General features: G+C 42.3%; 2 protein-coding genes across 3 annotated transcripts; both read right to left on the bottom strand.

Annotated features, from left to right (window-relative positions):
- Window positions 1-20,938: 20,938 nt before the first annotated feature.
- On the bottom strand, window positions 20,939-43,873 carry LOC129861240 (voltage-dependent anion-selective channel protein 2-like). 2 transcript variants are annotated; one of them, XM_055932481.1, is made up of 9 exons: window positions 43,734-43,873; window positions 40,766-40,837; window positions 25,069-25,118; window positions 24,804-24,956; window positions 24,671-24,723; window positions 24,223-24,450; window positions 23,808-23,958; window positions 22,037-22,094; window positions 20,939-21,939 (listed from the first exon to the last, which is right to left on the bottom strand). In XM_055932481.1, the coding sequence occupies exons 2-9, from the start codon at window positions 40,830-40,832 to the stop codon at window positions 21,848-21,850; spliced, it is 852 nt and encodes a 283-aa protein (XP_055788456.1). In that variant the 5' UTR covers window positions 40,833-40,837; window positions 43,734-43,873; the 3' UTR covers window positions 20,939-21,847. The 2 variants fall into 2 exon arrangements, with proteins under 2 accessions (XP_055788456.1, XP_055788463.1); XM_055932488.1 differs by lacking the exon at window positions 43,734-43,873 and adding an exon at window positions 43,497-43,716.
- A 3,435-nt stretch (window positions 43,874-47,308) lies between these two features.
- Window positions 47,309-57,424, bottom strand: LOC129861234 (sphingomyelin synthase-related protein 1-like). The gene is made up of 6 exons (XM_055932467.1): window positions 57,228-57,424; window positions 53,953-54,540; window positions 52,232-52,327; window positions 51,740-51,857; window positions 51,381-51,531; window positions 47,309-50,302 (listed from the first exon to the last, which is right to left on the bottom strand). The coding sequence occupies exons 2-6, from the start codon at window positions 54,519-54,521 to the stop codon at window positions 49,995-49,997; spliced, it is 1,242 nt and encodes a 413-aa protein (XP_055788442.1). The 5' UTR covers window positions 54,522-54,540; window positions 57,228-57,424; the 3' UTR covers window positions 47,309-49,994.
- Between the last annotated feature and the right edge of the window lie 14,665 nt (window positions 57,425-72,089).

The raw sequence follows: 72,089 nt of genomic DNA, 5'->3' as shown, positions 1-72,089 counted from the left end.
TGTATTCAATGGATTTCAGTCCTGTGTCCTTCACCAAGTGAATGTCTAATTGAATATGTTATCTTTACAATTAGGATCTTTATACATTACATACATCATAAGGCCTTTCCTTGAGGGCTTAGTTACTCCCTAACACAGTCGTCGGAAACTCCTGATTTACAGGCCACATGAAGCCTGCAAGTCACATTATGCTGGCTTGCAAAGTGATGTGTAATTCCTATTGGAATACAGCCAGAGTGAGGATATCCAACAATTATACATTTTTATCACCCACAACATGCATTGAGAATGACTGCCGGAGTACGGAAGATTGTTTATTGAGACTACCTAAATCATCTAAACTGAAACAACCCTCTCACCAACAGATTGGATTAGTTTAAAAAAGGTATGTTATTTATATTTGTGTAGCATAAGATTAATCAACCAATCAATGCACATGCAAAAACACAAGTATTGAAACAAGCAATTCAGAAAATCAACCTGCAATAGAGCATTCTGGGAAATATGATAATGATGAACGTGGTTTTGAGCAAACATGAATTAGTAATTTTACTTAACAAGCTTGTTCAAATTCAGCTCACTTTTTGCAGAGTTTGTTGAGTAAATAGAATAACACATTAGCTCAAATTCTTGTCCTGTTGAAGTCCACTCAACTCGCAGAATAATGCTGATTAAGCCATTGGCGAAGCTGGCTTTTTCTACAGGTAATGACTTAGGCATGTCGCAGCATACAACATAGCTACAGTACATAGCCAGTCAGTATGGTCTTCCTGGATTTACTTGTAACTATCATAACATATCACAGTAAGTTCGCTGGAGATGCACCATTGAGGCCCTTTGCTCCGCTAGGAGCTGAAATGACTAAGTCCAAGTCAAGTAAGTCATAACAGCAAGCAGAAGCTTAAGAGCTCACAGAAATAGAATGACATTCATGAAGATATCCTTCACATCACAGCAAGTCCCCAGACATGTGGAGGAGTAATGCATCCCCTCTGGATGTTGTGTTATTGTGGGATATTGTCTTTAGCCACTTAAGAGTGTTCCCCCATGGCAGACTCCCTCAGATTCCTCCTCACCTCAGTGGGCTAGCTCTGGCTGTGAGCTCCCCTGTCTGCCCCCCTGGAGAAACTCTCTCTCTATCCTTCCCTGCTGTTCGGAGTCTGTCTGTGTTCCAAATAGCACCCTATTCCCTAGTAATGCACTACAGCACCATATGGGCCCTGGTCAAAATGGACCAGCTTTGGGCCAAGGTTTGTCTCTCCCTGTGGGGACTGCTCAACTGTTCAACTCAACAGGATGGAACCTACAGACACTCACATTGCGTGACTTGTATTTTATATTGGTCTTTGGGAAAATACCCTGCTATTCACAATGCACGCCACTGAGGTCCCAAAGTCGTATATTCTGTATACACTCTCTCTCTCTCTAAATTAACTGGTGCTCTTTGGCCACCTTTAGTGGTAACACCTGGCGGCTGCTTGCCCTATCCTTTCTCCTGAGGACGAGAAATAATAATAACATTGGTTAGTCACGGTGTTATCCTGAGCTTATTCTGCCCTGTGCTTGTCAAAACTGAGGCATATCATTAACTAATGCTCCTAAAACAGACATATCATCAGCTATAGCAGTGAATAATGATTTTACACTTTATGACTTCCTGATGGTCTGACCCCAAGTGATGATGATGGGCAACAACACCTCCGCCACGCTGATTCTCAACACTGGGGCCCCACATGGGTGCGTGCTCAGCCCCCTCCTGTACTCCCTGTTTACCTATGACTGCGTGGCCACGCGTCTCCAACTCAATCATCAAGTTCTCTGACAACACAACAGTGGTAAGCCTGATTATTAACAACAATGAGACAGCCTACAGGGAGGAGGTAAGAGTCCTGGCGGAGTGGTGCCAGGAAAATAACCTCTCCCTCAACACTAACAAAATGAAGGAGTTGATCGTGGACTACAGGAGACAGCAGAGAGAGCACATCCCCATCGATGGGGCGCAGTGGAGTGTGTCAAAATCTTCAAATTCCTTAGCATGCTGTGACGTCTCTCCCACTCTCTATGTCTGCTGATCTCCCCTGTTTGGTAGTCTGCTTGTTGCAGGAGGTGAATTGGCAGCTGATGTGGCGCACCTGGGCAGGCTTGGCCTGCAGGCTATAAAGGGTGGCCACATCAGCCAACACTTGCTTGCTTCCCTGACTGGCAGGCTGGCTTCCACCACTTAGTTTTGTTGGTCTGTTTTCACCAGACAACACCCTCTTCACTCAGCCACGCACTGCATACACTACTGATTCTACAGACGTCCACAGCTTATGTTACATTTTTGTATTTATTATTATTTAGTTTAAGACATTTATTCCTTTTTAAATTGAAGTAATGCGAGGTCTACCTTTGTTGTTACGAACTATGAGCCATGTCATAACACAGTGGGGGCTCATCCAATTGGATTGTTTTGGTTATATGTTATTTGTACATTTGGCTAATTTGTTTTGTTTGGTTGGATTTTGGTTTGGACTCCGTGGTTTGTGCATGGTCAGGCTGGAGCACCATGTAGGGGTAGTAATTGGGTTCCGCTGTGTTGCCATTTTGTTTTGGTTGTCCTTCACATTATCAGTGTACACTAGGTACCAACACTATTTGTGTAAGCATTATTTTTTGTTTGTCTAAATTGGTAATTTAGTTGAGTTTATCATGGCTAGTAATGTAGAGAAGTTGAAATGGCCGAATGAAGAACTTCTGGAGTAGTGCACTAAAGAACAGATACCACAGATTGGTGAGCACTAAAATATTGATTTTGATCCTAAGCAATTTAATGATCTTATGAAGGTGAGTGTAAAAGCGGAACTAGTTGAGGAAGGATTCATAACTGTTTGAGAGCCACAGTTTGTTACTACAGTTCAGTCACCAGGTGTCGCTGGTTTTAGTTTTGAGCAAGAAAAAAAAATGCACATCACTGACAAACTGAAATGGTCCCTTCACACAGACAGTGTGGTGAAGAAGGCGCAAAACAGCACCTTTTCAACCTCAGGAGGCTGAACAAATTTGTCTTGGCCCCTAAGACCCACACAAATTTCTACAGATGTACCATTGAGAGCACCCTGTCGGGCTGCATCACCACCTGGTAAGGCAACTGAACCGACTGCAACCACAGAGATCTCAGAGCCGTTCTCCCCTCAGAAGCCTCCACTGATGGACGTGACCCAGTCATTCATTCTAAATGTTCCATTGACATACTGGCTGGCAATGTTCTTATCCCTTGCTTGCTAGCTAGCCATCTATGGCTAACTTACAGTCACGTCAAAAAGTGCAGCCAGAATTACAGCAAAGTAACTGCATTTATTTAAGCTGTTTTATGGTGACATTTATTTGGATACATCCTGAACAATGATTTAATGAGGCGTGATTTCACCTGGTATGAAAATGTGCTCAATCGTCAGGACACTTGTTCAGAGGAGCTAGCCAACAACACAGCTAACACAATCACTTCAAACTGAAGCTGGAAAGACCGCAAACTACAGTAGCTGCACTTCGTTTCGTTTGACCTTTTTTCAATTGACATTTCTTTGTATATATATCCATAAAAATGAAGCCAGCTGATTCATGATTTCAACTGGCTGAGAGACGCTGCCTGTCTGTCTCCTCCCGACTCGTTCATTGCTATGGGACAGCTGGAGATCGAATTTGAATATTGAAACAATGTTGGAAATGTCGGAGAGACAGACAGCAATGATAATACAAATCTCCTCTGTTGAAAACTAAAGGTTAATCTAAAAGAAATGTGAGAATGTCTAGATGCTTTTTATAGTGGAGATCAAGTTTATAAATTACCTGGCTGGACTGATGAGACAGTGGACTGCTCAGTCAAATGGAACAGAGTAAATAGGAGTTTTAACGTCATAGATTAAGCCGGTGGTAACTTGTGGAATAGACACCGGCTGGAATGTGATTTTAGCCAATCAGCATTCAGGATTAGACCAACCCGTTGTATAATAACGTTTACTGTTTCACCGACTTTATATGTCGTATGCTAGTCATGGCTCCTCCTATGTCATTTATTATTGCATTTTTCTGGATTGTGTGTGTATTGCTAGGTATTGCTGCACTGTTGGAGCTAGAAAGATAAGCATTTCACTGCACCTGCGATAACATCTGCAAATCTGTGTACGCGACCAATAAACTTTGATTTGACATAGTCATAGACATTTTGGACCTTTTCAGAGTGATAGGCATACTACTCATTTAGAAAAGACATATTTGACAATGATCATCTGGTTGCCTGGCTGGCTATATACCTCCCTATCTGCTCTCTTCCCTCCTCTCTTATTCCCTCTCTCATCCCCTCTCTCCCTTGAAGTCAATTACACCACTTGTCTCTGACATTACGGCTAATAACGCGAGCTGCTCTTGACCTTATGCTCATGAGTCTCAGAGCAGCAGATGAAAGGGAGACGTCCCCTCGTGAATGGATTAACCTCTGATATGGGACGAGTCCCACATAGTACCCTATTCTCTACATACTGATATACTTTTGGGCCCTGGTCAAAAGTAGTACATTAAATAGGGAATAGGATGTCATTTAGGACCCAGAAATGGTGTGTGTCTGGGAGTATTAGGCTCCTGCACCGAGCCCTGTGATGGAGCCCCCATTCCCCACCCATCTCCCCAGGCAGCACCTTCTTGCTTTCACACGGCATGGTTGTGGTACTAAAAGGCCTTTGGAGAAGACTGCTTTTTCACTTTCGTTACAAATCAGAGATCAGCTCCCATGGGCCTTCTGACCACGACACTAACACATATAGAACTGGGTAAAAATGCCACGGGGCAGAGCGTTGGTCTAAGTTACATTGTTGTCAGAGCTTGAATTGTTTAGGCTAGTGCAAATCATACTGCTTTTTAATACGATAAAATGAAATCAGTCGACCTTCAAGAATATATTGTTGATACCATTGTGAGGTGAAAGTTGGGGACCAATAGTAGGTCTATCCATCGCCAATTTCACAGTACCCTGAGCATTGCCATGACAATACTGCCCCTCTCTGCACAAAAGTATACATCACATGTTGGTCATCCAGCTACGAATGATAATATTACATGCATTTTGAATGTTCCTAAAAGGTATTTCAGACATTCAAAAACAGCCCAGATCCATGACAGTAGTATCAACTGGATGATTAGCCTACTATAACATTACCATCACAAAGTATCTAAAATTACATCAAAATGTAAATAACATCAGTCCATGATTTCTGACACGGTACATACTTAATATCAAAGCATGATTTCTCCATCAAATACACTGTAGCCTTCTTACAGAAATGGCAATATCAAAGTCGTCTAGAATTTCATGATTTTTAGGTATATCATTGCAAATATGCTATAGGCTAATGTTCTGGCTCTGGCCTAGTAAAATATTCCCACAAACTATTTTCAGACAAATTTTCACATTAAGTTCAAAATAACACTGTTCAAACAGACTGTCCTGTTGGCCTCTGTGTGTGATGACTGAATCCAATGATCCACATTCTGTAACTGTTCACCTGGGATCTTGTGCGAAAACTAACCACCAGTCCTGGGATTCATAATTACACACACCCGGCATCAATCATTACACACACCTGTAAGTCAACATAATACTCACCTGGCCTCCATCACCTTCCTGATTACCTCCCCTATATCTGCCACTCCCTTTGGTTCTTTCCTCAGTTAGTATTGTTCCTGTGTAGACGCTACTGTTATGTTGTCTCAGTTCATGGTTGTTGTTTTATTAAACGTTTCACCTGCTTCTCTACTCTCATCATCTCCGTTACAGACTACTGACTCCAACAATGGACGTAGCAGGAAAACAGAATATCTCCCAGAAGGTTGACGAGCAGGGATACCTTCTAAGTCAACACCATGACCAGCTGGCACAACTGGGGACGGCTGTGGAAGAGGTTTTTGCCGTGTGCAAAGTCACGAACACACCTGGGAGGCGTTGTCTTCAACTAGCAGAGGATACTCTACAACCAGTCAACCCAGCCCATTCCCCAACCTGCTCAGGTCAGCGTTTGTCCCTCACGGATAAATATGATGGCACTCCATCTAAATGCCCTGGCTTACCTACTTCAGTGCTCCTTCTACTTTACACACCAGATGGGAGCTCCCACGGTCCAAGGTTGCCACAGTTATTTCTCTTCTGACTGGGAGGGTGTTGGAATGGGCCACGGCCATCTGGGAGAGGAGCTAGAATCTTATGAGGGGTTCATGGCTCTGTTTAAATGTGTCTTCGATCATCCCCCGGAGGGCAGAGGGAGGGGTGGGCGCCTACTCCAATTATGGCAGGGGGACCAGACAGCTGCCGAGTACGCGCTCACCTTCCGGACAGTACCAACATCCAGCAGATGGAACTAGCTGGCGCTTCGTTTGCTATTTAGGTCTGCGCGAAGAGGTCCAGACGGAACTGGCCTGTCGAGATAAGCTTTCCTTGGACACACTCATTGCGATGGCCATCCGTCTGGATAACCTACTTCAGGAGTGTCGGTACACTCATTGCTTCTCTCCCTCCCTCAGTGAACACATGGTTAGAGCCTGAACCCATGGAGGTAAGGGTCACACGCCTCCCTGCGGCGGAGTGATGGAGACAGCTGGGGCTCTGTCTGTATTGTGGTCAAGGAGTGCTCCAGCTGTGTCCGGCACTTCCTAATCTGGGATACACAAGAGTAGATGGACAGTCACGTGATCTTCCACCTCCTGGGGCAGGAGTGAGTATTCCATCTTTATCGCTCTCTGCTAAACTCTTTGGTGTCCATCACACTAATTGACTGCTCCTCATGTACTGTGTCCTTGCCTCTCTTAACATATCGTACCCACTTTCCTTTCCCGGTTCAAGCCCTTGATAGTCGGCCACTAGGATCTAGAACCATTACACACCACCCAGCCACTCACCCTCACCGTGGAGTCCATTCATCAGGAAAACATCCCCTTCATTACCAGTACACAAGATCATCCTCGGCCTCCCTTGGCTTCAACACCATAACCCCACCATCTCATGGTCGAGGATAAGCATCAGACTGGTCACCCGAATGCCGGAGAACCTGCTTCCCCATCCCCTGTGGTTCCACGTCAGTTGAGTCCTGTGGTTGCCCTTCAGCCCAACATCCCGGAAGTATACCAAAACCTGCAGGAGGTATTCTCCAAGACCTGCACCACCGGTCTTTCTCCTCATCGCCCCTGGGACTGTGCCATCGACCTGCTTGCAGGTTCCGCACAGACGCATCTACCCTGTCGGTGGCTGAGACCCAGGCCATGGAGGATTACATCAGAGGCGTTCCATCAAGGTTTCATCCGCACGTCCACTTCTCCTGCATCGGCTGGTTTGTTCTTTGTGGCCAAGAAGGATGGCGGGTTACGTCCATGTATTGATTAGAGGACTCGATGCAATCCCCACAAAATACCGGTACCATCTCCCGCTGGTGCCGGCAGCCATATAACAGCTCCACGGGGCCCGGTTCTTTAACAAACTGGACCTGTGGAGTGCTTACAATTGCATCCAGGAGGGAGACGAGTGGAAGACTGCGTTTAGCACGATGTCTGGCAACTACGAGTACTTGGTGATGCCATTTGGCTTAGCCAATGCTCTGTCAGTGTTCCAGGTATTCGTGAACGAGGGGTTCACGGACATGTTCGGACGCCAAGTGATCGTGTATATCGACGAAATCCTGGTCTACTCGACTACCCTGGAGGATCACATCACTCACGTTCGTTCAGTCCTGGAATGCCTCCTGGCTAACCACCTGTTCGTCAAGGCTGAGAAGTGCCAATTTCATCAGAGGGCGCCATGGAACCATTCGTCATCCTCACCGACCATTGGAAACCGGAGTACATACGGACAGCGAGGAGGCTGAATCCGTGCCAAGAAAGATGGGCCTTTCAAGGTTTGACTTCACGCTGCCCTCTCGCCAAGGTTCAAATAACACCAAGGCCTATGCCCTGTCCTGTCTCTACGATTTGGTAGAGGGTCCTGTCCAGAACGTACCTATAATCCCATCCTTCCGAGTCATAGCCCCTGTGCTCTGGGGACGTAGATGTGGACACCCGCCAGGCTCTGGAGAGGGAGCATGCACCCACTAACTGTCCTCATGAGTGCATCTACGTTCCTATGGGGGTAAGGGACCGGCTGCTGACCTGGGCACACATGGCTGTCTTTGCTGGACATCCAGATATTTCTCGCACTACCTAATCTCTGAGAAATACTGGTAGCCCACCTTGGTGCAGGATGACACTCGTTACATCAACTCCTGTTCCGTATATGCCCAAACCAAGACTCATGCCGTTGTGGGTGTCGGCTCCAGTATCTGGTGGACTGGGAGGGGTATGGCCCAGAGGAGCGGTGTTGGGTTCAATCAATCAAGTTTATTTTATATAGCCCTTCGTACATCAGCTAATATCTCGAAGTGCTGTACAGAAACCCAGCCTAAAACCCCAAACAGCTAGTAATGCAGGTGTAGAAGCACGGTGGCTAGGAAAAACTCCCTAGAAAGGCCAAAACCTAGGAAGAAACCTAGAGAGGAACCAGGCTATGAGGGGTGGCCAGTCCTCTTCTGGCTGTGCCGGGTGGAGATTATAACAGAACTATGCCAAGATGTTCAAAAATGTTCATAAGTGACAAGCGTGGTCAAATAATAATCATGAATAATTTTCAGTTGGCTTTTCATAGCCAATCATTAAGAGTTGAAAAACAACAGGTCTGGGACAGGTGGCGGTTCCATAACTGCAGGCAGAGCAGTTGAAACTGGAATAGCAGCAAGGCCAGGCGGACTGGGGACAGCAAGGAGTCACCACGCCCGGTAGTCCCGACGTATGGTCCTAGGGCTCAGGTACTCCGAGAGAAAGAAAGAGAGAAGGAGAAAATTAGAGAGAGCCAAGATTTTCAAAATGTTCATAAATGACAAGCATGGTCAAATAATAATCAGGAATAAATCTCAGTTGGCTTTTCATAGCCGATCATTAAGAGTTGAAAACAGCAGGTCTGGGACAGGTAGGGGTTCCGTAAACGCAGGCAGAACAGTTGAAACTGGAATAGCAGCAAGGCCAGGCGGACTGGGGACAGCAAGGAGTCATCATGCCCGGTAGTCCTGACGTATGGTCCTAGGGCTCAGGTTCTCAGAGAGAGAGAAAGAAAGAGAGAATTAGAGAGAGCATACTTAAATTCACACAGGACACTGGATAAGACAGGAGAAGTACTCCAGGTATAACCAACTGACCCTAGCCCCCCGACACATAAACTACTGCAGCATAAATACTGGAGGCTGAGACAGGAGCGGTCAGGAGACACTGTGGCCCCATCCGAAGATACCCCCGGACAGGGCCAAATAGGAAGGATATAACCCCACCCACTTTGCCAAAGCACAGCCCCCGCACCACTGGAGGGATATCTTCAACCACCAACTTACAATCCTGAGACAAGGCAGAGTATAGCCAACAAAGATCTCCACCACAGCACAAACCAAGGGGGGGCGCCAACCCAGACAGGAAGATCACGTCAGTAACTCAACCCACTCAAGTGACGCACCCCTCCCAGGGACGGCATGAAAGAGCACCAGTAAGCCAGTGACTCAGCCCCTGTAATAGGGTTAGAGGCAGAGAATTCCAGTGGAGAGAGGGGAACCGGCCAGGCAGAGACAGCAAGGGCGGTTCGTTGCTCCAGAGCCTTTCCGTTCACCTTCACACTCCTGGGCCAGACTACACTCAATCATATGACCTACTGAAGAGATAAGTCTTCAGTAAAGACTTAAAGGTTGAGACCGAGTCTGCGTCTCTCACATGGGTAGGCAGACTGTTCCATAAAAATGGAGATCTATAGGAGAAAGCCCTGCCTCCCGCTTTTTGCTTAGAAATTCTAGGGACAATTAGGAGGCCTGCGTCTTGTGACCGTAGCGTACGTATTGGTATGTACGGCAGGACCAACTCGGAAAGATAGGTAGGAGCAAGCCCATGTAACGCTTTATAGGTTAACAGTAAAACCTTGAAATCAGCCCTTGCCTTAACAGGAAGCCAGTGTAGGGAAGCTAGCACTGGAGTAATATGATCAAATTTCTTGGTTCTAGTCAGGATTCTAGCAGCCGTATTTAGCACTAACTGAAGTTTATTTAGTGCTTTATCCGGGTAGCCGGAAAGTAGAGCATTGCAGTAGTCTAACCTAGAAGTAACAAATGCATGGATTAATTTCTCTGCATCATTTTTGTACAGAAAATTTCTGATTTTTGCAATGTTACGTAGATGGAAAAAAGCTGTCCTTGAAACAGTCTTGATATGTTCGTCAAAAGAGAGATCAGGGTCAAGAGTAACGCCGAGGTCCTTCACAGTTTTATTTGAGACGACTTTACAACCATCAAGATGAATTGTCAGATTTAACAGAAGATCCCTTTGTTTCTTGGGACCTAGAACAAGCATCTCTGTTTTGTCCGAGTTTAAAAGTAGAACGTTTTCAGCCATCCACTTCCTTATGTCTGAAACACAGGCTTCTAGCGAGGGCAATTTTGGGGCTTCACCATGTTTCATTGAAATGTACAGCTGTGTGTCATCCGCATAGCAGTGAAAGTTAACATTATGTTTTCGAATAACATCCCCAAGAGGTAAAATATATAGTGAAAACAATAGTGGTCCTAAAACGGAACATTGAGGAACACCGAAATGCACAGTTGATTTGTCAGAGGACAAACCATTCACAGAGACAAACTGATATCTTTCCGACAGGTAAGATCTAAACCAGGCCATAACTGGTCCGTGTAAACCAATTTGGGTTTCCAGTCTCTCCAATATAATGTGGTGATCGATGGTGTCAAAGGCAGCACTAAGGTCTAGTAGCACGAGGACAGATGCAGAGCCTCGGTCTGACGCCATTAAAAGGTCATTTACCACCTTCACAAGTGCAGTCTCAGTGCTATGATGGGGTCTAAAACCAGACTGAAGCATTTCGTATACATCATGTCTTCAGAAAGGCAGTGAGTTGCTGCGCAACAGCTTTTTCAAATTTTTTTGAGAGGAATGGAAGATTCGATATAGGCCGATAGTTTTTTATATTTTCCGGGTCAAGGTTTGGCTTTTTCAAGAGAGGCTTTATCACTGCCACTTTTAGTGAGTTTGGTACACATCCGGTGGATAGAGAGCTGTTTATTATATTCAACATAGGAGGGCCAAGCACAGGAAGCAGCTCTTTCAGCAGTTTAGTAGGAATAGGATCCAGTATGCAGCTTGAAGGTTTAGAGGCCATGATCATTTTCATCATTGTGTCAAGAGATATAGTACTAAAACACTTAAGTGTCTCTCCCGATCCCAGGCCCTGGCAGAGCTGTGCAGATCCAGGACAGCTAAGCCCTGGAGGAATACGCAGATTCAAAAAGGAGTCCGTAATTTGCTTTCTAATGGTCATGATCTTTTCCTCAAAGAAGTTCATGAATTTATTACTGCTGAAGTGAAAGCCATCCTCTCTTGGGGAATACTGCTTTTTAGTTAGCTTTGCAACAGTATCAAAAATACATTTTGGATTGTTCTTATTTTCCTCGATTAAGTTGGAAAAGTAGGATGATCGAGCAGCAGTGAGGGCTCTTCGGTACTGCACGGTACTGTCTTTCCAAGCTAGGCGGAAGACTTCCAGTTTGGTGTGGCGCCATTTCCGTTCCAATTTCCTGTAAGCTTGCTTCAAAGCTCGGGTATTTTCTGTATACCAGGGAGCTAGTTTCTTATGACAAATGTTTTTCGTTTTTAGGGGTGCAACTGCATCTAGGGTATTGCGCAAGGTTAAATTGAGTTCCTCAGTTAAGTGGTTAACTGATTTTTGTCCTCTGACGTCCTTGGGTAGGCAGAAGGAGTCGAAGGGCATCAAGGAATTTTTGTGTTGTCTGAGAATTTATAGCACGACTTTTGATGCTCCTTGGTTGGGGTCTTATTATTATTAGATTATTTGTTGTGATTGCAAACGTAATAAAATGGTGGTCCGATAGTCCAGGATTATGTGGAAAAACATTAAGATCTACAACATTTATTCCATGGGACAAAACTAGGTCCAGAGTATGACTGTGGCAGTGAGTAGGTCCAGAGACATGTTGGACAAAACCCACTGAGTCGATGATGGCTCCGAAAGACTTTTGGAGTGGGTCTGTGGACTTCTCCATATGAATATTAAAATCACCAAAAATTAGAATATGATCTGCTATGACTACAAGGTCTGATAGGAATTCAGGGAACTCAGAGAGGAACGCTGTATATGGCCCAGGAGGCCTGTAAACAGTAGCTATAAAAAGTGATTGAGTAGGCTGCATAGATTTCATGACTAGAAGCTCAAAAGACAAAAACGTATTTTTTTTTTTTGTAAATTGAAATTTGCTATCGTAAATGTTAGCAACACCTCCGCCTTTGCGGGATGCACGGGGGATATGGTCACTAGTGTAACCAGGAGGTGAGGCCTCATTTAACACAGTAAATTCATCAGGCTTAAGCCATGTTTCAGTCAGGCCAATCACATCAAGATTATGATCAGTGATTAGTTCATTGACTATGACTGCCTTTGAAGTGAGGGATCTAACATTAAGTAACCCTATTTTGAGATGTGAGGTATCATGATCTCTTTCAATAATGGCAGGAATGGAGGAGGTCTTTATCCTAATAAGATTGCTAAGGCGAACACCGCCATGTTTAGTTTTGCCCAACCTTCCGGTGAACATTCTGGAGGGGGGGTGGTACTGTCACGTATTCTCCCGCTCCTTCCCCCCGGCATTCGACATCAAACAGCCGGTCCTGGGATTCATCATTACGCACCTGCACATCAACATGATACTCACCTGGACTCCATCACCTTCCTGATTACCTCACCTATAATCGGTCACTCCCTTTGGTTCTTTCCTCAGTCAGTATTGTTCCTGTGATTATGCATAGACGCTACTGTTATGTTGTCTCGCTTCATGTTTGTTTTAAACGTTTCACCTGCTTCTCGACTCTCAGCGTCTCTGTTACATTTGGATTTGTGTTGCTTCTTTAAGTGCCGGGGGCCATGTACAGTATGCTGTACAAACCAGAGTAGTAGAGGATGGGGTAAATGTATACATAGACTCAAAGTTTCAGAGACAAAGAAATGCAGAGAGAAACTACTACGGTCTGATTTCACAAAATTAAACGAAGTGTAGGAATTGGCTGGGGCTGTGAATGAGCACAAGCCACACTGTATTGCAGGTCTTCGTGTAAAACTACAATGGATCATAATTACATGATAGGCAATGCCATTATCTAGGTTTGGTGAACCAAGTGTTAAATTGATTAGTCACAAATCAGACCTCTATCCCTCCTGTCCTCAGAGGTAATTTCATGCAGTGTACCACAGACATACCACTGTGCAGATTCATCTTATACGGTAAGTAGGTTATTCTGCATGACCTTTAGTGCAGTAAGTGCCAAATATATTTTTGCAAATCTTCATTCCACTTATTTAATGCAGGGTTCCCCAATTATTATTATTATTATTTTTAACAGCTTGTCAGGGGACCCGGAACATAACTATAAATAGTACACTGCAATTTGACCACAAGAATCCCAAACAGTATGACCAAACCTTAATCACATACAGTAGGCCTATGCCTCTTAACCAATTACAGGTCTGGAGTGGATGAATGCAACAACCATGTCTTACAAATAGTTATTGGTGTTACCTCTACAATTCACTTGAAAGGCACTCTGGTAAATATGCAAATAAGGCTTTACAATAAGCAGTGTTAATTTAACACTGAAAAGTGTGGACCTCCACACACAGGACCCACAGTCAGTGTTGATTTAACATATTTACTATGCATTGTAACAAAACATTTGAGAAGCCTTTGACACGTCCTCAAATAATGAGTTAGCATCCAGCCCTAAAGAAGGTCCTGATTTACAGATGTCTTCAAAACATTTGCTCAGATTTGCATTCCTGCACTACAAATTGTCATAGCTGTCATATACAGTAGTAGTGCCACAAGAGGGCACCATTTACAATGTTTCACAAGTATGACTAGATATTTACACATACTCATAGCCCACATATCATATCAACTCTTCTCGTCTGGGGCAAAAATAAGAAATTAACATTTTGGCTTTGAGGACCATGGTCATGGCTGATTCCTGGAACTCAAGGTTGCCGCTGAGTAGTCACATCTCATTGCTAACCTGGCCATGAAAGCTATAGAAATTTGTTTCCACCACCAATAACAGTGTAATGCTATTCCATATACTGTAGGTATGCACAAATACTGTCAAATCAAATCAAAGTTCGTCACATGCACAAGAAATGTAAATTATCAATATACAACGTAGATGAATTAGCCCACAAATCAAGTACAGTAATCCCTCGTTTATCGCGGGGGTTACGTTCCGAAAATGACCCGCGATAAGTGAAATCCGCAAAATAGAAAACTTTTTTTTTTTTTTACAATTAGCAACTATTACATGTATACAAATACAGTGACTCACGTGTAGGCCGTTTCACTGCTCTTCAGACTGGGCCGCTGCATCCTGACTGCGCTCTGCAGTGTTCTCTTCTTCTGAAGCCCGCGGTGCAGGTGTGTTTGTTCGGGAGAAGAACATAGTGATAGGCAGCTGTTGTCGCTCTTTTTTCTTCTTTGCAAAAAGATCCTTGTACACCGACATGCCACCATCGATTACGTTGGAGAACTGTAATGAACGGCTCATCAAAGGGTCCCATTCCTCAGCTACTCGCTTAAGTTCAGTGGCCATTCGCACCATGGTTGCTAAGCGACCAAGCGTTAGTCCTTCCTCCTCATCTCTCGTGTCCAATTCGTAGCATGTTTTGATACAAGAAGCGGGAGTGAGTTTTTAGCGAATCAGAATGCAGAGCACAATGCACCAAAAAAAAAAAAAAATGCATTATGAAAATCCGCGAAATAGCGAATCCGCGATAAGTGAACCACGAAGTGGCGAGGGATCACTGTACACTAAAAAATATTTTTATTTTATTTATTTCACCTTTAATTAACCAGGTAGGCTAGTTGAGAACAAGTTCTCATTTGCAACTGCGACCTGGCCAAGATAAAGCATAGCAATTTAACACATACAACAACACAGAGTTACACATGGAATAAACAAAAACACAGTCAATAATACAGTAGGAAAAAAAGACAACATTTCTATATACAGTTAGTGCAAATGAGGTAAGAAAAGGGAGTTAAGGCAATAAATAGGCCATGGTGGCAAAGTAATTACAATATAGCAATTAAACACTGGAATGGTGGATGTGCAGAAGAAGAATGTGCAAGTATAGATAGTGGAGTGCAAAGGAGCAACATAAATAAATACAGTATGGGAATGAGGTAGATATATGGGCTGTTTACTGATGGGCTATGTACAGGTGCAGTGATCTGTGAGCTGCTCTGACAGCTGGTGCTTAAAGCTAGTGAGGGAGATATGAGTCTCAAGCTTCAGTGATTTTTGCAGTTCGTTCCAGTCATTGGCAGCAGAGAACTGGAAGGAAAGGCGGCCAAAGGAGGAATTGGCTTTGGCGGTGACCAGTGAGATATACCTGCTGGAGCACGTGCTACGAGTGGGTGCTGCTATGGTGACCAGTGAGCTGAGATAAGGTGGGGCTTTACCGAGCAGAGACTTGTAGATAACCTGTAGCCAGCGGGTTTGGCAACGAGTATGAAGCGAGGACCAACCAACGAGAGCGTACAGGTCGCAGTGGTGGGTAGTGTATGGGGCTTTGGTGACAAAACAGATGGCACTGTGATAGACTGCATCCAATTTGTTGAGTAGAGTGTTGGAGGCTATTTTATAGATGACATCGCCAAAGTCGAGGATCGGTAGGACGGTCAGTTTTACGAGGGTATGTTTGGCAGCATAAGTGAAGGATGCTTTGTTGCGATATCGGAAGCCGATTTTAGATTTAATTTTGGATTGGAGATGCCTAATGTGAGTCTGGCTGGAGAGTTTACAGTCTAACCAGACACCTAGGTATTTGTAGTTGTTCACGTATTCTAAGTCAGAGCCATCCAGAGTAGTGATGCTGGACGGGCGGGCAGGTGTGGGCAGTGATCGATTGAATAGCATGCATTTAGTTTTACTTGCATTTAAGAGCAGTTGGAGGCCACGGAAGGAGAGTTGTACGGCATTGAAGCTCGTCTGGAGGTTAGTTAACAGTGTCCAAAGAGGGGCCAGAAGTATACAGAATGGTGTCATCTGCGTAGAGGTGGATCAGAGAATCACCAGCAGCAAGAGCGACATCATTGATGTATACAGAATAGAGAGTCAGCCCGAGAATTTAATCCTGTGGCACACCCATAGAGACTGCCAGAGGTCCGGACAACAGGCCCTCCGATTTGACACACTGAACTCTGTCTGAGAAGTAGTTGGTAAACCAGGCGAGGCAATCATTTGAGAAACCAAGGCTGTCGAGGCAGCCAATAAGAATGTGGTGATTGACAGAGTCGAAAGCCTTGGCCAGGTCGATGAATACGGCTGCACAGTAATGTCTCTTATCGATGGCGGTTATGATGTCGTTTAGGACCTTTAGCGTGGCTGAGGTGCACCCATGACCAGCTCTGAAACCAGATTGCATAGCAGGGAAAGTACGATGGGATTCGAAATGGACTGTAATCTGTTTGTTAACTTGGCTTTCGAAGACCTTAGAAAGACAGGGTAGGATAGATATAGGTCTGAAGCAGTTTGGGTCTAGAGTGTCACCCCCTTTGAAGAGGGGGATGACCGCAGCAGCTTTCCAATCTTTGGGAATCTCAGACAGTACGAAAGAGAGGTTGAACAGGCTAGTAAATACAATTTCGGCAGATCATTTTAGAAAGAGAGGGTCCAGATTGTCTAGCCCGGCTGATTTGTAGGGGTCCAGATTTTGCAGCTCTTTCAGAACATCAGCTATCTGTATTTGGGTGAAGGAGAAATGGTGGGGGCTTGGGCGGGTTGCTGTGGAGGGTGCCGAGCAGTTGACCGGGGTAGGGGTAGCCAGGTGGAAAGCATGGCCAGCCGTAGAGAAATGCTTATTGAAATTCTCAATTATAGTGGATTTATCGGTGGTGACAGTGTTTCCTAGCCTCAGAGCAGTGGGCAGCTGGGAGGAGGTGCTCTAATTCTCCATGTACTTTACAGTGTCCCAGAACTTTTGAGTTAATACTACAGGATGCAAATTTCTGTTTGAAAAAGCTAGCCTTAGCGTTCCTGACAGCCTGTGTATATTCGTTCCTAACTTCCCTGAAAAGTTGCATATCACGGGGGCTATTCGATGCTAATGCAGAACGCCACAGGATGTTTTTGTGCTGGTCAAGGGCAGACAGATCTGGAGGAACCAAGGACTATATCTATTCCTAGTTCTACATTTTTTGAATGGGGCATGCTTATTTAAGATGGTGAGGAAGGCACTTTTAATGAATAACCAGGCATCCTCTACTGACGGGATGAGGTCAATGTCATTCCAGGATACCCCGGCCAGGTCGATTAGAAAGGCCTGCACGCAGAAGTGTTTTAGGGAGCGTTTGACAGTGATGAGGGGTGGTTGTTTGATCGCAGACCCATTATGGATGCAGGCAATGATCGCTGAGATCTTGATTGAAAACAGCAGAGGTGTATTTGGAGGACGAGTTAGTTAGGATGACATCTATGAGGGTGCCCGTGTTTACGGATTTGGAGTTGTACCTGGTAGGTTCATTGATAATTTGTGTGAGATTGAGGGCATCAAGCTTAGATTGTAGGATGGCCAGGGTGTTAAGCATGTCCCAGTTTAGGTCACCTAGTAGCACGAGCTCAGAAGATAGATGGGGGGCAATCAATTCACATATGGTATCGAGGGCACAGCTGGGGGCAGAGGGAGGTCTTTAGCAAGCGGCAACAGTGAGAGACTTGTTTCTGGAAAGGTGAATTTTTAGAAGTAGAAGCTCGAATTGTTTGGGTACAGACTTGGATAGTAATACAGAACTCTGCAGGCTATCTTTGCAGTAGATTGCAGCACCGCCCCCTTTGGCAGTTCTATCTTGGTGGAAAATGTTATAGTTAGCAATGGAGATCTCAGGGTTTTTGGTGGTTTTCCAAAGCCAGGATTCAGACACGGCTAAGCCATCCGGGTTGGCAGAGTGTGCTAAAGCAGTGAGCAAAACAAACTAAGGGAGTAGGCTTCTAATGTTAACATGCATGAAACCAGGGCTTTTACGGTTACAGAAGTCAACAAATGAGAGCACCTGGGGAGTGGGAGTGGGGCTAGGCACTGCCTTGGCATACCAAATGATTGGTATGCAGATGCAGTTTGGACTTTTCACTGGTAAAATGTGAAGAATTATCTTTTACAATTGACAGTGATGGCCTATTATGAAATTAGGTATGCCTAAGGCTGTGTTTACACAGTCAAACCGATTATTCTTTTTACAAATTGGTGTTTTGACCATCAGATCAGCTCAAAAATATCAGAGATCAATTAGTGTAAGAAAATAAATCAGAAACGCAGCCTGTGTGGGCCAAGGCAGATGAAGGATTTGGAGGATGCATTTTATGCATATTCTAAAATTATATTCAATAGGCTACATTTGTCAGCAAAACTTTGAATGTTCTAAAAATAAAATTAAAAACTCCAGCAACCACCAAACCACTGCTACAATCAGACTGTACGTTGATTCAATGTGCAGTCTTATCATGGGTACAGTATTGACGATAAAGATACCAAACACAGAGCATCATCTATGAAATGAAAACATATCACATTCCATTGGTCACTTGCGCCGAATACAACAGGTGTAGACTTCACAGTGAAATGCTTTTGTATGAGCCAAAATCTAACAGTGCAGACTAAAAAAAAATATATAAATAACACTAATATTTGCTAAAGGAAATTGTTACTATATATATAAGGAGTACCAAGTGTGTCTGTGTGTGAGTATGTGTGTGGCGTCATGTTGCATGTGTTTTGTGAGCATATGTAGTGGACATGTTTAACTATTCTTGTGGGGACCAGAAGTCCCACAAGGGCAAATGCTATTTCTAGGGGGTTTAGGATTAAGGTTAGAATTAGGTTTTTGGGTTAAGGTAAGGGTTAGGGAAAATAGGATTTGAATGGGACAGAAATGTGTGTCCCCACAAGGTTAGCTGTACAAGACTCTGTGTGTGTGTGTGTGTGTGTGTATGTATGTATAGAGCCAGTGTAAAACCATTAAGATAAATAAATACATTAAGGGGGTCAATGTAAATTATCCAGGTAGCCATTTGATGAAGCTGGTTATCATTTTGTGAACCTTTAGATTTACAAGACGCTGCCTATGTACTGCACTTTATAAAGTGATGAACTCAGACTTCTGATTGCTTTTCACAGTCCCTCAAAATCAATATAAGCTTTGAGAGACTGGCTGTGTGATAGATTGATGATGTGATGTAAAAGTCATCTGATCTATCAGAGAGCCTGGGCGTATTCCACATTGCAGCCGACATTAAAAAGGCGAGTCGAGACTGATCTGCAAATCACCTTGCATCGTGAACAACTACTCAATATTACTTGTAGATCAGTCAGTCACAATTTACCCATGATACATCACGGTTTTGATGCTCTCGAGCACAGCCCTTGTCAGAGCATCCATTACCAACAGTCTCCCCTGATAACGTAAGTTCTTCCCAAAACTATTTTAACACCTTCAATAAAAACCCTTGTCAGCTGTTTACAGAATTGGTATCAGAAAAAGCAATGTGTAACCATGGACTTTATTATACAACTCCCTGACCAAGCCATGGTCCTATTTAATTATATATTTTTAGTAGACCATAAAATAGATCTATGCCTTCAGCTGGCATTGAAATCTCAACGTACACTAATAATACAGTTATAACGGATATCCATTAATCAGCATGGATACAGAAAAGACAATGAACAAATGCATTCAGACTCACATTTCCCTCTCCTCCTCAGAAGAAGACCTCACTACTACGAAATATCCTTCCATCTATTGAGGAAAAGAGGCATTTTTGCCATTGATAACGTGAGTATTTCAATATAGCTCAGTCATGTAGGATGTTGGCCATAATTCAACAAAATATCTATTCAATGATCTACTCAATTTTGGCATTCAAAACCAAATTAACATTCGTCAAAGACTACCACAACAGTTCATCTCAAATCACATGAAGGACAGGCGTAAGCAACTAAGAAAAAAACAATTACAATGCTCATTGCTTTAGTTCTGTGGAGTGGGAAGGTAGTGAACCCTGCAGCTGATGTGGACACCCAGGCCATGTGTCAGATGGGCTAACACTGGCCTTCAAACTGTGAGACACTGGCCTATACTGTAATAAACTGCAGTACCTTGGCTTGGATTCAATCCGTAGTGCTTAAGACCCGCGCTATTGGGTGATTGAAATTTAAAGGCAAAGTTCCCGCGTTCAAGGAGACTGCATTCAAGGTAAATGCTGCATATGACGGCTCAACCTTTACATTTGAAATCGCACTATAACGCATCGTCTCGCGTCAGATGGCGTCACTTCTCCGTGATGCTGTCCCTTTGTGCAGGCAGAATCTACGCGCTAATCTAAAACAATGGCTATAACACATATCTTCCTCGCTTTGGATTGAATCTAGCCTTTAGTGAACTTTTCGTTATGATAATCAGCTGGTACTTGCCATCTTTTTAGTACAAGTACTGACTTTTCAATTGTCATTTATCATGTCATTAATTCAATTAGTGTTATGCTGCCTTGAATAACTCATGAAATGGTTTAAATGAAAGGACCAATGTAATAAGGGTAATAATGTAATAATGTTTACAGTTCTACACATTTTGTACACAGGTGAGTCATACTTTCACTGTATACTTGTTTGTTTCGAATGTTCATTATGGTTGAGCTGTACATTCAGTTGTAAAACAAGTGACTTGTTGGCTTGGATATTTTCATTTTGTCCAACTGTGAGAAGAGGTGCCATGATATATGAAGGAAGAAAGGATTGACTTGTTTAAAGACTTTATTGTAAAGGTTGACACACGAGTGGACTTGGTTTCTGATCAATGTCCCAGTCATATCATTTATACACAGCTATGGGAAGGAGAGGTGGAGGATACACTCTATTAATGGTTTCGCTTTCAAATCCCATTTGGCATTGTCGTGCAAATTTACATTACCATGTTCAACTGGGAAGCAGGTTAGTTAATCAAGATAGTACAAGTCTGCTAATGGCCGCAGAGTGGGTAAGCAATAAGCATAGTTAACAAATCCTCAAGAATATTAGCTAAATAGATCAACGTTTAAGGTCTCTGAAGTTGATGATAAGCATTGTGAGTCGAAGCCGTCCCAACAACAGGCAAAGCGTTGCTAACCGAATGCTACTATATGTGCAAATAAAACAGGGAAAGACGGGACATAAATATAGGTTAAAAAAAAGAAGAAAAAAAGGTATAATATAAATTTGCCTGCGCGCAAAACAGTTCAGGATTATTGTCACGATATAATAATAACATATTATTATACATATTTAAAGCATATATCTTCATACAACCCCCCTCGGACTGTACAATCCAATGAGCCAAACCAATAAAGCAAAACGCTTTAGGATGTATTTCACTAGTGGTACAGCACAGTATAGAAACAAACACATGACTTGATAAATAGCAGACCTAGTAGTACTAGCCTACAAACCATATGAAAGGAAATAAGTGGCTGATGTGTTTGGGGATGTATCTAACTGACAGTACTGAGGGCTATGTTGGGCAGGGCGTGTTGTTGCTTTAGATTAGATTCATCCCTTTGAGACATACCTTAATGGTGGTTGGGCTGGAAATACATAAGGCCAAATTATTCTGCGATTCCCTAAATTAAATTAAATACAACGACTTCACTACACAGGATAGCTAGATACTTATGCTTCCAGCTCCAGTCCCAGTCCCAGTTTGTGGCCACCGGAGTTTATACTTTTTCCATCGACCAGTGCAGACAGGACGAGTTTCATACCTGCAGAACAGGAAAAATAAATAACAACTTTGCTACAACAGCCCACTTTGGAGATGGTTGCCAACGCTTTTGCAAAGTAGTGAGAGCCAGTTCTTACCTGGCCGTAGTGTCTGGGTATAGCCAACTCCCACCAAGCTGGCATTGTTAACTTTAGCCTGGAAAATATAGCAACAAAACACACAATTAAATATATCTTCTGAAACTTTGGCGTCTACTATCTCCCGCTTTGGGCTAGATGTGTCAATGTGTAGTTCATACATGCATAATCTATGAGCAGAATACTGTTTTACCTCAATTAGCTACGAAATCCCTAGCTTAAAAGCAAAATTCTGGAAACTGTGCTACAATATTTTCCCAGACCTGCCAACCCTGTCCAACTTTTTAGAGTAACAGACGCACGCGGAAAATAGGAGATTCAACCAAGTTTAGTCTCTATAGTAGAGGAACGCTTGTCACCTCTCAAACAGGGCCAATCACTAGTGCCAGCTCACAAGTATTGGCTTTTTAGACACGGTTCCTAAAAGCAAAATCATTTTTAAAAACAAAAACAAATGATCGCATCAACACAGACTGCAAACTGGCTACACGAAGCTTAAGTAGGCTACCGCAAAGAATCTGAACGCTGTTCGCTAGAAAAGTCCGCTGTTTCAGCCTATGTAAAGGTGCCTATTATATTTCTATGCGGCGCATACACCATTTCAGATTTTCAAAATTGATAAAATCTCAAATCAAGTGCAAAGGCATTTTAGAAGCATTGCCTCTATAGCTAATGCCGGACACCCATTCATTCTTCATCACGCAGTCTTCTAATCTCCCGACTCGATTTAATGGCAAGATGTTCATATTTATTTTTTATTATACTTTTGTAATGCTTTTTGTGACATGGATCATACAGTCTATCAGGTTGCGTGATCCTCGTAATGTTACGTGGAAAGTACAACTAATGGGATGCAGAATTAAATGTATATCACACTCGCACAAATGTGACCAGTTATTTTTCGTATTTGCATTTAATTTCTTTCACTAGCAAATGTGAGTGAACTGCTGGCACTTTAGAGCCCACTGAATGTCCATCTTATGCTCGCTAACGTTAGCTTGAAACAATTAGAGTTTACCTTTCCACAACACACGGAGTGGAAAAGGGATTTGTCCATGTGTTTACGTACAGCTGGCAGTCGGAAAACTCAGCATCACAACAAAAAGGGGGTAGCTACGTCGAATAATGATGTGTTAAGTCGCCATGTCCGTTGACACAAACGCCGTACATGTCTGTGTGTTGCAGCTCGAGAATCAGGATGGTAGATTTTTTCCCCCCATCAGGCCCTATTAATTTCTGCATACTTTTAACGCGGATCTCGTACATGGACAGAGAATTGCATAGTTGGTATGCAAAATGTGTGCATGTTGGCAGGTCTGTTTTCCTTACATTTTTCCTTGTGGGCCAGCCCTCTGGCAATTCTAGTTCAATCAGTAAGCTTCAGCCCCTCGCCATATGAGTGACAGCTAGCAAGATGCACATGATGCACCCACAGCAGAGAGAGAGCAAAGACGTGGTGCACATATGTGATGTAGTACACCATATTCTGGGACCACTTTTGGCTTGTGAGCACTACTTTCAGAACTACTGATTAAAAACTATACAAAAGTACTGGATAATCCCTTTAAACACTGGAATACAAAGGGTTATATGATAATTATTGTCACGGAATAAAACATAAAAAAAATAAATAATAATTTTAACTCCAGTTACTTCCTAAAATACCTATTCAACAAAATCTCACAGAACCAGAGTCTCTGAATATTGAACACAGCTGTAAAGTCCGGCATACAAAACGTATAAACGAGACAAGCAAAATAGCAGCACTCACAGATATGGAGGTACTGGAGTCCAGCTGGTACTTGGCAGCGATGCCAAAGCGGGTGCTGTTGCTGCCTGCTGTCCAGGCCAGGTTCACAGCAGTCTCCAGCTGGTCATTCACCTTCTGGTAGATGGACCCTCCAAACTCTGTGCCATCATTACTGGGATATATGAAATAAGCAGACATACATTATGTTATCCTTGTCTGATGAACTGCTCTTTATGTTTGATAACTCAATTAAAAGATGAACTGAAACGCTCAAATCCACCTACAACTTATCAAAATCAATTGCTAAAACATTTCAGTTCACCTTTAAGCACAAAGGAGACTCCTCTTTCTAACCATGGTAGAAAAATTTACCCTTGTCACTTTAGTGCCGAGACATACAGTAAGTTCTCGAAAGTACAATCGATATGAAGCTTACACATTGGTGTGCAGCTGAAAATCTCCTGTCTTATAGCCAACAGCGAAGTTGCTCTGGGTCATTTTGGACTTGGCCGTGTCGAAGGTCATCTGATAGCCAGCCAGCCATCCCTCGTATCCGGCTACCGCTGCCCCGTGGATGGCCGGGCCGGCAAAGTCAAAGTCAAAGTCCACACCCAGGTTGACGTATTCACGCTTATAGGCAGTCTTCACCTTCCCACTCTTCTTGCTGTTAGAGGGGAAAAGGTATAGAGGGGAAAAAAAGAGGATTAATAAAGATCTGATATCTCGGTTGTTCTTGTTCAGTCTTCCCTTTATTTTCAATAAAGAAAGTTTGGTGGATTGTGCAGCGCCGAACATGCACAATAAATGTTATCGATTCCAGGGTCTCAAAAGACTGGTGACAAACATTCAGTTATGATTTTAACTAAAAAAAGCACAAAGCTTACCCAGAATTTGGTGAGAATTGGGTGTCGAAAGTAAGTTTCAGTCCTTTGGTGATCTATGGAAGAAGAAAAAACTAAGCACAACCAAATAGAAAGCTCACAAATCACTTCAGTTAGACTGGTTTCTCCTCTCTACCTGGTCTTCAACAGTGATCTCAGTTCCCAGAGTATTGTCTGTGGTCCACTTCTCTGTAAAAGTCAGGCCGTATTCACCCCATTTGTACTTGGTCTCCAAGTTCCCGTTGACTTTGCTGGTGTCAGTATTGGAGGAGCCTGAGGTTTTGAATTCCTAAAGGACAATTACGACAGGGTTAGTTAGGAGTTGTAGGCTATCCTATCCTTTTTTATACAAGAGCATAATGCAGAGTAATTCCCTGGCAGGATTGAATAGCCAAACTCACCACTCCACTTGAAGACTTGGTCTTGACATCAAGTTTCACCAATCCAAAACCTTATGAAGAACAAATGATAACATTCAGACCACCACATGTTCCTTTGTACAGTAAGGTTCCTTTGCATTTCAATATTTGACAAATGGACCACTACATGGAGAATACTGATCCTTACGGTCCAACTGTGACATGGCTTGAACAAATTGAATGTCTGGTTGTCATCATGTTTCCTCCCTATGAAATGCCCTGTCAGTGTGAAATATGTTCTGTGGATTGATGTAAACATTCCCGTTTAGACTACTGGCAAGTCCTTCAAATTGTTTTCAGATATACCTTGTGTAGGGGTAACAAAACACAACCATGTTTTTCCACATCTCTAAAGTACTCCCATATATGAAAGCAAAAGTGGTTTAATTGATAGATATTGTGACACACCCACTTAACTCAAACAGTGCCTTGCTGGAGGGGGAAGGGAGGGGGGCACATAAGCTCATGTAACCCAGTATTGCAAGCGCTGATATTGCGAAAATGTGGAATACGTGTAGTCAAGTGTCTGCCTTTTATACAATTTGGGATATCTTAAAGCATTTTGGAAATATATACCTGTAAACACAGATATAATTGGCGGAAATATCAACTGTGAATATTTATAGTGAATGTTAACTTCACTTGTTGGTAGCTGTTCAAAATAACTTTCAAAGTCAGATTTGTTCTCATTCAGTGCTGTTTGGTCCAGCCTGACCCCCAAATTAAAAATAAAATACAAGTTGTGATCAAATACCCATACTACATCTAAAAAAACATTATTTAACCTTTATTTATCTAGGCAAGTCAGTTAAGAACAAATTCTTATTTACAATGATGGCCTAGGAACAGTGGGTTAACTGCCTTATTCAGGGGCAGAACAAAATTTTTACCTTGTCAACTCGGGGATTTGATCTTGCAACCTTTCAGTTACTGCCCCCACACTCTAACCACTAGGCTACCTGCCGCCCCATACATAATTAAAATGAGTATACACACACATTACATACTGTACTATTAGTTTATTTTAGTATGAGAACTCGAGACTATAGCACTTAGCAAAGCGAAGAATGACGGGAATAATCAAGTCAATAAACGCTGGGTTTTTAGATAGCATATCGTTAATATACTGGCAAGTTTGATGTATTATTAGCCAACTAACGTTGGGTAGCTAGCTAACATTATGGTAATGTTACTGCTGTAATGATATGCTATGTGGTTCATAAGGACAGCGTAGCTATCAAATTGTCCGCCAACATAACATAAGGTAACTTATTTGAAAAGTCATTACATTGCTCAACATTAGTTAAAGCAATGAATTTGTATCCGCTCTCGTTGGACTTCGGCTGCATATTTTCTGCCACTTTCTTCAAATCTGAAAACGATGCGAAGCCACGCTAATTTTCTGAAGAATTCCATTACAGGCCCTAAAAGCACTGAAATAGTGTTCACTGCTTGTATACTTCGTATTTTGGCGGAAGTAGTACGACATCCGGGAAATTTTGGCATACTAACTATATCCATACTATGACCTAAATTAACGTCACAAATAGTACCATTAGTATGAGTATTCAAATACAGCAACACATTTCTTTAGGTTGTGGCTATTGTAATCTGCTCAAAGGAAAACACACGCTACACTCAGAAAGTCTTTTCCATTAGTGCCGGCTGTCAGCTAATAACCCGATTACAGACTAGTGATGGGTCGTTCGCGAACTAGCCAGGTCTTGTAGGTGAACGTTGGGAGCCGGCTCGCATATCGAGACGATTTATTTATAAATCTATTTATAAAAATAAAAAATTGATATGAATAATCAAAAGATTTAAATGAATAGAAGTAACTAATTCAAAAAACAAAGAAATAAAATACAGGCCTAAATGCTCAACACACACACATTCGTTCTGACTGTCTGCTCAGACTAACAGCCTCACTTGTTGTTCCTGTAAGACACGCAGTGTCAACCAATGAGCCAAAGTTGCGTGAGGGAAGCCCAAGCCAACTCAGTCACACACTTAGCAGCCGTGGGGAGAGAGGAAGGACAGCTGTGAAAACAACAGCTGGAAAATGAGTCGGAAGCACAGTAGCATTTGGATGCATGTTAATAATGTAGACAATGTTAGAGCACAGTGTAGAATTTACCAAATCAAAAATCTCATAAAGCCGGTTTGATGCACAACCTACACGGCATAAGCGAACTGTGCACCCAACTGTAAAGCTAGCTGCAGCGGAGCTTTGAGAAATTAGCGGGAATGCTAGTGATAGTGGTGGAGTCAGCATCTCCACCACTCAGTCAAGTAGGCCTACTCCGTAACCCACAGCAAAGCAGTCTTCTATGGACCAGTTTATGCCAAAGTCTATAGCAAAACAAGGTAAAATTGATATTGCATTCGCTAAAATGATTACCACCGATTTCCAGCCATTTTCAATCGTGGAGGACAGAGGTTTTAGAAATCATAGCAATAGTCTAAATCCAATGTGGACAATTCCAAGCAGGAAAACCCTTTCAAATCACTTATTCCACAACTGTACGAGAGCACACAGGCTTCAGTGCGGGAAAGAGTCCAAAAAGCTACTGCACTGACTGCTGGACATCAAGGGTAACCACTTCTTACATGTCGGGTACATGTCACTTTATTGAAGATTTTTCAATGTCTAGCAGTCTTCTGGACTGCTTTGAGTTCAGCGACAGACACACCTCAGAGAACTTGGCAGAGGAACTGTTGAGTGTCCAGAGAATGGCAAATTGATGGAAAAGTGGTCTGTTGTGTTCGTGATAATGCAGCTAACATAACCAAAGCCATGAAAATGTTAAAATGGAACCATCATCCATGTCTTGCCCACACAATCAACCTCATTGTAAGAGATGCTCTGAAGGTGATGAAGCCCCATGTGGACAATGTGAAAGCAGCTGTGGAATACTTCCACAGGAGCACAGTAGGTGCTGAAAAACTAAAGTCTACATAAAGCCAGATGGGGATGCCTGAGCTGAGGCCTAAACAAGACTGCACTACAAGTTGGAATTCAACATTTACATGTTGAAGCGGTTTCTTGAGTCAAAGGATGCCATCCTCTCTACCCTGGCCATTGTCAATGCACCTGTTGAGGCTCTGACCCAAGAGGAATGGGAGGTGGTGTGCAGAGTCCTGGAACCCTTTGAGCAGGTCACTGTGGAGATCAGTGGAGAGGGGTACAGTAATCAGTTAATACTACATCATTATTTAATCCAGTATTATATATGTATATGAGCATGTAGTATCAGTAGACAAAACATTAACTAATAAGTTACAGTTCTCTCTTTTCAGCTATGTGACAGCCTCAAAAATGATACTCCTGTGTAAGGTTCTGCAGCGAATCACAGCCAGTCGCCAGAGAGAAGCAAATGTAACCACAGGACATGTGACAGAGTTGATGGACAACACAGAATGGAATATAATCACGTGCTATCAGAATCCGCTGCAGTTGACCCCAGGTTTAAGAGGTTAGCCTTCAGTGATGCCAGAGTGATTGATGAGGAGCTTCAAAAAATAATATCAGCAGCAGGGAGGGGCAGCCCCAGCAGTGAGCTGGCTCAGGCACCAGGGCAACAGGAAGAAGAGGGATCCGATGGGGTAGGAGCACCAGCAGTAGTGCCACAAACATCTGCTGTTTGGATAATGTTTGACGAGAGAGCAACTGGGGATGCAGCATGAAGGAATCCATCAGCAGATGCCATAATGGAGGTCCGATCCTATTAGCAGATCCTCTGAGCTGGTGGAAGAACAAGGCCTCTCTCTACCCACGGCTTACTAAAGTCATGACAGGGAGACTCTGCATAGTGGCCACATCCGTTCCCTCAGAGGATCTTCTCGAAAACGGGACAAATAATTACTGAGAGAAGAAACCGCATCAGCCCCTCGAAAGTGAGGCAGCTTGCATTTCTGAATGCTAATCCCTCAAATGCAAAATATGGTCAACATTGCTGTGTGCTGCTGGTTATAACATGGCAATAAAGGAGAGAAAAGAGGAACCAGTTTAATGATTTAAGTGGGATGCTGCAGTTTTGCACATAGTTATTCATTTTCTTTAATATGGTGCAATATTATATTATGCTGTTCAGATTGTATTTGTTTTGAATGGTTAGATTCATATGCACTTTGTTAATATACATTAAAAAGTTCTACTTTAAATGCAAATGTTTAATAGCATTCTTTTTCATAACAAACCAATGCATTTTTAAATACATTGCAGTTATGGTAGAGTATGAATTCATTGAATAATTTAATTTGAATTGTTTTAACACCAATCATAGTCAAACTACAGCAAACTTTTTGACTTGAAAAAATACAAAACATATTTTTTTAAAGAGCCGTTTGGGAGACAAAAGAGCCGTCTCTTTTCGTTCGGCCCATCACTACTAACTTGTTATGCTAACTAGCTAGCAAGAGGTTGCATAGCAACAGATTCAACTTCCGGTTGACCGGCGAAGAGCTAGTATGCTCATTTGAAAGGATACTATTCATTTACAGAATACTAAAATTAACTAACAGTATATACTCATTAAATATGTAGTATACATTATATCAGTATGGGTATTCGAACACAGCTCATGTCTCGATTGGCTCAAAAAAATCATTCTTTAACTTTATCTACACTGATTGAAGCGGATTTAAGAGGAGACATCAATAAGGGATCACAGCTTTCACCTGGCCAGTCGGTAACGGAAAAAGCAGGTGTTCCTAACGTTTTACATTTTCTCTTTCAATATATAAGACCACATCATCCTCAAAAGTCTTGTGAATTAACTATTTAATTTGCCTGAGCCGAGTATGGAAGTTAATTTATAATAACTTCTACAGGTCATAAAATATTTTCACCTCAATAATTGTTGTATCGTATCTGTTAACTACCTCATTTTCCAATTTATTTAATCTAGTAAATAAAACTTCAATTAATGATTTGTGAGCGGTTGGGTTCTTGAGGTTCCAGAGCTTGACGACGGTCCAGAATGAGAATATAGCAAAATTGACTGATTATATTGTTGATTGTGTTAACACTATAACAGTTAATGATAACTCCCGATAGAGTTAATTCAAGGGTTTCTCTATAGCAGTAAAACGGCGCCGGAACAAATGGCAGCAGTTTCACAGGCGTCGAACCAATTCTGCTATGTGTTTTTTTCTCGCATTATTTTGTACATAATGTTTTTGCCACCATATCTTACGGCAAAAAAAAGAGCTTCTGGATATCAGAACAGCGATCACTCAACTCGGATTAGACAAATATTTTTCTTCAACAAGCAGGAAGCACAGGATGTACTGCGAACATCCGACAAGGCCGACATCCCCGTTATTGGCAGGACATAGAGACGCAGGAACAGAGGACACAGAGCAGGGTGCCTCGTAAGGATCCAGAGAAGGCGAGTGGGAAAGCTACCGTCAACATTACTCGCCAACGTACAATCATTGGACAATAACTTAGACGAGGCACAATCACGAATATCCTACCAACGGGACATCAAACTGTAATATCTTATGTTTCACAGAATCGTGGCTGAATGATGACATGGACATTCAGCTAGCGGGATATACGCTGCACCGGCTAGATAGGACAGCACACTCTGGTAAGACGAGGGGGGGGACGGTCTGTGCATATTTGTAAACAACAGCTGGTGCACGTAATCTAAGGAAGTCTTTGAATTTTGGTTGCCTGAAGTGTAGTTTCTTATAAGCTAGGGACCACACTATTTGCCAAGAGAGTTTATCTATACTTCTCGTGGCTGTTTATTTACCACCACAGATCGGACACTGGCACTAAGACCGCACTCAGTCAGCTGTATAAGGAAATAAGTAAACAGGTAACCGCTCACCCAGAGGCAGCGCTCCTAGTGGCCGGGGACTTTAATGCAGGGAAACTCAAATCAGTTTTACCTCATTTCTATCAACATGTTAAATGCGCAACCAGAGGGAAATAAATTATACATGAACTGTACTCCACACAAAAACGCGTACAAAGCTCTCCCTCGCCCTCCATTTGGTAAATCCGACTACAACTCTATCCTCCGGATTCCTGCTTACAAGCAGAAATTAAAGCAGGAAGCACCAGTGACTCGGTCTATAAAAAAAGTGGTCAGATGAAGCAGATGCTAAAATACAGAACTGCTTTGCTAGCACATACTGGAATATGTTCCGTGATTCTTCCGATTGCATTGAGGAGTACACCACATCAGTCACTGGCTTTATCAATAAGTGCATCGAGGACATCGTCCCCATAGTGACTGTACGTACAAAAAGGGTAGAACTGTCGCTTTCAAGGTGCAGGACTAACCCGGAAGCTTATAAAAAAATCCTGCTATGCCCTCAGACGAACCATCAAACAGGCAAAGCGCCAATACAGGGATAAGATTGAACCGCACTACACCGGCTCCGACGCTCGTCTTATTTGGAAGGGCTTGCAAACTATTAAGACTACAAGGGGAAGCACAGCCACGAGCTGCCCAGTGACACGAGCCTACCAGACGAGCTAAATCACTTCTATGCTTGCTTCGAGGCAACCAACACTGAGGCATGCATGAGAGCATCAGCTGTTCCGGCCGACTGTGATCAAGCTCTCCGCAGCCGATGTGAGTAAGACCTTTAAACAGCTCAACATTCACAAGGCTGCGGGGACAAACAGATTACCAGGATGTGTGCTCCGTGCATGTGCTGTCCAACTGGCAGGTGTCTTCACTGACATTTTCAACATATCCCTGATTGAGTCTGTAATACCAACATGTTTCAAGCAGACCTCCATAGTCCCAGTGCCTAAGAAGACGAAGGCAACCTGCCTAAATGACTACAGACCCGTAGCACTCACATCCGTAGCCATGAAGTGCTTTGAAACGCTGGTAATGGCTCACATCAACACCATTATTCCAGAAACCCTAAACCCACTTCAATTTACAAACAGCCCAAACAGATCATATAATTTCTATTGCACTCCACACTGCCCTTTCCCACATGGACAAATGGAACATCTACGTGAGAACGCTATTCATTGACTACAGCTCAGCGTTCAACACCATAGTGCCCTCAAAGCTCATCACTAAGATAAGGATCCTGGGACAAAACACCTCCCTCTGCAACTGGATCATGGACTTCCCGACGGGCCGCACCTAGGTGGTGAGGATGGGTAGCAACACATCTGCCACGCTGATGCTCAACACTGGAGCCCCTCAGGGGTGCGTGATTAGTCCCCTCCTGTACACCCACGACTGGGTGGCCAGGTATGACTCCACACTATCATTAAGTTTGCAGACGACACAACAGTGGTAGGCCTGATCACCGACAATGACGAGACAGCCTATAGGGAGGAGGTCTGAGACCTGGCCGGGTGCTGCCAGAATAATAACCAATCCCTCAACATGACCAAGACTAACACGGAACTGAAATCGGCTGCGCGCATGCGCCATCGTGCATAAATGTATTTTGTCCCGCCACACAAACGCGATAACACGCAGGTTAAAATATCAAAACAAACTGAACCAATTACATTACATTTGGTGATAGGTAAAAAAGCATTAAACATTTATGGCAATTTAGCTAGCTTGCTGTTGCTAGCTAATTTGTCCTGGGATATAAACATTGAGTTGTTATCTTACCTGAAATGCACAAGGTCCTCTACTCCGACATTTAATCCACACATAAAACGGTCAACCGAATCATTTCTAGTCATCTCTCCTCCCAGGCCTTTTCTTCTCTGGACTTTAAATTGCGATTGTCAACTTTCATAAATTAGGTGCATTACCGCCACTGACCTTGTTTGTCTTTCAGTCACCCAGGTGGGTATAACCAATGAGGAGATGGCCCGTGGGTACCTGCTTCTATAAACCAATGAGGAGAAGGGAGAGGCAGGACTTGCAGCACGATCTGCGTCACAAATAGAACTGACTTCTATTTTAGCCGTTGGCAACGCAGACGATCGTTGGTGTGCGCGAGCAGTATGGGTGCAATAATTGAATATAAATTTCAAATTTTATTTTGTGTGGTCAGCCTGTAAGGAGATGATCGTAGACTACAGGTAAAGGAGGACCAAGCACGCCCCCATTCTCATCGACGGGGCTGTAGTTGAGCAGGTTGAGAGCTTCAAGTTCGTTGATGTCCACATCACCAATAAACTTGAACGGTCCAAACACACCAAGACAGTCATGAAAAGGGCACGACAAAGCCTCAGGAAACGAAAAAGATTTGGCATGGGTACTCAGATCCTCAAAAGGTTCTACAGCTGCAACATCGAGAGCATCCTGACTGGTTGCATCACTGCCTGGTACGGCAACTGCCCGGGCTCCGACCGCAAGGCACTACAGAGGGTAGTGCGTACGGCCCAGTACATCACTGGGGCTAAGCTGCCGGCCATCCAGGAACTCGACACCAGGCGTTGTCAGAGGAAGGCCCTAAAAATTGTCAAAGACCCCACCCACCCCAGTCATAGACTGTTCTCTCTACTACCGCATAGCAAGCGGTATCGTAGTGCCAAGTCTAGGACCAAAAGGCTTCTCAATAGCTTTTACCCTCCAAACCATAAGACTCCTGAACAGGTAATCAATTGGCTACCCGGACTATTTGCATTGTGTGTGTGTGTCCCCAATCCCTCTTTACACTGCTGCTACTCTCTGTTTACCATATATGCATAGTCACTTTAACTATACATTCATGTACATACTACCTCGACTAGCCGGTGCTCCCTCACATTGGCTACCCGGACTATCTGCATTGTGTACCGCCACCCTCTCTTTTACACTACCATCTGTTTATCATATATGCATACTCACTTTAACCATACCTACTTGTAAACTCATTCCTTTTTCAGAACCCTGTCTTTCAAAGATAATTTGTAAAACAATTTCACAGGTCTTCATTGTAAAGGGTTTAAAAATGGTTTTCCATGCTTGTTCAATGAACCATAAAACAATTAATGAACATGCACCTGTGGAACGGTCGTTAAGACACTAACAGCTTACAAACGGCAGGAGATTAAGGTCACCATTATGAAAACTTAGGACACTAAAGAGGCCTTTCTACTGACTCTGAAAAACACCAAAAAGAAAGATGCCCAGGGTCCCTGTTCATCTGCGTAAACGTGCCTTAGGCATGCTGCAAGGAGGAATGAGGAATGCAGATGTGGCCAGGGCAATACATTGCAATGTCCGTACTGTGAGACACCTAAGACAGCGTTACAGGGAGACAGGATGGACAGCTGATCGTCCTCGCAGTGGCAGACCACGTGTAACAACACCTGCACAGGATCCGTACATCACACCTGCGGGACAGGTACAGGATGGCAACAAAAGCTGCCCGAGTTACACCAGGAACGCACAATCCCTCCATCAGTGCTCAGACTATCCGCAATAGGCTGAGAGAGGCTGGACTGAGGGCTTGTAGGCCTGTTGTCTGGTGAGGACCTGCCTTACATCACCAGCAACAACGCTGCCTATGGGCACAAACCCACCGTCGCTGGACCAGACAGGACTGGCAAAAAGTGTTCTTCACTGACGAGTCACGGTTTTGTCTCACCAGGAGTGATGATAGGATTCGTGTTTATTGTCGAAGGAATGAGCGTTACACTGAGGCCTGTAATCTGGAGCGGGATCAATTTGAAGGTGGAGAGTCCGTCACGGTCTTGGGCGGTGTGTCACAGCATCATCGGACTGAGCTGTTGTCATTGCAGGCAATGTCAACGCTGTGCGTTACACGGAAGACATCCACCTCACTCATGTGGTACCCTTCCTGCAGGCTCATCCTGACATGACCCTCCAGCATGACAATGACACCATCCATACTGCTCATTCTGTGCGTGATTTCCTGCAAGACAGGAATGTCAGTGTTCTTCCTTGGCCAGCGAAGAGCCGGGATCTCAATTCCATTGAGCACGTCTGGGACGTGTTGGATCAGAGGGTGAGGGCTAGGACCATTCACCCCAGAAAAGTCCGGGAACTTGCAGGTGCCTTGGTGGAAGAGTGGGGTAACATCTCACAGCAAGAACTGGCAAATCTGGTGCAGTCCATGAGGAGGAGATGCACTGCCGTACTTAATGCAGCTGGTGGCCACACCAGATACTGACTGTTACTTTTGAATTTGACCCACCCTTTGTTCAGGGACACATTATTCCATTTCTGTTAGTCACATGTCTGTGGAACTTGCTCAGTTGTCTCAGTTGTTGAATCTTATGTTCATACAACTATTTACACGTTAAGTTTGCAGTGAGAATGTTTTTTTGGTGAGTTTACTTACTACCTCAATTAGCCCGACAAACCGGTGCCTGTATATATAGCCACGCTACTCTTTTTACGGTTGCTTTTTTATTTATCTATTGTTCACCTAATACCTATTTTTTACTTAAAAATTGCACTGTTGGTTAGGGCCTGTAAGTAAGCATTTCACTGTAAGGTCTACACCAGTTGGTTGTATTCGGCACACGTGACAAATAAACTTTTACTTTATATCCAACCCTTGAAGATGCCCCTCAGGATACATAAATGTATCAAATAAAATCTGATTAATTGCTGGAATAATTCATCAGTAAATTATCTAGAATATTAATTAGCCAAAAGTCACAACAGCTTGGAGGGCACTAGGCTGAGCTGTAGTCGATGAACAGCATTCTGAAATAGATATTCCTCTTGTCAAGATGGGATAGGACAGTGTGCAGTGCCATGACGATTGCATCATCAATGAATCTGTTGGGGCGGTATGCAAAATGGAGAGGGACTAGGGTGTCGGCTGTTCAGTTATGTTCACTTTCTTAGGTACAGGAACACTGTTAGACAGCTTTTAAAGCAAGTGAGACAGACTTGGATAGGGAGAGATTGAATATGTTCGTAAACACCCCAGCCAGCTGGTTTGCACATGCTCTGAGGACACGGCTTTGGATGCCATCTAGGCCGAAAGCCTTGAGGGTTAACACGCTTAAATGTCTTACTCACGTCGGCCACGGAGAACGAGAGCTTACAGTCCTCGTGAGCAGTGGTGGCCCTGCGTCGGTAGCTCAGTGTTTTCCTCGAAGCGGGCAAAGGTGTTTAGCTAGTCCGGGAGAAAGGCGTCGTTGTCCGCAACGTGGCTGGCTTTCCCTTTATAATCCGTGATTGTCTAAAGTCCCTGCCACATACTTCTTGTGTCTGGCCCATTGAATTGGTTTTTGGTTTGGATAAATTCTCAATCATCATAGAGGAAACAACATCTTCTATGCACTTCCTGATGAACCCAGTCAGAGTGTATACTTCAATACTTGTCTAAGAGGCAACCCGGAACACCTCCCAGTCCGCATGATCAAAACAATCTACGAGCATAGATTCCGATTGGTCAGACCAACATTAAAACCGTCCTTAACACAGGTACTTCCTGTTTAAGTTTCTGCATATAGGACGGGAGGACAGTTCTGGGAGATTCATGATGGTATTGACATTGGAGAGGTGCAATTCCTATGACATGTGAAAGCCCACTAACTTGATGGCATTTCGTGACAATGAGTGTCAGGATGTGTTGGTTCATTTTAGTGAACACCTGCCTTAGTCACTTAGGATAGGAGAAAATTGTCTTAGACAGTAGACACACATTACTGCTGTATACTAAATAAACACTGTACATTACACACAACATAAAATCGCACATTACCCTTATCATACACTTCTCATATAGCCACACACAATCATTTGCACATTCCCTTATTCTGTCAGTATTGTACTAAGCAAGCTCAATTTTACCTATTGCTGTTTAGGTATTTGATGGACATGGGAATGAGGGAGTGCTTATACCTGTTCAGCTTACATGTAGGGACCCTATAGTGTCTGCCTGATTCTCAGAGTGAAGTACATGGGAGGGATCTGAAATAATTTTCTGCGCTGGTCTGGTAACGGTCAGTTCAGAAATAGTCTGCAGGGAAGGATGTTGCCTCAAGCCCATTACATTCATGGCAGTTTGTATCAGGCGGGATTTCAGTTGGACTGATAAATTGGCAAACCAGACTGACGCCATATATCAGGATACTCTATGACTACATGGTAGAACAGAAGCATTCTTTTCTGGTCAACTCCAAAAACCCTGAGTCACCGTAGGAAAGAGAGGCTCTGTTGTACTCTGCAGCAGACACTACTTGAACCTTCCAGCTCAGGACATTGTCCATGTGTACACCCAGGTACTTGTACAAACTAACCTGCGCTATGTTGGCATTGTAGACAACCACAGGCACGTGGTCACAGACAAGATTTGGGTTCAAACACCATCTCCTCTGTTTTCTTTACATTGAGGATGAGGTGGTGCCCATCACACAACTTGAAAAACCTTTGAAACTAAGACCTGTAAACATGGTTGTAGCTTGTCATGTCTGGTTGCATCCAGGGTGGGAAATTAACTTTGTCCAACAGTTACGGTGACCAGTAGATTAAAAAAATACAAATCTACCAGCCACTCTGTGCCATTGTTACAGCTCACTGCCATTGTTATAGCTAAAAACACAAATAATGAATGAGCATGATTTGTAAAATGTTTCTAAAGCAAGAAATGTATTACTAGTAAGATGTAATGTGGTATATTGCTCAATTCAATTTCATGTTTGTGACCTGAGTCTTTTAACTGTGTAAACAAAACATTAGGAACACCTTCCTAATATTGAGTTGCACCCCTTTTTCCTTCAGAACAGTCTCAATTCGTCAGGGCATGGACTCTACAAGGTGTCGACAGGAATGCTGGCCAACGTTCCTTAAATTAAAAAAAAAAATAATAATCAGCACTGAGCAAATTTCAGGTCTGCTGAGCGCAAACTTGAAAGTTGTGAAAATTCAGGGCAACTTCCAACTCATGTTTACTGTGAACACTGAGGCTGTACACGCTTTAAGTTACTATTTCAGATAGTGGTCAAGTAGGCTTCTGTGGCTATTTGATTATAACATAGGCCTACCAGAGTGGCAATGGAGAACAACGGAGAAAATGCATCACATAAAATGTTAACATGAAACTAGCTGTTCTATCATTCAGCCTACAGTAGCAGACAATGTCTGGTGTTAAAGTAGGCCTACTTTCCATGACATGCAGGGCTTGACATTAACCTGTTTATCCACTTGTCCTTCAGACAAAGAGGTGACTGAAAATGTTGTTTTGATGCAAGAAACCACTTCAAAATAAAATTCATTATTATTATTCCCATACCATTATTACAGAGAATCAGACAAATTATGCTACCCTCTGACTATTGGCTACTTAGCTTATTCAAGCAAGTCTCAAAATACAAAACTGCCCCCTGCTTGTCATACCAAGCAGTCTTGCTTTTTTCTCTATCTAGACTAGAGGTCGACCAATTATGATTTTTCAACGCCGATGCCGATTATTGGAGGACCAAAAAAGCCGATACCGATTAAATCGGCCAGTTTTTATTTTATTTATAATAATGACAATTACAACAATACTGAATGAACACTTATTTTAACTTAATATAATATATCAATAAAATCAATTTAGCCTCAAGTGAATAATGAAACATGTTCAATTTGCTTTAAATAATACAAAAACAGTGTTGGAGAAGAAAGTAAAAGTGCAATATGTGCTATGTAAGAAAGCTAACGTTTCAGTTCCTTGCTCAGAACATATGAAAGCTGGTGGTTCCTTTTAACATGAGTCTTCAATATTCCCAGGTAAGAAGTTTTAGGTTGTAGTTATTATAGGACTATTTCCCTCTATACCATTTGTATTTCATTAACCTTTGACTATTGGATGTTCTTGTAGGCACTTCAGTATTGCAAGTGTAACAGTATAGCTACCGTCCCTCTCCTCGCTCCTCCCTGTGCTCAAACCAGCAACACAATGACAACAGCCACCATCGAAGCAGCGTTACCCATGCAGAGCAAGGGGAACAACTACTAGAAGGCACAGAGCGAGTGACGTTTGAAACGCTATTAGCGCGTGCTAACTAGCTAGCCATTTCACTTCGGTTACACCAGCCTCATCTCGGGAGTTGATAGGCTTATAGTCATAAACAGCGCAATGCTTGATGCACAACGAAGAGCTGCTGGCAAAACGCACGAAAGTGCTGTTTGAATGAATGTTTACGCACCTGCTTCTGCCTACCACCGCTCAATCAGATGCTTAGATACTTTCATGCTTGTATGCTCAGTCAGATTATATGCAACGCAGGACACGCTAGATAATATCTAGTAATATCATCAACCATGTGTAGTTAACTAATGGTTATGATTGATTATTTTTTATAAGATACGTTTAATGCTAGCTGGCAACTTACCTTGGCTTACTGCATTCGCGTAACAGGCAGTCTCCGTGGAGTGCAACGAGAGAGTAGCAGGTCGTTATTGCGTTGGACTAGTTAACTGTAAGGTTGCAAGATTGGATCCCCAGAGCTGACAAGGTGAAAATCTGTCGTTCTGCCCCTGAACAAGGCAGTTAACCCACCGTTCCTAGGCCATCATTGAAAATAAGAATGTGTTCTTAACTGACTTGCCTAGTTAAATAAAGGTTTTAAAAAAATAAAAAATAAAAATGTAAAAAACATAATAATAATACAAAATTAATAAAAAATAAATATCGGCAAATCGGCGCCCCAAAATACCGATTTCCGATTGTTATGAAAACTTGAAATCGGCCATTCCGATTAATCGGTCGACCTCTATTCTAGACAGCGTGAGTGTATATTGGATACCTAACATAGTTTAAGTATACAAAAAGAGTCTTCAGTATTGTTTATAAATTTTAAAAACCTCACTTAAAAACACGTAGATAGTGTATACGTGTGATTTTTCTTTCTTTCTTTACTAGGCAAGTCAGTTAAGAACAAATTCTTATTTCCAATGACAGCCTAGGAACAGTGCCGCTGAACTGCCTTGTTCAGGGGCAGAACGACAGTTTTTTACCTTGTCAGCTCGGGGATTCGACCTTGCAACCTTTCAGTTACTAGTTCAATGCTCTAACCACAAGGCTACCTGCCACCCTGATTAACCCATCATTTAAATGGTATTGTGGCAGTCATATTGGATTTAAAGTAACATTTAAGGGGGGGGCCCACTAACGTAATTGCAAGAGTAAGGGGTGAACAAATGAAATACAATTTGATTAAAAAATACAAAAAAAAACTGTCTGACCCCACTTGCCTTAGAGCAGATTACAAAAACTACAACATGAAAAAAATACATGTGTAACTGTATGCATTTGTCAGGCAGTACCTTACAGCACTGAATGAGAACAACTTCGGAAAGTTCTCTATTGAACAGCTTCCAAAAAGTGAAGTTCATCATAAATATTCCAAGTTGATATTTCTGCTTATTGCATCTGTGGGTTTATATTTCCAAAATGCTTTAAGATATCCTAATGCTGTTTGTATGTTTACTGTATAAAGGGCAGATAATTTACTGTTTGTATCCCCCCTACACTGTTTGTGTTAAGGGGGTGTCACAATATCTATAAATTTAACCACTTTTGTAGTAAAATATTTTTACACAACCATCCATTTCATATATGGGAGACCTTAGAGAAATGCTTTGTTATACCTCGGGTAGGTATATCAAAAACGAAAGCCCTTTGAGGAATGGCCACTAGCCTATTAGGGCATAAGAGAGGCCAAAGCAAAGTGACACTTCATGTTCAAGCTGTCACAAGAGGTCCCTGTTACATATATGTTTGTCACTCTCGTCATTTCTACAGGGGTAAACCAACCAGTTAAGACATTTACCATATCCTTTGTTGAAGATGTCCTTTGCAGATTTGCCAAGGTCACCATATGATGGAGGCACTGCCATTACACCTGTGACAAGAAAAATGGAAGATGAGAAATCTAGCCATTGAGGTACTACTGACTGAGTTCAGCATGTAGCCTACAGAGTGAAATAGTAGTAGCGCCTTTTTGTAGGCACCAAATCCGCCATGGTTCTTTGGACAAAGCCTATGGGGAAATGAATGCCAATTTTGTAGGTTTTTTGAATAAACACTGAAAATAAGGTCTGTGGTAAACAGACTTAGGAGACCTTATGTTTTGTTCTATGAGATAGCTGATGAAAATTAACGTCACTTTGTACATTTTAAAGCATTTATGTAACAAAAAAGCACAAAGCCTTCATAATTCATAAAAGTCATGTTAAATGACTGATGGTAGCCTATCTATTAGGAAAAAAACAAAAGCTCCAGTCTGTTAAGCACAGACCTTGCCTGGAAACCTTGACGTTGAATTGCATTGAATTCTATGTCTGGCAGAAATTAGCATTTGAATCAGGAAAGTTTCCTCTCATGACCTCTACATACTAAAATGTTGAATAAAATTATATTTTAAAGTACTTTACCGGTTGTCTGTGCAGTTGGTCCTTTTGAGGGTAATAATGTGGGTCGATATATCCACAGGAAAGTATAATTACATCAACTTTTCAAAGCGCTGGTAGTGCTTTATAATTTGAATCACCTGAAGCATGTGCAGAACCATGTAAAACACGTGCAAGAGCTTGGCAAGTATGTATGTATTTGTATGTTGTGTGCATGCTTCAGGTGATAGAAATCTGAACACACTACCAGCGCTTTGAAAAGTTGATGTAATCATACTTTCTTGTGGATATATTGGCTCACATTCCTACCACCAAAACGCACAGACAACTGGTAAAATACATAAAAATGTAATTTTATTCAACATTCTGGCTTGTAGAGGTAAATTCTGCCCAACATAGAATTCAATGTCGGGTTTCCAGGCAACAGCAGGCTTTATTTCGGCATTTATCCCAAAACCCTATTCTTTCCCCATAGGGATTGCTGAACCAACCAGATAACTAATTTCCGGGTTTTAGGACTACAAGCTGGCGAGCTCTATTGCAGCAAGTGTATGACAAAGATGGTATTGCCACAACATGCATGTTGTTGTTTGCTTGTCATCACTGATTGACTAGTGCCAGTATAATCCACCACCCAGTAACTGATTAGATAGGAAATTTATGATCATCTCAGCATAGCACCTTGCAAACATTTGAAGGGATATTGCCAGGCCTACAACCACAACCTCCAGACGAGCTTCAATGCCATACAACTCTCCTTCCGTGGCCTCCCATCTGCTCTTAAATGCAAGTCAAACTAAGTGCATGCTGTTCAACCGATCACTGCCCGCACCTGCCCACCCGTCCAGCATCACTACTCTGGACGGCTCTGACTTAAGTATTTGTAGTCGTCAACATATTCTAGGTGTCTGGTTAGACTGTAAACTGTAAGACTGTAGACTGTAAGCATCTCCAATCCAAAATGAAATCGGCTTCCTATTTCGCAACATAGCATCCTTCCCTCATGCTGCCAAACATACCCTCGTAAAACTGACCATCCTACCGATACTCGACTTTGGAGATGTCATCTATAAAATAGCCTCCAACACTCTACTCAACAAATTGGATGCAGTCTATCACAGTGCCATCTGTTTTGTCACCAAAGCCCCATATATTACTCACCACTGCGACCTGCACGCTCTCGTTGGCTGGCCTTCGCATCATACTCGTCGCCAAACACACTGGCTCCAGGTCATCTACAAGTTTCTGCTAGGTAAAGCCCAGCCTTATCTCAGCTCACTGGTCACCATAGCAGCAACCACCCGTAGCACACACTCCAGCAGGTATATCTCACTGGTCACCCCCAAAGCCAATTCCTCCTTTGGCCGCCTCTCCTTCCAGTTCTCTGCTGCCAATGACTGGAACGAACTGCAAATATCTCTGAAGCTGGAGACTCTTACCTCCCCCACTAGCTTTACGCACCAGTTGTCAGAGCAGCTCACAGATCACTGCACATAGCTCATCTGTAATTAGCCCATTCAATCTACCTGATCCCCATACTGTATTTATTTATTTATTTATTTATCTTGCTCCCCAGTATCTCTACTTGCACATTCATCTTCTGTACATCCTACCATTCCAGTGTTTAATTGCTATATTGTAATTACTTCGCCCCCATGGCCTATTTATTGCCGATACCTCTCTTATCCTACCTAATTTGCACATGCTGTATATAGGTTTTTTTTCTACTGTATTTTTGATTGTATGTTTGTTTATTTTATGTGTAACGTGTTGTTGTATGTGTTGAACTGCTTTGCTTTATCTTGGCCAGGTCGCAGTTGCAAATGAGAACGTGTTCAACTAGCCTACCTGGTTAAATAAAGGTGAAATGTTAACATTTTAAAATCTACACAGGTGAAGCTTTGAAGAACATGGTTATCTACAAGCAGCAGCCGTCTTGACATCGACATTAGCACTCCTACGCCTCTGCATTGTCTTTCCTAGATCATTCCAATGACTGACAGTGGCGGCTTGTTCAATAAAAGTCAAGCTAGCTAACTAGCTAGTAGGGTTAGCAAATAGCCAGCTAACAAACCATCACATCACAGACAGTGATAAAAACGTTGAATAAAAAAATGCACATTTACAAAGTCGTCAACGACCATGACTTGCCTTTATCCTTGACAAGGGACCATACTTTAGCTAGCTGGCTAAACGTTTCTCTTCGCTGGATTCTGGCTGGCCATGTCCCCGTCTTGACTTTAGCTAATGGCTCTTTGGCTAGCTCGCTAACGTTAGCCCACAAAGACACCTAACGTTAGCTACTGTAGCTAGAAAAAAAGGCTGACATTTAGGCCTAACGTTACTTAGCTACTGTAGCTACATTTTGCAGGAATATTATAACTTCACCTCAGTTGCTTGGAGCTTTGCGTTGGTGCAGATAGTTGGTTTGACTTGTTTTCAAGCTGTTTCTGACACCGCGTCGCGATACAGTCCTGTCCAGCTGGAGGGCGATGAAGGAGAAACCCATAGAGATAGATAGAGGTCTCTAGAAGAGGCAGCGAGACATCCCACACCTTCAATTTCTGTTTCAATGGAAGTCAATGAACTAAGTAGACCAGACCCAGCTGTTATCGTATTGGTATCTTTGGGAGAGCCAAGTAGACAGGAACTGACCATTTTTTTCAGTGAACTTTCTTAATTCATCCACCATCTTTGACTCTAGTGCCCACACCCATTTTAGCATGGGCAGCACCATTGAGGACTTTCACCATTTTGAAGTAGTCAACTTGGTGGAACTTCATATAGGTTACGGAAGGTTCACATAATTACTTCCATGTCAACAGGAGGGATCAGACAATGAATTATACTTGTGAGCAATCATTCCATAACTGCAGGTGGCAGCAAATCACATACCTTGACTTTTAAACCCTTTCAGTTTGTTTGCCAACTCATAGAAGTTGTATAAGAAAATGGGATTACTTCAAAATGGAGATGGGCTCAATGATGCTGCCAAAGACAGTACATTATGAGAATAGGCTAAAACTGCTTCTCCAATAGAAACCCTGCTCACACTTGGCTAACTAAGTTCATACGTAGAAACACGGCATCGAGTCTTACGACGCAGAACTGTGCCTAAGCATGCCGTCAAATCAAAGGCACTCTTTCGATATAAAGTTGTCTTTGACATAAATGAAAATATGTTAGTTTGTCACTTTCACAAGGTTTGAGTAATAACATGTTGAACTACTGAAGAAATTGGCTAAAATCTAGGTTGCCTTTAAATTTCGAGAACATGAACAACGAAGGAAGAATTTCTCACTTCTCTCATTAACTTTTCAAACCCCCGCCTGTTCTGTTTCAAAAGCGTTCCCGGAAGTCTCACGATGTTGCGCCTCTGGATTTAGAAACTCTGTGGCACTGCGCATACTCTCACAGACGCAACAATGGGACAGATACAATGTTGCGTCCTCTAACTATCTTTATGGAGAAACCGCAACAACAAAACGACACTCACGACCCTGTAAATGTAGCTGCTCGTTTATTTGCCTGTCTAAAACAAAGTAGGATGACCTGAGTTATGCGTTAATTTGATTATTTGTAAGTCCATATTTGAGTATTAAGTTAATATAAGACTAAAACATTTGAAAATTAATGTATTTATTAACTTAATGCAATTGTCTTCACGAATAATATATCTGGCAACTGGAAGCAGTCTTTACCCTCACCATAGCAACCATGGTGCTTGCCTTAATATGTAGCCCCAGAACCATATATTTAAGCCATGTTTCCATTGCCACTTTGAAGTCAACCTTGGTGGGCAAGCTAAAATTATTTCCACTGCCTCCAGAAATGTAAAATGATGTCATGTTGATAGGTAGCCAATATGTGACTGCAGCTGGCTTCGCTAATGTTGCTAGCAAGATGTTGAAGAATGTAATTCATCTTCACCATGCTGTAACTAACGTCACCCCCATACTTAGAACCTTGTATTTAGTGTACTGACGTTAGCTAGCTAATCAGTTAGCGTCGTCGCTAGAATAACTGGCTAACTAGCTTAAGTTCTCCCTTGCTCGTCATGGCATTGGCTATTAGCTAACCAAGCAAACGAGACAACGTTTGATATGATTTAGCTAGCTTTCAATACGACCTGACCAACTACAATCCATGCTAGCTCACGTTAGCCAGCTTGTTTCAACTGTTTTGCTAGCTAACTTTAGGTAGCTAGCATTCGTGGGCTGACTTTTAATACAAGTTTATTGTGTAGTCCAAAAATGAATGAAGGGTCCAGCTGTGGTGGTAATTCGTGTCATGTCTGACTACTGCAGTACTCCTTGTCCATGTGCTAGCTAACAGTAACAAGCCCAGACGAGATAGCTAACGACGTGTCATTGAGCTGGCACCAGTTGTCCATCGAGCCAGCTCGAATTTGGTCCTACATTTAAAGGCTTTTAGGACAACCTTTAGAATTTTTAATATTGTTCTAGTTCTATACATTCAGAATAGAACTGTTTAAATATTCACCGTGTTATGTTAATGGTAAGCTAAGATGGCTGCCATATACCTGACATGTAAATTCAGTCACGTTAGTATGTTAAATCCATGCTTAGTGTAATGTAAATGCTTCATAATGTAGAAACCGCATTGTCCCAACTCTAAATACATGGCTCTCTGCATGTACACGTTTTTGTAACCTTTATTTCAACTAGGAGTCCCACTGAGTCCAAGGTGTCTTTTGCAAGGGAGCCCTGCATCTACAACTACCTCTTTACCTACTGTATTTATTTATTTTGCTCCTTTGCACCCCATTATTTCTATCTCAACTTTGCACATTCTTCCACTGCAAACCAACCATTCCAGTTTTTTTTTACTTGCTATATTGTATTTACTTCACCACCATGGCCTTATTATATTTTTATTTATTTATATATTTTGTTTGCCTTCACCTCCCTTATCTCACCTCACTTGCTCACATTGTATATAGACTTATTTTTCACTGAATGTTTTACTCCATGTGTAACTAACTATGTGTTGTTGTATGTGTCGAACTGCTTTGCTTAATCTTGGCCAGGTCGCAATTGTAAATGAGAACGTGTTCTCAACTTGCCTACCTGGTTAAATAAAGGTGAAATAAAAAATACAAAAATAAATCTTACATGATAGGTCTATATTAATAATTTAATAATATGTAAATAGCTATTTAAAAAATATTAAAGTATTTCTGGTGAAGCAGTCAGATTTTCTCTACAGTTAGTTTCAGGATGTTTGTATTTTGTTCACAGCTGGATTACTATAACTGGTGTCAGAAACACTTCAAGAAACCTGAGATATCTAGCTAAACTACCAGCATTCTGCAAAGCTTGATGAGTGTTGTTGGAAAAGTCTTCTAGTGGTCAAAACGGAAACAGGTGTTCTAGCTAACTAAACAATACACAATGTTACACTGAATCAGCACTTTGACCGTCAGAGAAGTAAGAAAACTTGACCTGAAGTGACATTAACTAGGCTAATGAGATCAGGATGAACACACATGCTTTTTTACCCTAGCAGAGACCTGACATGTAAACTCAGTCACGTTAGTATGTTAAATCCATGCTTAGACTCTGGACCTCAGTCACAATAGGAACCCTGACCATCAACTGGGAGGGATTTCCAAAATGTAAACTGCTCAGAATAGCTCTGAGCGAATTCCCAGAATCCGCTTTAATCCACTGCACTCTGACTATCTCGTGCAGATAATGTGTCACCATGTCCTCTAATCGTGTAGCTAACTGAATTACTGCCTTGCACTCATCCTTACACACACACAGGGCTCCAGGGTGACTTTTCACTAAGTACAGTTCTTGGATCAGCTTCCCCTTCCCAATACTAACCTTAACCATCAGTGGGGGAAATGCTAAACTGATCCAAGTTCAGTATCTATTGGCAATTTCACCCTACTCTCACCTTCTCGATTGAAGAATCACATCCAAGACGACAGATCCTTGATTTCTACTGTTTAATGATGGTAAAGACACTTGTCATTTGCAGGACATTATTGATTAACCCAATACAACCACACTGGCTGTTATTGCTACATTTTCATTACATTGGTAGTCAATTACTGTATCTTGAAGATAAGTAACATACCGCTATAACCACACCAGTGATAAGGATTAGTAACATTTTTATTAGAGGGGTTAAAAGTGACAACTAAGAACAAATTCAAGAGAGATACATACTTATGAATGATGGCTTTTCTAACATCTTAGCAGAAAACTATGAATTTGCAGCTAGCTACCTAGCTCACATGCACATGAGCTGGCATTACACAAACCAAAAGATTTATGCATTAGGAACTAGTTGGAATTATAAGAAAGGTGGGGGGGAAGGTAAAGACTCAACCAGTAACGGGTTACGATCTAGGCCTAGTAGTACAAGTAACTATTCCACAGCTGAAATTCCAAATAAAACATGATGGGATGGATATAGGACAAAACCCACTGGACTCAAACTGATTGATAGAACATTGTTCCCACGCCATTTCAATAAAAACATTCAATGTGATGACGTTGAATCACTGTGGAAAACTGATTGGATTTGCAAAAAGTTATCAAACGAAGGAATTTCAGGAATTGTTTTATTTCGTGTTATTCGACAACGCAATCAAATAACTAGATGTTGAACTCCCGTTTGTGCCCAGTGGGAAGTAATACTTCATTGTTTTACAAATATGAACTAAGTGGGTTCTAACCAATACCATTAATGGCAGTTTCAGACCTGATTTGAGTTACTGTGGGGGACTTTGTGATGGTTTGCATTTGTTTTCAATGATTTGGGTGAAAGGGTGATTGAAATAAATCCTATACATAAAAGCACATTGTGTTTCAAACAAATATAGTTCTGCACAACTGTAAACATATTCCTGCTGAAGTGCATGTTGCAATAACCTTTTAGTACATCAAATATCTATAAAAAAAATGGTATTTACATATACCAAATGAAATAAATTAAGATGCAGTCAAAATTAAGTCCAAGGGATCTGTGGAAGAAGTAAAAATACACATTTTTTCAATTACTTTGTATGGATTGATATCCTTGTATGTTATTCTAATCGTGAATCTTGGTCAATTACTATTTTACAAGCTAGTATAAAACTCAACAAAATTCAATATTTGAGATATGCATTTCCTACACAGACAATGTTACTATAACAACTAAAGCTATTGGCAAATGGAATGGTATTTAAAACAATTGTTCACCATTTTCCATTCCATAGTTTTGGCTGCTTTTTGCGATCTCCTAAGTAACAACCCTGGTTACGGTAATGTCTAGTTAGGACAAGGCAGGATAATAACTGAACAATACAAATATTATAAAGGAAACCAAAACAGTTCATTTCAAAATGAGCCATGAATGACTCATTCAGCATTCTAGTAATACTGTCAAAACCACAGTAGTGTCTTAAGGAATGCAGAAGCTTTACACACTACCTAAAGAAACAATGGCAAACAAGTAACAAGACCGGTCACAACATCTTGAACTATGTTATTGCTATACATAAATTCAGCAACAGTATCATCTGTGACGTTTTGATATTGCCTTTAAGGTGGTCCATACTTGTATTAGAACTAGAGTCCAGATAAAACATTGAAAGAAACATGTCAATAATATTATGAAAAGTGCCCTAACTTCTCAGGATATCTAGTGAACACAATAGCCCATTTCACTAACGCTGTTGAATTTTAGATTTCAACAAACTTTACTGACTTAAAATAATGTGTTTGGTTACAATAGGCTGCCTGAGAATTCTGCTTTTATGTTTCCCCAAACCTATAGCTTGCCGTTACCCCAATTTTCGATCAGGTTGCAAGTTAAGAGCTTTTAAGGCTCACACACATTGCAACGAATGTGCATCTAGCGTTAGTCTGCCGATCATTCACATTTTTCAAGCAATTCTACATGTAAAATGAGTGTCCACTTGGTTTGCAAATTATGTTCAAAGGTGCTAACTACTCCCGACCAGCAAACTCTATTGGTGTGTCTGAGCCCTTAAGCATTGAAATGGTAGCCTGGTAGTAGCAGATCAGTTTGTGCTTTAGTCAACTCCTCTGTCGAGTTTGTCGTCATGCCATAATCAGATTGTATACCATAACAACAGAAGAGGCACTGACTAAAGCACATACATATCTGTAACCAGATTATTGATCTTGTGGCAAAAGTTGTGGGACAATTTATTTTTTTTACTCATCCCTTTTCAAATGAAGAGAGAAAATTGATAAAAGGATCAGTCCCAAATGGCACCCTATTCCCTATGTAGTGCACCACTTTTGATCAGAGCCTTATGGGCCCTGGTCAAAAGTAGTGCATTACATGGGAATAGGTTGTCAATTTAGACACAAGCCTTACTTTAATCCCTTTTAACAGGCTGACATGGGACAGAATATGAGGAGTCACATCTCTGTCTGTACCCGGTCACATCATGGCACCAATAGGATCCCAGAAGCCATCTCAGTTAGCAATCTCTTGTAGATATTGGAATATAAAGTTGATAACACATGACCACAGTTAGCAACTTCTTTCAGAGGGCAGTAGCAAAAATAGCACGACAGGGCTCAAAGTCACCAGTAGTGTCTATTAGATGAGATCAATGTCCTTGTGGCTGCATCGCAGACAGGTGTCCTCTACCACCTAGTACCCAATCATCCTCCTGATCATGCCGGGTTTAGAGAAAGGCCAGCCGTACTCGTTGGGCACAGGACCGTTGACGTTGCATTCGAAGAAAGAGAACATGGGGAACCAGATGCGGGCCCTGCGACTCTGCTGGTAGGCCCTGGTGTTAGCCAGCGTGTGGTAGTACAGGAAAAGCCTGGTTGTGATGTAGAAAGCAATGAAGACGTCGATAGAGTAGTGTTCATGGGCCGCCAGGATAAAGAAGATCCCAAACAAGTTTAGGACCCAAGACAAGGTGTGGATGAAGTTCCAACCCCTCGGTGTGTCTGTTGATGTGCACAAAAGCAGCAAATTGATGAGTTAGAAAGTTGAATTTCAGTCATGTTAAAACTCAGATTGTGCCCCAAATGACACCCTATTCCCTTACATAGTGCACTACATTGGACCAGAGTCCTATTGCCTCAAGAGTGCATTGAATGACATCTTTATTGATTCTGGTCTCAGTGTAGACCCATTATCTGTATGCGATTTTCAAAATCAGTGAAACTTAATTTATAGAGAACATTTCTCACAGAGAATGCATTTCAAAGTGCTTAACAAATAAAACAATAAAAAAAGGTGAGAACAGTAAAAACCTAATACATTTTCTAAAATGAGAAACTCAAAAGAATTGTAAAACAATAATAAATTAACAGTGGACATGAGACTAATGAATTAAAATAAATTGAAATAAATAAGATGTATAGAATGTGATCAAATAGTATGGCTAAAAGCACACCAAGTAAAAGCACGGCTAAAAAGATTATACAGTAAAAAAGTTTCTGAAGCCCCTCCCCTCCGGTAGGCTGTTCTAAAGGCCAGGACCATAATGGCTAAAGGCAGCCTGACCTTTGGAACAACGAAAAGGCCGGACCGACTGGACATATATCTTAAAAGCCTATCATACACGTATTCGGGTGCAAGGCCACGTAGTGCTTTGAAAAGCTTTAAAAACGTTTGAAAATTAACTCTAAAACTAGCAGGCAACAAATTCAGGGACTTTAAAATAGGTGGTATGTGTGCTCTCCTTCTGGTCTTCGTTAGCACACATGCTGCTATAAAACAGTTTAAAATCTGTCAGTGGCTCAGTTGGTAAAGCATGGCGCTTGCAACGACAGGATCCTGGATCTGATTCCCACTGGGGTCACCCACTGGGACAAAGGCGTCAGGTAAATTGGCATATATTACTATACTGTAAGTGGTCTGGTCTTGATGCCCTTCATGCAGTTACAGCTAATGGACACATGATGGCAACAAAGGGACAACACATGATGTACATAAGTTCCTCCCACTTACAGTCAATTACAATTATTGTCTGCAACAGGTGACAGTGAAAGTAACAGTAAAATGATATGGAACACTTACATTCTGTCACAAAGAAGTTGAGCATGGTGATGACCACTGTGTGGCCGCTGAACATGTAGTCACCACATGTGTGGACACCTGTGAGAGACATTCCAAATCCACTCCAGATGGCCAGAGCTCGATGCAGTTTTGCCCACATGTCACCATAAATCTCAGGGAAAGAGAAGTTAAGTGTCACTATTGAGATTTTACCCTGTCGCGAGAAGAAAGAAAATTGCTACCCATAGTGTTTTTACAGTGCGGCCAGATTGTATCTATAAAAAGCTACACGTGTGTGTGTGTGTGTGTTATGATGAGATCATCCTCAACCTGGAGGAAATGCTGATGTATGTGTGTGCATGTGCATGGAGCTGTAGTACCTTTCCTGAGCACTGCAGGTGCTGTCCTGGCACTGACAGAGAGGTGACGAACATGGTGATGCAACGCAGCATGAACACTGTCCCCATGAGGCTGCACAGGCGCCGCAGCAGAACTGACCTTCAGCAGAGCAGACGTTACACATGAACTAGACCAGTGGTTTTCAAACCTCTCCTCTGGGACCCCCGCAAGTTTCACAACTTTGTTGTAACCCTGAACTAACTCACTGATTCAAGTAGTCAAAAGGCATAATAATTAGTTGATCATTTTAATGTGGTGTCCTAGCTCTGGAATAGTTCAAATAAATGGAACGGGTGGGTGTCCCTAAGGAGAAGTAAAAATCAAATAAAAAAAATTAAACGCTGGACGAGGTAAAACATTCTACAATTCTATTAATGTAATGGTGAAATTCTAGATACTAGTTTAAATAATGTCTAGGCTATAGGTGTGACGAACATATTTTCCTATGGACCAGTCAGTAGCCAGTACTCTACCTGTGCTTGTGCAGCAGCAGAACTAGCAGCCAGATATTACACAGGATCACTCCACATGCCTCTGCCATGGCAAAGGCCCATGGTATTCTAGGTACACTGTTAAGAGAAAGAAATGGTTATTGGCTAATCTACTTAAATGCAAGCTGCCTGGTATTGAGCATTTTGATTATTTTCCCAGGCTTGGCTAATGTTTATGAAGTATCACAACCATTAACAGATAATAGCAAATAATAATAATATGATGATGATGAAGAATAATACACTATCAACGTTCAATATGACTTAATTGAAACAACGAAATAGCCTAGTAGATGCAAACTGCAAGCCTAATCCAGTGCAACTGGAAAAATACACCTGACAAACCTGCATGAGGTTAAGGCAAACGGCAAGCCACCTCTCGATTGCACCAAGATAAGCCTCTATGTCAGGTATGACAACCTGCCAGTCAGACAATAAACGTAGGGCTACATTTAGCATAGATGCTGCTTTCTCATTTAATTGTTTATTTTATTTAACCTTTATTAACTAGGCAAGTCAGTTAAGAATAAATTCTTATTTACAATGACAGTCTACCCAGGCCAAACCCTAACCCGGACAACGCTGGGCCAATTGTGTGCCGCCCTATGGGACTCCCAATCACGGCCGGTTGTGATACAGCCTGGAATCGAACCAGGGTATGTGGTGACGCCTCTAGCACTGAGATTCAGTGCCTTAGACCGCTGCTCCACTCGGGAGCCCACATGGTATAGAGAAGACGGATCCACTGGTTGCCCTCTAGGTTACAAAGAGCTGGTAGTCCCAAACTACCAGGTGTGAAACAGGGAAGGGACTCAGGGGGTATGCTAATTTGGTATAGAGCAGACCGAACTAACTCTATTACATTAATCAAAACAGCAACATTTTACATTTGGCTCAAAATTTTAAAATACATTTTCTTAACAGAGAAAAATGTCCTCCTCCCAATATTCCCAGCCCACTGACACTCCTATCAGAACACAGAAAAATCACAGTCTACTTGAACAGAGCAATACTCAATCATGAGGCATCAAAGCCAAAGGAACTGAATAATATTAAGAAATGCTATAGATGGAAGGAATGTAGTGTGGAAACCTACCAAAAAACAAGCCCACTCATCTTGCCAACAGTAATCTGAAACGTTATCACACTATGAGTAAGTCCAACTACACTCTCAGTTAGAACAAGCTGGACATTCAAGTCCTGTGTGGCTCAGTTGGTAGAGCATGGTGCTTGCAGAGCCAGGGTTGTGGGTTCGATTCCCACGAGGGACCAGTACAAATAAAGTATGAAATGTATGCACTCAGTACTACCAGTTGCTCTGGATAAAAGCGTCTGCTAAATGACTAAAATTGTCAATAGCAATGTGAGTCATCATGAACAAAAGGTCAAGCAAGCAATCTACTCAAAGTAGAAGAATTGAAGAAAACCATTAATGGCAGGGCATGCTATTTAGATTCAGAATAGGCTATGGTTGTGTCCCAAATGGCACCTGTATAGGTGAAACACTGAACACCATTGCAAAAACAAACAAGAGTTCATATTGGACAAATTCAAGTAGCGTAAGTTCAGTTTGGTTCCTAGTAAAATGTTATCACCACAGCATCAGTTATGTTGACATTCGAAACAGAGGTGTTTGCTGAACACGCAGGTCTACATGTACATTACTTAGGATGTGTGGATCAGCATGATCAACAGCAACCCACCTGTCTAAGAAAATGTCTGGCAAGGGCGGGTAGGTGCGCATGTCCGGCACCCTCTCGTGCACGATCACCATGACGAAGGAGGTAAATCCAAACACGAACACAACATAGATGGCACTAAGCGCCGTCTTCCAGTACTCAGGGTCCAGCCTCCTGCTCCCTCCATGCTTGTACTTCCCATTTGTATACTGAAGATACTGCTCTCCAACCGGTGCAGTGTCTGTGTTAGAGTTATCACACTCTCTACTGGAGTCTCCATTGCAGTGCCAGTCCCCACCGCCACCCTGAGGGGAGTGTCCGTCGAACGGGACCCCCAGCTCCTCCAGGATGTCCAGGTTTTGTTTCTGCAGCTTGCGGAGGGACACCATCAGCCTCTTGATATCCCCCAGCACCTTGAGCTCAAGCGGGGGAGAGCGTAGGTCATACTCGCTGAGGGTGAGTAAGGACATGCCATCCAGACGGTGCTTGTTGCACAGCAGGTCAACATAGTGGCAGAAGCCCTCGTCCTTCAGCCACTTGGCTACATGCTTGGTGGTCCACTGTCGGATGTTCAACTGGGTGCTGCTAGACATCTCCAGTTCACTCTGAAAACTGTAAAAAAACAAACAAAAGATTAATCTTGACTCCAAGAACCAAATCTTGCATGTGCCCTTATTAAATCTGTCACGAGATAAATGCATATCACGTGAAAAGATATGAGGAATAAAAAAGGAAGTCCCCAAATCTATTGCAGCAGTCAGTACCCAGTACTTTTATGAAAGAGAAAACACTGCAACATTACATAGAGAACTAGTCATCCACCATCTCCACTGAATCAGCATTTCAGAAATACTGTTGGTTCCCTATAAAGCCAAGCAAGACTTCAACATTTGTCAAATCAAATTGTCACATGCGCTGAATACAACAGGTGTGGACCTTACCGTGAAATGCTTACTTACAAGCCCTTAACCAACAATACAGTTTAAAAAATAGAGTTAAGAAAATATTTACTAAATAAATTATAGTAAAAAATTGAAACGAACACAATAAAATAACGAGGCTATATACAGGGGGTGCCGGTACCGAGTCAATGTGCGGGGGTACAGGTTAGTCGAGGTAATTTGTAAAGTGACTATCCTAAGATAATAAACAGTGAGTAGCAGCAATATCACTGACAAGAGGCACATACTATCCACTGCTTCAAGACAAACTTCACCTTCTCCTCCCGTCTGGTTATTAAATTGTGGTCACTAAAAACAGTTTTCCACTGAAACGTATGTATTCCTATGAAAGGACTAAGCCTAGCCTACAGTACACATTGTCAGACTTCAACTTATGTACTTATCTACCTATATCCCTCAAGTACAGAAACTGTGTGTCAAGCTGATATTGACGACAGACAAAAGAACAGAAACAGTTGCTTAATCTTGAGAGCCACACCCTCCATTATTCCATTGTGGAATACCAGAGTTGTTACATATAGGGTAAAGAGCAACTTGAACTAGACTGCTTGCTTCTGTTTAGAGAACAGAGCAACCATCTGTTACATTCTTTCAGGTGAGGCTGTGTGTCACAAGGACAATTTTTTTTTTTTTAATTTCATAAAAAGACAGCACAACAATGCAGCAGCCCATCGATGCTGAACAAAAATATCAAAGCAACATGCAACAATTTCAAAGATTTAGCTGAGTTACAGTTTATATAAGGAAATCAGTCAATTGAAATAAATTCATTTGGCCCTAATCTATGGATTTCACATGACTGGGCAAAGGCTCCGCCATGGGTGGGTATAGGCCCACCCACTGGGGAGCCAGGCCCAGCCAATCAGAATGAGTTCTTCCCCTACAAAAGGCCTATATTACAGAAAGCATGATGGTGCACTTACTACGTGCAAATGCTAAAAGAAAGGAATGAGGTGGGTAGATAACTAAGTTTATCATTGTAGCTAAGTATTTATAAACAAAAAAACATATCTTAAACGTTTCATTCATTTTTGTTTTATTATCTATACAATACAGGCATAAATGATTTTGGCCCAATAGGCCTGGCATATTCCCATGTTCAAGGAGCTTTCCGTTTTGATTGGGTTATTTTGCCTAAAGCCATTTAGGCCTACCTATAGTTGTTGTTTTAGCATAGTTGTGAGCATTTAGAGGTTTTTAGCGGAGCAGTTGGAAAGAGGCTGGAGCGCCTGAGCGGAGCTCAAGCACTACTCCATGAGCGGGATTTCCAACTGCTCAACTCCATCATAAATCATGGAGTTGAACTTAATCGGCTAACTTGGCAGAGGACAGTGTTCTAGTGACAGGAAGTACAATTATTTCTACTAACTCAGATCTTTTCGACTCCTTCATTTAAAATAACTAATCTTCCGACTCAGTTCGTTAATTTGGGTCAGATGAACTGAAAAGTAGAAATGGTAATGATTCTACAATTCTCTCATTCACAATAAGGGGATTATTGGAGCTGTTATTTGTGACAGACTTGTAAAACCGTGTTTTAAACAATGTACATTGTTGATTGCTAGGCATACAAATAAGATAATATCTTGGAACATTTGAAACGAGGTCTAGTTGTGGCCGCAACCGGACTAAATCGTGAACGATTTGACAGAACGCATTACTTCTCTGCAGCGAGGGTGATATGAACACAATAGCGTTCGCGGGCTGCAGCAGCACCCCAAACTATTCGAGTTCGTTGAACAGAGGATGTGTATGTTTTAGTTCTACAAAGCTGTGTCCATCATAACAATCAATTATCAATTTTTGCATTAATTCTTGCACAATGTGATCAATGATCAGTCCTAAACATGTATTTTTATTCTCTGCCTGCACATCACTACTGTGTACACTGTCCATGTCAATACAAACTGTCCCCATGTGATGGTATTTCCCCACTTAAGTATTGCACCCATTAAACGCAATACAGATAACTTGTGGGCTTTTAACTAATATCAAATACACAATACACAGAGAATGATGGTGACATCTCTGGCAACAGCCTAGTCTTTAGCAGGCCAGGCAGGGATGACGGTGGCTACAGTAGTTTGCTGATACAGCTGAGGACTTTAGTTAACTGACATTAGCTAGCTAGATAGTTAACTAACTACACGACTGACTGATATACCGCCAAGCCCAGTAAGCTTGCTATGTAGCTACCTAAAAATATGCAGAACACATTCCCATGCTCAGAATACATTAGTTAGCAACAAAGCGTACATTCAGGTATAGCGTACCAGTTAGCTAGCATGCTAACGTTAGGCTGATACGGTAGCTAGTAATCTAGCAGTAAATACTCACCAGAATTCAGATTAAACTTTTAGCTGCCGCGGCGAGTAATATGACTAGCTATATGGCATCTCACTTGAATCTGACGAAGCTATAGTTACGTTTAGTGCAATAAGAGGATTGAGGCAAATCATTTCGCCCGGCTGCTGATTATAGTATCTGCTTTGCTGTTGACATTACCAAAAAGGAGCGACGACCGTAAGTACTAGAAGAGCCGCGCACAGGTGGGCTAGTCAGTTTTCTTGTACTATGACCTCTACTGGTGAAATTACAGTATCGCTATGCAAAGCACAGTAAGTCGTCCAATGCATTGTTTATGACCCATAAAATAACCTATAACATAATGTAGAATATATACAAATTTGGTGGGTCAATCACTGTAGCCGACCTTAGCTCTATGTAAAGTTGCAAGACATATGTACGATTTAAGACATAGGTCTAAATTTAACTACACAAACAGACATAAATCAGGTCATTTTAATTTTAGACTGAGGGGAAGGAAGGACACCTGTTCCTGTCACTATACACCGGCCTATCTAAAGCCTCAAATAGGCTAATTACCACCCTACAACATCAGAAAATGAAGAGGAAAGATAGCTAATATCTCATAGGAGCCCATTTTACCAGTGTTGTAATTGTGCCTTTTAAAACATGTTCTATTGAATCTTATTTAAAGCTCTCACAATGTCTGAAAGGGACATTTCATTGCACTGTGTACACTACACTGTATCCTGTGCATATGACAAATAAACATTGATTTGTATGTTGATTGTGTGGTACCAGTATCGCACATTGACTCGGTACTGGTACCCCCTGTATATAGCCTCGTTATTGTTATTTTATTGTTGCTCTTTTATTTTTTACTTTAGTTTATTTAGTAATTGTTTTTCTTAAAACTGCATTGTTGGTTAATTAAGGGATTGACAGTAAGGTCTACACCTGTTGTATTCAGTGCATGTGACAAATACAATTTGATTGGAAGTAGTCCAATTAACGAGAAAATAAAAACTTCCCCATGCAAACTAACATCATCTATCGGGCACACCTGCAGCAGGTCATTTACATCTGCAACATCACTCTGCAAGAACAGAGATCACAGAATGACAGCCAGATGATTGATGACTATGATCATTTTAGATAATGGCATTGGCAGGGATACACATTGCTGACAACATCTTTGTGCGTTGTTTTCTCCACATTGTTTTATGTCAGGAGAAACAGTAATCAACATTTTGGTTTACTTTAAAATGCCATTACAAACTTCAGCCAACTTTAGCTAAAACTCAACGGCAGTGATGGGGCAACAGTAAAATTAATAAAACATGGTCAAATCAACTCAAATATTTGGTTTGATGTTACTTGAAGATGACTGGGCCCTATACACTTCCATTGGTTGTGAGGTAGCTGTGGCAAAAACTAGCTGTGGTGGCTGTTAATAATTTTTTGAATCTTAAAAAAAACGAAACATGGAATACAGGTTCTCCTGGCAAATAAGCCACTTTCAGGCTGAGGAACCATCTAACATTAGGTTGTAAAATACTGACTGTTGTGAAATGTCATGCCACTCCTACAGTCTTCTAATTGTCTCCAATTATCCTGGGTTACACCTCTTTCCTTCACACCTGTTTCCATTCCCAAATCACCTCTCCTCTGCCTTTTTCACCTCTTTCTGTTTCCTCCTTACACACTAGAATAGTTTGCATGGTGATGTCACAGCGTGGCCCCATCTGTCCTCCCATTGGGCATAATATGATTAAGTAAATGCCTTATTGTAGGAGAAAGGTAAGTTAACCATGTATATTATGCTGCCTGAACTTTTGATGTATCCTTTATATCCACGCCATGCTAATGTCCCTTTTGGTTTAGTCCTGGCATTCTCCTTAGTTTGTAGTTACAGTATATGTTAAGCCCATTCCCTGTAAATCACATCGTTCCAAACTCTACCTCGGTTCCAAACCCTCCCCATGTGCCTCTGTTCATTCCTGTGTAATAAATACCCCTAAACCTGGATTCCTGCTCCATCTCTTGATTAACACTCTGACCATGGTAGCAGAATCAGTCCTGAACCTAGCTTACACTCTATCCTAGTCCTTTTCTTAATTGACATTCCCCTAGAACTATGACTCCCAGCCAACAATTACAACGCCAGCTTGATTGAAATGTTGTGTTCATAACCAAGTGGGAAGGTGATATTTACCACACATGACCATAGCCGTGGGAAGATGTTTTGAGTAGGGGGTGCTGACTGCAGGGTTGCAAGAAAAAAAATCACCTTTATAATGAAGCATTTTCAGGCTAACCAAATACAATTCCTAATGTGATGTGTAGCCTAAGCAAATGTCAAAATTGGGTAACAGTCACTGCAGCTTAACTTCATTTAACTCCATGACTGTTTGCAAAACAAAATAGACTGTTGTGAACAGAACGCACATTTCTTTGTAGGCCCACTGCAATTATGTGTGAGAGAAAATGCAGGGATGTTGTAACTAAATTAGTAAACACAAGATTGTGCCTATTGAAACTGATCACAAATGGATAGCTTTGGCGTCTGGCAAATGACAGAATTCCCACACCATCTTTTATTGGGGTGGGCTGGTTGATATTGACTTTTTTATATACATATACAGTGCCTTCAGAAATTATTCACACCCCTTGACTTATTCCACATTTTGTGTTAGAGCCTGAATTTAAAATGGATTAAATGTATATTCTTTTGTCACTGGCCTCCACACAATACCCCACGCCAAAGTGGAATTAGGATTTTTGAAATGTATACAAATTCATAAAAAAAACCTGATGTCTCGAGTCAATAAGTATTCAAACCCTTTGTTATCGCAAGCCTAAATAAGTTCAAGAGTAAAAATGTGTTTATACGTGTTCAACATGATTTTTGAATGACTTCCTCAGCTCTGTACCCCACATACAATTGTCTGTACGGTCCCTCAGTCGAGTAGTGAATTTCAAACACTGATTCAACCAGAAATACCAAGGAGTTTTCCAATGCATCGCAAAGAAGGGCACCTATTGGTAGATGGGTGAAAAAGCAGGCATTGAATATCCCTTTGAGCATGGTGAAGATATTAATTACACTTTGGATGGTGTATCAATACATCCAGTCACTACAAATATACTGGCGTCCTTCCTAAATCAGTTGCCGGAGAGGAAGGAAAAAACAGTTAATGGCTGTGATAGAACTGAGGATGGATCAACATTCTAGTTGCTCCAGAATACTAACCTAAATGACAGGGTGAAAAGAAGGGAGCCTGTACAGAATAAAACATATTCCAAAATATGCTTCCTGTTTGCAACAAGGCACTAAAGTAATACTGCAAAAACGTTGGCAAAGCAATTAACTTTTTGTCCTGAATACAAAGTGTTATGTTTGGGGCAAATCCAATACAACACATTACTGAGTACCAATCTCCATATTTTCAAGCAGAGTGGGTATCGTTGTGATCGTTTATGTCTGGGGAGTTTTTCAGGATAAAAAATAAATGGAATGTAGCTAAGCTCAGGTAAAATCCTACAGGAAAGCCTGGTTAAGTCTGCTTTTCACCAAACACTGGGAAATGAATTCATCTTTAGCAAGACAACCTAAAACCCAAGGCAAAATCTACATTGGAGTTGCTTACCAAGAAGACATTGAATGTTCCTGAGTGTCTGAGTTACAGTTTAGACTTAAAACTACTTGAAAATCTATGGCAAGTCCTAAAAATTGTTGCCTAAAAATGATCAACAACCAATTTGACTAAGCTTGAAGAATTTTGAAAATAATAAATCTGCAAATGTGGCACAATCCAGGTGTGGAAGGTTCTTAGATTTACCCAGAAAGACTCACAGCCTGTAATCGTTGCCAAAGGTCCTTCTACAAAGTATTGACTCAGGGGTGTGAATACTTAAGTAAATGAGGTAATTCTGTATTTAATTTTCAATAAATTTGCACAAAAAAAGCACTGTCATTAAGGGTTATTGTGTGTAGATGGGTGAGTTTTTTTAATCCATTGTGAATTCAGGCTGTAACATAGCAAACTGTGGAATAAGTCAAGGGGTTTGAATACTTTTTGTGTAATTTCTCTGTTGTCGTAATAATTGACAGTATATTGAGCATTTGGCTGATCAGTGGCAATGACCAGCCCCCTTCCAAGATGGGCCGGCCCGGCTCAAAGAGAGTGAGATCCACTGACTCTGTCAGTCACTCAGTCAGAACAGAAAACGGAAAGGTGGTGCCGAAAAAATTATAGACCAAAAAAAGGTCTCTTGAGACCGACACTGCTAAATGTCTGAAGTTAACCAAGTTATTTGCTAAAAGTTCTGCTGGTCCAAGTGCTGTGTCTGTGAGAAATGACAGACCAGCTGTGGCTGCCGCTACAGCAGAGGACATTGGTGCTGTCCAGGTAGGAAGAAAACAGAGAAAGACGCACACCGACACAGATGTAGCCTACTGCTGCCAGTTAGGCCTAATATTTTGGCTGTACATTGTATGAAATAGTAGGGAAGAAGGGATTCGGAGAAACAATTATACACTAGGCTACTTGCAATATAGCCTAACAAGTTGTTATATTTAAGCAATAAATCATGAGGGGTTTTGGTACAGTATATGGCCAATATACCATGGCTAAGGGCTGTTCTTACGCATGATGCAATGTGGAGTGCCTGGATACAGCCCTTAGTGTTGGTATATTGGCAATATACCACAAAACACCTGAGGTGCCTTATTGCTATTATAAACTGGTTACAAATTAAACTAGAGCAGTAAAAGCAATGTTTTATCATACCTGTGGTGTATGGTCTGATACACTACGCCTGTCAGCCAATCATCATTCAGGGCTTGAACCACCCAGTTTATAATGGCTTTTATAAACTGGGTGGTTTATATATTTTTTTAAATCTTGGAATTTGGGGAAAGTTACACCAGCATTTTGCAACCCTACGTGCAGGCTTGATGTGGACTGAAAAGCTAGGCCTCTAAAGAAGGCCTTATGAGATATGTAACGTATTGTCATAATATATTTATATTTTTTATTTCACCTTAACTTAACAAGGTAAACTAGTTGAGAACAAGTTCTCATTTACAACTGCGACCTGGCCAAGATAAAGCAAAGCAGTGTGACACAAACAACACAGAGTTACACATGGAATAAACAAGCGTACAGTCAATAACACAATAGAAAAAAGAAAGTCTATATACAGTGTGTGCAAATGGCGTGAGGAGGTAGGCAATAAATAGGCCAGAGTAGCAAAGTAATTACAATTTAGCAGATTAACACTGGAGTGATAAATGAGCAGATGATGTGCAAGTAGAGATACTGGAGTGCAAAAGAGCAGAAAATATAAACAATATGGGGATGAGATAGTAGATTCGGTGGGCTATTTACAGATGGACTATGTATAGCTGCAGCGATCGGTTAGCTGCTCAGATAGATGATGTTTAAAGTTAGTGAGGGAAATATAAGTCTCCAGCTTCAGCAATTTTTGCAATTCGTTCCAGTCACTGGCAGCAGAGAAGTGGAAGGAAAGGCGGCCATAAGAGGTGTTGGCTTTGGGGATGGCCAGTGAGATATACCTGCTGGAGCGCGTGCTACGGGTGGGTGTTGTTATCGTGACCAGTGAGCTGAGATAAGGCGGAGCTTTACCTAGCATATACTTATAGATGACCTGGAGCCAGTGGGTCTGGCGACGAATATGTAGCGAGGGCCAGCCAACTAGAGCATACAGGTCGCAGTGGTGGGTGGTATAAGGGGCTTTGGTAACAAAACAGATGGCCCTGTGATAGACTGCATCCAGTTTGCTGAGTAGAGTATTGGAAGCTATTTTGTAGATGACATCGCCGAAGTCGAGGATCGGTAGAATAGTCAGTTTTATTAGGGTAAGTTTAGCGGCGTGAGTGAAGGAGGCTTTGTTGCGAAATAGAAAGCCGATTTGATTTTGGATTGGAGATGTTTAATATGAGTCTGGAAGGAGAGTTTACAAGAGCCTAGCGAAGAACCTCTTACAAGAACGGGTTTCTTGACCACAAATAATGCTACGTAGAACCATTGCTCACCTGAAAGAACCTTTCAAGAACCCATTTTCCAAGATTGTAGTTCAATTTTAAATGTTATACACTCGTTGGAGAACATATAGAAAGGTGGGTCTAGGCAAAAACAAGTATTAACATTAACAAAATAAAACAAACATTATGGGATTGAATCCAAAAACCCATGACTCAAGCACTCTTGTGAAACCAGAGGAAGAGCCAGTCCACTTTCCCTTATTTACCCAGGTAGAGAAAAGGCATGACTCCACTCCCTGACTTAGAACTGATATAGTCATGGTGCATAAGTACACTAGATCATTCATGGTTATAAACCACTGAAAAGAGTGGACTAACATTGGGGGCAGGTAAGCAAAGAAAGTCATGACCTGGCTGTAAACAATGATCTGGAAAGCCTCCTGGGGATTCAGGTCTCCCCATTCAGGATCAGATCTCTTCAGAGCCCTGAGGATGAGGACGTCACAGAACCCGATGGTCGGGATGGATATTATGTATGGCACGATGATGACGGGACTGGAGAATAAACTGGGATCAAGTAACAATACAGTCCCATTGGCTACTGTGATAGCCCAAACACCAACAGACATAAGAACCCTGTAAGTCAGGCCCTTCCTCACATGTAAAGTGATTGGATGTACCACAGCCTGGAAGCAGTCCAGACACATACAGGTCATGAAGAGAGGTCATCCAGTTGAGCTCAAAGCATTGATGAAATTGAAAGTGCATCCGAACTCCCAGTTGTGCCCAATTAAATAGTTTCACACACCTGGGGGGATGAAAACTAAGAAAACCAAGTCCATGATTGTGAGGTTTAGCATGAAGACGTTGTGGTGGGGGTGCCTTTCCTGTTTCTCTGCAACGGCTCCGAAAGGATGACAACACATGCAGTGGACCCAAACAGGAAAGTGACCGCACCGAAACAAGCCCAGACTATTATACCGACCATCATGTCATTGCTCCAAATAAAGTAAGCTAGTTCCCCAGAGTTATTTTAGTTTAAAGTTGACTGTAGCTGTAGCAGTGGAGATTAAATGTTGTTATACCTAAGATATGTATAAATCTGAGAGAATCTAGGAGCAGCAAAATGTGCACATCAATGCTAGTTCTGTATACAACAGATGTATTTAAATAGGTAAGTGGAACCATAGGGGGATACCTAGTCAGTTGTATAACTGAATGCATTCAACTGAAATGTGTCTTCCGCATTTAACCCAACCCCTCTGAATCAGAGAGGTGCGGGGGGCAGCCATAATCGGCATCCACGTCTTTGGCCCCTGGGGAACAGTGGGTTAACTGCCTTGCTCAGGGGCAAAACGACAGATTTTTACCTTGTCTGCTCGGGATTTGATCCAGCAACCTTTTGGTTACTGGCCCAACGCTTTAAAAACTCCCTAGCTTTGCATATACAAGTTTTATTGTTATGTTTTATTTATTTTTCTTTGCATATGCAAGTGTCACTTGTATAGAGTGAACCTACAGAGTAAAACTCCACTAGAGTGGTTGTCAACATGGATTGATTTTGCAAACCAAATAGACACAACCAGGTGCAGAGTCATAAGGTAGAGCAATGGAAAACATTTGTTTTAGCAGTACTGGAAACATTTACATTTGGTCCTCCAGCTTCCTGTTCCATGATCTAACTATTACACAATGCACCAAAAGCTGTGTTAAAAACAAACCATGTAATGTCTGTTTTTTTTATTTGTCTAAGGGTAACAGACAGGGATGACAACATTCTTCTCTAATATTCATCATAACCTTCAAGTTGCATTAATCAGAGTGTAATCTCTCATGGACTGACTATGTAACATAAATGGTATCGTAACATATGTCAAAAGACTGTGGGATGCGAAGACTACTGGGCAACAGTTGTTCCAGTTCACAGGTTTTTGGTCACTGGTAACTTGAACAAATTGTGATTTAGATGGTGTTCACTTCTTTCGAAATTCGTAAGGGGACATTTGGCCCATAGACTTTCTCGAAACTTGCAGAGAGGAGGTTGGAGCTACCGCCCTGCTTCCGCTGCTCGTTCTAGTATCTTTTTTCATGCATCTCCCCTCAGAACAAAATCGAGCATCTGACGCAATTACGCAACATTAACATTTTGGATTTCCGAGATTTTATGTTGAGAGCATGACTGAGTTTCTAAAAAAAAGCTTATGTCGCTGATTGGCTGGGCCGGCACTGCATGTGTGTCACACGTGCTGCTAGTGAAACCAGATTAGTCAAACAGTGTTTAAGGCAATGAAATGGCTTTAATGAGAACTTCAATGTGAAGTAACTTAACTGGGCAAAGAAACACTACATCACCAAAAGTATGTGGACACCTGCTTGTTGAACATCTCATTCCAAACTTATGGGCATTAATATAGATTTGGTCCCCACCTTTAATGCTATAACAGCTTCCACTCTTCTGGGAAGTCTTTCCACAAAATGTTTGAACATTGCTGCGGGGACTTGCTTCGATTTAGCCACAAGAGCATTGGTGAGGTCGGCCACTGATGTTGGGTTTTAGGCGATTAGGTAAGTCGGAGTTCCAATTCATCCCAAAGGTGTTTGAGGTCAGGGCTCTGTGCAGTCCAGTCAAGTTCTTCCACACCGATCTCGACTAAACATTTCCGTATGGACCTCGCTTTGTCCACGGGTGCATTGTCATGATGAAACAGGACAGGGCCTTCCCCAAACTGTTGCTACAAAGTTGGAAGCACAGAATCATCTAGAATGTCACTGTATGCTGTAGCGTTAAGATTTCCCTTCACTGGAACTTAGGGACATAGCCCGAAGTATGAAAAACAGCCCCAGACCATTATTCCTCCACCAATCTTTAATTTTTTAAAATTATTTTACCCCTTTTTTCTCCCCAATTTCGTGGTATTCAATTGGTAGTAGTTACAGTCTTGTCTCATCGCTGCAACTCCCGTACGGATTCAGGAGACGCGAACGTCGAGAGCCATGCGTCCTCCGAAACACAACCTAACCAAGCTGCACTGCTTCTTGACACAATGCACATCCAACCCGGAAGCCAGCCACCAGAGATTCTGGGTTCGAGCCCAGGCTCTGTCGCAGCCGGCCGCGACCGGGAAGCGCATGTGGCGGCGATTGGTGGAGGAATAATGTAAAGCCAAAGTCTGAGCCCGTCCAGTTCCCCTTGATTGCTCACGAGCAGTGCAGCGGTCTAAGGCACTGCATCTCAGTGCAAGAGGCGTCACTACAGTCCCTGGTTCGTATCCAGGCTGTATTACATCCGGCCGTGATTGGGAGTCCCATAGGGCTGCGCACAATTGGCACAGCGTCGTACGGGTTTGGCCGGGATAGGCCATCATTGTAAATAAAATAAAAATTCTTAAATGACTTGCCTAGTTAAAAAAAATTAAATAAGAGATTGCTCAGGTAGACAGTCATGACTAGGCTGTTAACAATGATCGGGAAAGCCTTCTTCAGGGGATGGAGGTCTCCCCCTCCAGGATCAGATCTCTTCATAGCCCTGAGGATGAGGAGGTCACAGAACCCAGACTAAAACTCCCGCATTGGCTGGAGAAGGTGCCCATGTACTCGTGGACCGAGCATGCTCCGTTGAGACCAGCTTCCTGGGTTATCTTTTTAAATTATTTTATTTTCACCTTTATTTAACCAGGTAGGCTAGTTGAGAACAAGTTCTCATTTGCAACTGCAACCTGGCCAAGATAAAGCAGAGCAATTAGACACAGAGTTACACATGGAAGAAAGAAAAGATACAGTCAATAATACAGTAGAAAAAATAAAACAAAAAGTCTATATACAGTGAGTGCAAATGAGGTAAGATAAGGGAGTTAAGGCAATAAATAGGCCATGGTGGCGAAGTAATTACAATATAGCAATTAAACACTTGAATGGAAGATGTGCAGAATATGAATGTGCAAGTAGAGATACTGGGGTGCAAAGGAGCAAGATAAATAAATAAATACAGTATGGGGATGAGGTAGATAGATGGGCTGTTTACAGATGGGCTATGTACAGGTGTAGTGATCTGTGAGCTGCTCTGACAGCTGGTGCTTAAAGCTAGTGAGGGAGATAAGAGTCTCCAGCTTCAGTGATTTTTGCAGTTCATTCCAGTCATCAGCAGCTTTTGAAGGAAAGGCGACCAAAGGAGGAATTGGTTTTGGGGGTGACCAGTGAGATATACCTGCTGGAGTGTGGGTGCTGCTATGGTGACCAGTGAGCTGAGATAAGGCAGGGCTTTACCTAGCAGAGACTTGTAGATAACCTGTAGCCAGCGGGTTTGGCGACGAGTATGAAGCGAGGGCCAACCAACGAGAGCGTACAGGTCGCAGTGGTGGGTAGTGTATGGGGCTTTGGTGATAAAACGGATGGCACTGTGATAGACTACATCCAGTTTGCTGAGTAGCGTGTTGGAGGCTATTTTGTAAATGACATCGCCAAAGTCGAGGATCGGTAGGATGGTCAGTTTTACGAGGGTATGTTTGGCAGGAGTGAAGGATGCTATGTTGCGATATAGGAAGCCAATTATAGATTTAACTTTGGATTGGAGATGCTTAATGTGAGTCTGGAAGGAGAGTTTACAGTCTAACCAGACACCTAGGTATTTGTAGTTGTCCACGTATTCTAAGTCAGAGCCATCCAGAGTAGTGATGCTGGACAGGCGGGCAGGTGCGGGCAGTGATCGATTGAATAGCATGCATTTAGTTTTACTTGCATTTAAGAGCAGTTGGAGGCCACGGAAGGAGAGTTGTATGGCATTGAAGCTCGTCTGGAGGTTAGTTAACACAGTGTCCAAAGAAGGGCCAGAAGTATACAGAATGGTGTTGTCTGCGTAGAGGTGGATCAGAGAATCACCAGCAGCAAGAGCGACATCATTGATGTATACAGAGAAAAGAGTCGGCCCAAGAATTGAACCCTGTGGCACCCCCATAGCGACTGCCAGAGGTTCGGACAACAGGCCCTCCGATTTGACACACTGAACTATATCAGAGAAGTAGTTGGTAAACCAGACGAGGCAATAATTTGAGGAACCTAGGCAGTCGAGGCAGCCAATAAGAATGTGGTGATTGACAGAGTCGAATGCCTTGGCCAGGTCGATGAATACGGCTGCACAGTAATGTCTCTTATCGATTGCGGTTATGATATTGTTTAGGACCTTGAGCGTGGCTGAGGTGCACCCATGACCAGCTCTGAAACCAGATTACATAGCGGAGAAGGTACGGTGGGATTCGAAATGGTCGGTAATCTGTTTGTTAACTTGGCTTTCGAAGACCTTAGAAAGACAGGGTAGGATAGATATAGGTCTGTAGCAGTTTGGGTCTAGAGTGTCACCCCCTTTGAAGAGGGGGATGACCGCGGCAGCTTTCCAATCTTTGGGAACCTCAGACGATACGAGAGGTTGAACAGGCTAGTTATATGGGTTGCAACAATTTCGGCAGATCATTTTAGAGAGAGAGGGTCCAGATTGTCTAACCCGGCTGATTTGTAGGGGTCCAGATTTTGCAGCTCTTTCAGAACATCAGCTATCTGGATTTGGCTGAAGGAGAAATGTTGGGGGCTTGGGCGGGTTGCTGTGGAGGGTGCCGGGCAGTTGACCAGGGTAGGGGTAGCCAGGTGGAAAGCATGGCCAGCCGTAGAGAAATGCTTATTGAAATTCTCAATTATAGTGGATTTATCGGTGGTAACCGTGTTTCCTAGCCTCAGAGCCGTGGGCAGCTGGGAGGAGGTGCTCTTATTCTCCATGGACTTTACAGTGTCCCAGAACTTTTTTGAGTTTGTACTACAGGATTAAAATTTATGTTTGAAAAAGCTAGCCTTAGCTTTCCTAACTGCCTGTGTATATTTGTTCCTAACTTCCCTGAAAAGTTGCATATCACGGGGGCTATTCAATGCTAATGCAGAACGCAACAGGATGTTTTTGTGTTGGTCAAGGGCAGATGCATATTCCCATGAAACTGATCAAATGATTGGTATGCAGATGCAGGTCTGGAGACAGGTCTGGAGTGAACCAAGGACTGTATCTATTCCTGGTTAAAAAAAATGAATGGAGCATGCTTGTTTAAGATGGTGAGGAAGGCACTTTTAAAGAATAACCAGGCATCCTCTACTGACGGGAGGTCAATGTCATTCCAGGATACCCCGGCCAGGTCGATTAGAAAGGCCTGCTCGCAGAAGTGTTTTAGGGAGCGTTTGACAGTGATGAGGGGTGGTTGTTTGATCGCAGACCCATTACGGATGCAGGCAATGAGGCAGTGATCACTGAGATCTTGATTGAAAACAGCAGAGGTGTATTTGGAGGGTGAGTTAGTTAGGATGATATCTATGAGGGTGCCCGTGTTTACGGATTTGGTGTTGTACCTGGTAGGTTCATTGATAATTTGTGTGAGATTGAGGGGATCAAGCTTAGATTGTAGGATGGCCGGGGTGTAAAGCATGTCCCATGTTGTTTCTGGAAAGGTGAATTTTTAGAAGTAGAAGCTCGAATTGTTTGGGTACAGACTTGGATAGTAATACAGAACTCTGCAGGCTATCTTTGCAGTAGATTGCAACACCGCCCCCTTTGGCAGTTCTATGTTGGCGGAAAATGTTGTAGTTAGGGATGGAGATTTCAGGGGTTTTGGTGGTTTTCCTAAGCCAGAATTCAGACACGGCTAAGACATCCGGGTTGGCAGAGTGTGCTAAAGCAGTGAGTAAAACAAACTTAGGGAGTAGGCTTCTAATGTTAACATGCATGAAACCAAGGCTTTTACAGTTACAGAAGTCAACAAATGAGAGCACCTGGGGAGTGGGAGTGGAGCTAGGCACTGAAGGCACTGGATTAACCTCTACATCACCAGAGGAACAGATAAGGGTACAGCTAAAGGCTATACGAACTGGCCGTCTAGCACGTTCGGAACAGAGAGTAAAAAGAGCAGGTTTCTGGGCACGATAACATAGATTCAAGGCATAGTGTACAGACAAAGGTAAGGTAGGATGTGAGTACATTGGAGGTAAACCTAAGCATTTAGTAATGATGAGAGAGATATAGTCTCTAGAGACGTTTAAACCAGGTGATGTCATTGCACATGTAGGAGGTGGAACAACATGGTTGGTTAAGGTGTATTGAGCAGGGCTAGAGCAGGGCTCTACAGTGAAATAAGACAGTAATCACTAACCAGGACAGTAATGGACGAGTCATATTGATATTAGAGAGAGGCATGCGTAGCCACGTGATCATATGGGTCCAGTGAGTGGTTGGGATGGCTGGGGACACGGCGATTCAGACAGTTAGCAGGCCGGGGCTAACAAGCTAGCAGTTAGTAGGCCGGGGCTAACAAGCTAGCAGTTAGAAGACTGGGGTTAGCAAGCAAGCAGTTAGCAGACCGGGGCTAGCAAGCTAGCAGTTAGCAGACCGGGGCTAGCAAGCTAGCGGTTAGCAGACCGAGGCTGGCAAGTTAGCAGAAGGGCCTTTGGGGGACGTTGCGATGGAGGAAAGTCTGTTTTTGCCTTCTCGTGCGGTGACGTCGACAGACAAGTCGTGGATTTGTAGGGTTCCAAGTAACTCTAGATAGCTAGCAGGCCGCGGTTAGCAGAATGGGCGTTCAGCGGACGTCGCGCGTGAGGGGCCTGTTGGAATTCTCGGGCAGATTATGTCGGTATTCCTGTCGTAAAGGATCGGTGGGGTTCCGTGCCCCATACCGGCAGTAGAATGGGTCCGGATATTGTAGCCCAGGAGTGGGATTCGGTGGTAGCCCAGGAGCCCTAGCTGGGCTAGCTTCAGGCTAATTGGTGCTAGCTCCGGGATGGAAACGCTAGCCAGGAGTAGTCACCCGGGATTGCACTTAGCTAGTTGCGAAGATCCAGATGAAAAGGTTCAGAGTTTGCGGTAGGAATCTGGGGATATGGAGAGAAAAATAGGTCCGCTATGCTCTGGTTTAAGTCACGTTGTACGAACTGGCGAGAGCTTTCTGAGCTAAAGGTTAGCTGATGACGCTAGCAGTGGTTTGTTGACTGATAGCTGGTAGTTAGTTAGCTGGCTAGCTTCAGTTGATGGATTCCAGATCTGAAGTAAATATAAATACTTTAGAAGAAAAAAAACAGATCCACGCCACATTGGGTGAGGCGGGTTGCAGGAGAGTATTTAGAAGTTGAGGTTTAGGATATTTTGAAAAGATATGCGAAGAAAAAGATATATACAAGGGACACGACAGGACAAAGACGTCTGATTGCTACGCCATCTTGGGAAACATATGTAGCCTTTATAAGAATTCTACAGGACCTTTAGGGCCACCATCTGGCCAACAGGTGACATTTTATGAAATAGAAAAGCTCCCAAGCTAACTCCGAGGTCAAAACAAACAAATAGTGACATCAGAAATTCAAATAATTTTTTCCCAAATAATTTTTTTCTACTTACAATCATCTTATCAAGGCAAAAGCCAACGTGTAAACTCCAATGATGCTGACCACCCCTTGAGACTATTCTATTGACCGAGTTCGGGAAACCCTGCTCTAGACCACTGATTGGCCAGGTCATCCTCCTCATGGAGATGACATCATGTTCTATGAGGAAATAGCAAGCCTTTTTTGAAATGGTCTGTTTGAGATTCAAGTTTGAGGTGGGGATTTTCTCCAATTTATGCTTTGGCCACAAATACAAGTATAGGACTAGTCAACAACATTTTTGGGATATGAGTAGACAGAATATGAACTTTTAAAAGTGAGATTTTCACTGGACCATTGCTTAACATGCTGACCAGACCACCTGCAATGTGTGTGTGAGCGTTGCAAAATACATTTACACATACATATTATTCACTCATTTCATCCAAACTGCTCACGGCCTCTGCATAGCCAGGCGCTAAAATAGAACTTGGTTCTAT

The sequence above is a fragment of the Salvelinus fontinalis genome, chromosome 1, assembly GCF_029448725.1.
Source record: "Salvelinus fontinalis isolate EN_2023a chromosome 1, ASM2944872v1, whole genome shotgun sequence".
NCBI classification, from domain to species: Eukaryota; Metazoa; Chordata; class Actinopteri; order Salmoniformes; family Salmonidae; genus Salvelinus; species Salvelinus fontinalis.
The sequence above is the reverse complement of the archived record's forward strand: the minus strand, read 5'-3'. Positions and strand labels throughout refer to the sequence as shown.

Coding starts and splice junctions, on each gene's coding strand:
- LOC129861240 (XM_055932481.1), bottom strand. CDS start 40,832: ATGGCAGTGCCTCCATCATATGGTGACCTTGGCAAATCTGCAAAGGAC. Junction 24,724..24,803: donor AGATCACTGTTGAAGACCAG/GTAGAGAGGAGA, acceptor CTTCTTCCATAG/ATCACCAAAGGACTGAAACT. Junction 24,451..24,670: donor CAATTCTCACCAAATTCTGG/GTAAGCTTTGTG, acceptor CCCCTCTAACAG/CAAGAAGAGTGGGAAGGTGA.
- LOC129861234 (XM_055932467.1), bottom strand. CDS start 54,521: ATGTCTAGCAGCACCCAGTTGAACATCCGACAGTGGACCACCAAGCAT. Junction 51,858..52,231: donor CTGCTGCTGCACAAGCACAG/GTAGAGTACTGG, acceptor GCTCTGCTGAAG/GTCAGTTCTGCTGCGGCGCC. Junction 51,532..51,739: donor ACCTGCAGTGCTCAGGAAAG/GTACTACAGCTC, acceptor TCTTTCCCTGAG/ATTTATGGTGACATGTGGGC.